Genomic DNA, 70,768 nt, shown 5'->3' on the forward strand with positions numbered 1-70,768 from the left:
ATAATAGATAATAGATAATAAAAGTTATCTATAGAAAAAAATCTATTATTATCAGAATTTTACTCGTTTCAACTCGAGCTTGGACTTGTCAAGTCATCGATAAGTCAAGATCAGTGTTATTGTATTACCCTAATAATGATCATAAATATCACTAATGATCATAAATATCATCGGAATTCAAAAATCCTGCTCATAGTGTCATGAGTTATATTTTCACACAGTATCACGGATTATTTATATCCGTGACTGTTGAGAAATTATTAGACATATCTTATCTTTTAAGAAAAATGTAGTAGTTTTTTTTTTTGTGGAGTTTACAATCCAACCTCAAAATTTTTGTGCGGCCGAAATTTGGCAAGACCAGGAGCCGACATGCGTCAGGTTCTTTTCAAGAGGCGCATCACCGGTTTCAATCCTCTGCCGCCGGTCCCACTGAAAAGCGCGTCGTCTCCCTCATCCATACCGACTCTCTCTTCTCTCCCTCTCCTCTTTCTTTATATAAGTCGCGCATTCGGCTCGTAGCCTCCCAAATCCATCTGCTTAAACGATCTGCAAATCCTCCATTCTCTTTCGATTTTATTGCGTAATCTCGTTGTTCTCCGGCAGAATCACAACCCCTCTTATCCAATTTTCCGATTGATTCTGTGGTTTTCGATAACTTTATCCCGAAATTCCCGCTTCCTCTACTTCGAAAAGGCGATTCTTTTATCTGAATCTGCTGCAAGAGCTAATAGCGTGTTGTTGCGAAAAAGAGAGAAGCCATGGAGATCTCTGTGATCGGGAGCACGCAGGCGAAATTCGTAAAGGCGGATTCAGCGTATAGGGTTCTTGGGTTCTGTAGTTCGAGGAGGTACGATGATGTTCTCTCGAGAAACTCAAGGGTTTGTCTCGGTCAACCCAGCATCAGGCTGAGAAGATTGGGGTTGAGACTCACCGTTAGAGCTGTTCATACTGAGCCGGCTCTGCCCGCGAGAGTATCGACCGATCGGTCTGCTGCCTCTGCTCCATCAAGATCTCGACCTGTAAGTCTTTACTCTCCCCTCTGTTTCTTTAGGTTTGGTATCGGTTTGATTCACTAATTTGGATTTGTTGGGCACATGACTGAATACTGCCTGCCGGAATCTGCTTTTCTTCTGGGAATGCCCTTTTCGTGCTTTAATTGAAATCTTGGATAAATCTTTGTGGAGAAGTATGTTTTTGGGAAGTAATTTGTTTTCTTGTCTGTCTGAGGCTAGGGAAAAGTTATTTTCATCTAGGTCGATGGAATTTGGCACATTAACCTTAAAGGGTCGCGCTAACCCGAATGAGGTTGTGACGGAATCTGGCTCATCAAACAAATTTTCCTGGAAACTGACTCGTGCCAAACCAGTTGCTGTTGAAGTATTTTGCTTTGCTTGTCGGTGATGATGAATCAGTTGAGAAGCATAAAGCTTAGCTTTCAAATTAGATGGCCAAGCAGGGGTGAACAAGAAGCTTTGTTGCATTGGGCTTGTGTTTTAATTCTTGTCTAGGCTCAACGTTAAGTGTCAGTAAAATGTGGATGAATTTCATGAAATGTATAGGAAAACCTTTGATGATATATAATCCAATGTATAGGAAAATTTATAGTATAAAAATGGTAGTTTATTTGAGTAATGAAAATGTTGTCTTAATTTGAGTTTCACCTGTTTTTGTAGTGGCGTAGTTTGGTTTGCTCGAAACAGGATCCTTCTGGGCTATTGTAACATGTTAGAAATTCCTATCGCATAGAAAAATTAGGAAACGTCTGTCGTTTGTTTGTTTGACTATGCCTTTGTTAGTTTGCAGAATTCTACATATGGTTGACAATAGTAAACTTTTCATTTCTTTTGCATCTCAATTAGATTATGATTAGCTACATGAGTATAATCTATATTTATCCCTCTGCGATATTCTGTAGTCAAATTCTGGTTTACGTTGGTTGCTTATGGACTTACTTATCTTTGTAGAACAATGGGGTGAGATTATATGTCGGGCTACCTTTGGATGCTGTCTCCGAGGCCAACACAGTAAACCATGCGAAGGCTATTTCTGTGGGACTGAAGGCTCTTAAGCTATTGGGAGTTGAAGGCGTGGAGCTTCCTGTGTGGTGGGGAATAGCCGAGAAGGAAGCTATGGGAAGCTACAACTTCTCAGGCTACCTCAATCTCGCGGAGATGGTTCAGAAAGCGGGCCTCAAGCTTCATGTCTCGCTCTGCTTCCATGGTTTGAAACAGCCCAAAATTCCTCTTCCTGAATGGGTGACTCGCATTGGAGAGAATGAGCCTAGTATATATTTTAGTGACCGATCGGGGCTGCTTTATAAGGATTGCCTGTCTCTTGCTGTCGATGAACTCCCAGTCTTAGACGGGAAGACCCCGATTGAGGTTTATCAGGACTTCTGCCAGAGCTTCAAGTCCTCATTCTCCCAGTTCATCGATTCCACGATCACAGTAAGAACTTTTTCCCTTCATTGTTCTGTCATTTAGAGCGGCCTAGTTAATTGAGGGTAAACCATGATATCATGGTTCTTCTAGCCATTATGACAAATGTTTCAAGATGGACCATTAACAACTTTCTGATTTATAACTGTTGAATTGAATAATGATAAAAGTTGCCACGATAATCAAAACTCGAACTGATTAGTTCTTGTCTGGTTCTCTCTGGTGGACTGAAAATCATATGACTGATGTGAACCGGGATAAATGAGCCAGTTCATCTGGCTAACCTTTCCTGAACGAGATTATTGTTTATTTTTTAATTTCCTTTCTGGTTGCTTTTGTTAATATCCTTGAAAATAACTTAAGTTAGTCGTAGAGCCATCAATACCCAGTTTGATATCTAGCAATCTTAGTACTGATGATGACTTTTTCCCTTAAAAGGGAGGTTCTAACACGTTGGCATTTTAAATGGCTGTTTTGCAGGGAATCTCAATGAGCCTTGGCCCAAATGGTGAGCTCCGTTACCCTTCTGATCACGGCCAGTCGAGAAACCTCAAAATACCTGGAGTCGGAGAGTTCCAGTGCTATGATAAGAACATGCTTGCGCTCCTGAAGCAACACGCAGAAGCTTCTGGAAACCCCTTTTGGGGGCTCAGTGGTCCCCATGATGCGCCGAGCTATGACCAGACCCCGAGCTCGAATGGCTTCTTCAAGGACCATGGAGGGTCGTGGGAGTCCCCCTATGGGGACTTCTTTCTCAATTGGTACTCGAGCCAACTGGCATCGCACGGGGCCCGCCTCCTATCTCTGGCATCCTCAGTCTTTAGTGATGCTGATGTAGCGGTCTACGGGAAGGTACCTCTCCTACACCCGTGGTATAGGACTCGGGCTCGCCCCTTGGAGCTAACAGCTGGATTCTATAACACGGAGAGGAGAGATGGTTACGAGGCAATAGCAGAAATGTTTGCACGGAATTCATGTAAAGTGATCCTGCCTGGAATGGACCTCTCAGATGAGGACCTGCCTGGGGAGGCCCTTTCAAGTCCTCAGTCGCTGCTCCGTCAGGTTCGAGCGGCCTGTAGAAAACTGGGGGTTGATGTCTCCGGGCAGAACTCATCTGACAGGCGAGTTGCAAGGGGAGGATTCGAGCAGCTCAAGGAGAACCTGTCGGGTCAGGAAGGTTCGGTGGACTTGTTTATCTACGAGAGAATGGGAGCTTACTTCTTCTCCCCGGAGCATTTCCCTTCATTTACTGCATTTGTACGGAGCATTTATCAGCCTCAGATGGACACGGATGATATTCCCGACGAGGAGGTAGTAGGGGCCGAAGAATCCGTGCCCATGGCCTCGGAATCGGGTGTCCACATGCAGGCGGCTTGATTAGTTGAATTAGACCAAGACTTGGGGTTAAGAACATACGTATTCATTATGTTTGGCATGAAGTTTAGATTCCCGGGCTTATTGACGGGACGTGCTGTAATTTTAGGAACGGATTAGCTGAGATTGCTGTATATAGAATATGGTAATTGGAGACTTGATGAGCATCTTTTTAGTTTTATCTTTAGAATTTTGGGTAAACCACCTTATCCTATTTTCTGCATTTTCCTTTTGGAAGTGGAAAGGGAGAAAATTGGAACACGAGATTTGCTTTACTTCTCTGTTTGGCTATGACATTTATTTATTTTATTTTTTGAAGGAAGTTGGTTGATTTCTTTACGGGTAGACTAATGGAGTATTACGACGCGGTTCCGTTAGTATGAGGCAAGAATAATATTAGGCACATCATACCAGCGGAGTATTATGACGACCCTTTTTTTGGTTGAAAGTCGTTCATTTCTTTCCGGATGTAATAAGATTATGCAGACATACTAAGAGTATTGTTGCAGCAGAACCTATATACAATATTAAAAGTTGGGATGAGTCGAGAAGCGTCATGTATGATGGAGAGTAGGGTGTAATCGAGCTGAGCCGAGCTTGAACTCAAGGGGCTCGAAGCTTGGCTGGAGCTCAAGGGGCTTGAAGCTTGGCTGGAGAGTGGAAGCCCAAGCTCGAGCTCGGCTTGAGTTCGATCGAGTCTGGAGAGGTGAGCTTGAGCTTGGCTCGTGAGCATTTCGAGTAGCTCGAGCTCAGCTCGTCAAGGCTAATCAATTTTTTCGAGCTCGAGCTGCTTGGGCTCGATAAGCTCGATAGGCTCGAGCTCAACTCAGTTGAGCTCAACAAAATTCTAATTTGATAAAAAAATAAATACAATAAACACATCTAAAGTCTCGATAAGGCTTAGGCTTAATGCTCGCGAATCGCTCGAGCTGAGCACACCCAGGCTCGAACGTGGCTCATGAGACTGTTCGGCTTGGCTCGAATTTGATAAGACCTAGCCGAACTCGAACTTTCACCGAGCTGAGTTCAAACAGTTTGTGAGCAAGGTTGTCAGAATCGCGATTCTACCTAGAATCGGTTAAGGGTCGTAGAATCGTGAATCGCGATTCGAATCGTGAATCGTAAGATTCTACCTGTAATTTTAAAAAATAACATATATATATATGTAATATACTTTTCTGAGCAAAAAAATTAATTCTTGTTCATTCAAATAAAAACACAAACCAACAAATCAACAATAAGTCATAAAAACTCAAAATATCGTTACAAATTATCGAAATTCAAGGTTCAAAGAGGAGAGAAATGATGGATAACACAAATGCATGCAAATATTTCGAGAAGGCATCATCCCCGCCTTCTTATTATGAAACGAACAGAAGGGTATATTACTAAATTAACTAATCACGCATCTTCTTATGCTATATCATAGTACTAATGCATTTTACTTGAATAATAATATCTCAACATTCCGAACTTTTGGTAGTATAGAGAATCATACACTCATTTGATGGCAATGCAATGCAGGCAAACCTACAAAGAAGAGACAGGGAACATAAAATAACAGAGAGAAAACCGATAACATAAGTTTTCAGACATCAGCGCAGGATGAAGATCAGCATTTCAATATTGTAATCTTGGAATTTCCAGTTGGAACCATTAATAACCTTGCACTCATATCCGAAAAATAAATGACAGAAGAGATTAGTTAAAACCGCTAGATTTCTTCCCATCAAATTATGGGCCAAATTGATACTGTAAATCATGTCTTGACAGTAAGTGGTTCGATCCAAACACACATATCGGACAACCACACATGACAAGAACGGGCAAACAGTAACGAACAAGACTGTTAGCCGGCATGGCAATAGTAGTTAGGCTGGCAGAACGATGCATCGATAGTGTACACATATGGGGACTCTAGAAGGGAAAACAGAGCCGTTCGAGTCGAGGATGCACTGACCCAGATTTCTTGCAGCGAGCTCAACAACAGCAAAGACAACGGCAAAGAGGAATAAGATGAGAATTCGGGTAAGATTGGCTGCAGTAACGCGACTCGCGAGTCTGAGAATTCCCAGAAATGCTGATAAACCTCGACAGCAAAAGCATCGGAAACACATTAACCCATCAAACTCAATCGAAAGGAAATAGCAGAGAACATGAAGGATACATCCATTCAACCGCGAAAGGGCTGTGCAATTGGGGTAAAAGGGAAAAGTACTCGACACTTTTCATACCTGGAAAATGCAGAGGAAGTAACCGCAAGGTCCGCAACCGCAATCGAAGCTTGGACAAGCTAGCTTCTCGGAAGAAGAAGGTGGTGGACCGTCAATCGAAGCAAGTAGGTGGATCGAACTATCGAAGATTTCGTCGAAGACGTTCGAAGGTCGAATTGGAAGGACTTCAGCAGGGGAGAAATTAGGGTTTCATGACAGGAAAAGAGGAAGAAGGGCGGGTGGGAGAGGGGTTTCGGGTTTGGGCTTTTGGGTCCAGGCTTCGGCCCGCTTATTGGGCCCGGGCTTGGGCTGAATCCAGCCTGAACGTAGAATCGCAGAATCGGGCCGATTCTGCAATTCTACGATTCAACACGCGATTCGGTTCCGATTCTACAATCCCGACTCACCTAGCTGAATCAGAATCGGTGATCCTCCTTGAATCGTAGAATCGTACGATTCTATGATTCGAATCGCGATTCTGACAACCATGTTTGTGAGCTATATTGTCTCTCTTACACCCCTATCGGAGCGGCTTTTTCCTTGCATCGCGTGACCCCAATAGAAACATGACAAGTGATGTAATATTACAATGACACATTGCTTCCCAAAAAGACTTGCAATAGAATATCACAAGACTAACTTATAAATAAATCTATTTAACTGCACGTTAAATCTTCATTAGCTAGTGGACTTCACAGAAGAGCACGTGAGATCTTTGATCTAGACTCTGATCAAGTAAAGACTTCATACATCTCAATTAGCTCTTTTAATATAAAGTAATTTTAACGAGTCTTTTCTTCTGGTTCGATACTCTTTTTAGTTTATTTTATTCAAGTATTCGTTATATCCTAGGTTATAGAAGCATACTTGATGAATGATTTGGATAAACACTTGGCGTCTAAGATGCAAATCTTTCCCAACATTTCATGTGAGACGTTTTTTAGAAGATAAAGTTACTTGTATCTCATATCATTTTGCTTGAGAAGCTTTACGAAACTAGAACCACTTACTTTTCATTTGTTTCACATTTTTTAATTTCGTCAAGTTGAGAGTGGAAGTCCTTTTTTAAATCGGGATCGCAATATATTTTTAATATGAGAATTATATTGCATCAATATCGAAGTATTGCGTAAAAAGATCTGCTTCTAAGTATACCACAAACTCTTCCAATACAATTGTAATAAATTAAGATGATAAAAAAAGATTCCCCTTCGCTCTTAACATTTCTTACATGTCTACATATATATAATTCTTTATTCACGATGTCAATCGATTATATTTCATATTTGCATATTTAAAGAAAAAAAATAATGGGGGCTCAATAGGCAATAATTCTAGTCCGTGCATTTGTGCAAGCTTACCGTCTTGTAAATATTAAAAGCCGAGTCGACGTATCTATCAATGGCTACTTAGGACAGATAAGAGTTCTCCTCGCCTAACCTTTTGTATGATTGCCAACAACAATTTGACAAGAGGCGAAGTGTTGGTGCCACCTCACTTCTCTAAACCGATGCATGGAAGATGTAAAGACTGTGCCATAATCATGGACATTTCTAAAAAAACAAAAAGGAAGACATAATCATAAACGAAAGTACTAACGAGGAAGCTCTTGCTAATCTAATAGAGAAGGAAGGATGTGATCATTGGATTTTCTTTATAAGGTTTCTATAAGATCGTGTGGTTAAAAATGAAGGCCTCTATAATTTTTACGAATAGCTAATCGAAGTGATTTGCGAACTGTACATGATCATGTTGTTACAATTGGTGCAATTTAAGATTGCATGTGCTCGAAGAAAGGAAATTTTAGATTTGAGGAGGAAAAAAGTTTCGACTCAAGTCGGAAGTATGACTTATTCACTATGAATTTCTTTAACTTCAACTGATAGAGCATATTGATTGATGGTGCAAAAAACAAAAATAGGTGATTAGACATACTAAAAGTTTTTCCTTCCCTCATAACATTTCTCATTTACGAGTGTCTCAGTTCACGGTATTAACTGATTTCATGTTTGTATATGTTAAAAATATTAAAACAAGAAAATTATTCGTCTCAATAATTCTAGTCGGCGCATATGCACGGCCCGTTGTCTAATTGTACATTATAAGGCTGTTCCATTAGTATCAGGCAACAATAACATAGGCAGACCATACCGTTAGAAACGTTGATTGCATTCGCAGGACACGAGTGCCTCCGATAAAAGCGAGCAGTCATCGGGATCATATGCTCCTCTCGGTGCACTGTTATTGGAGTGCACACAAACCACAGTTGCCACCGATGCTACTAGGGCAATCCTCCCTTCGGCTGTTGCCATTCCCCGGCAAGTTAGTAGAATCGCTGCGAGTCCGAGTCGCAAATAGGAACTCCTTCAGCCTGTTGGAGAAATGCACGACTTCTAATCCCAGAAAAACCTGAACCTAATAAGCATCTAGCCGGACATCCGAGAAGTGATGCTGGCTATAGCAGCAGTATGGAGACCGTTGTGAGATATACACCACGCTGGGATTACTCTGTAGAAGGGTGGATGAAAGGTGCTCGTTCACACCCAAGAGGAAGGGGACGAGGAAGATGCCAGTCTGAGGAAAGTAGACATGATTGGCGAGAAGGGACGCGACGGAGGATTGATGCCGTCACTGCAAGTTGAGGACGGATGTATTTTCTTTTATACACATAAATATATTGCATCCTTACATTTTATTTATAGCAAAAGAAGTCGGCACAAACAATATATGAACACGATTGACATCTTCTCTTTCAGGTTAAAAAAAAAAAAAAAAAAGAACATATATATACAGGAACAACTACAACAGGGGACATACACAGGTTGCTGGACGACTAAGTCTATAACTTCAGAAGACCTTCCAAGTCCAAAAGCTTGATTATTTCTTCAAATTGTTCATTCAGCTCCGAGGACTTGAATCCTGAATTACGACGTCTTTGTCTGGTACTCGACTAGAACAATAGTTTACAAAGAGACCTTCAAATCTTACCTGAAGAGAGAGAGAGACGTAGTTAGAAACCCGAAGAAGTAATTCATGTTTATATCAAATCGTCGGTGTTACGTTCCTTCTAATTACGGGGTGTAGATAATAATCGAGTCAAGATGTTCTTTTCTATAAACCTTTTCAATGACATAATACCTTTACTCACAAGCAATCTTGGTGTCGAAGCTACTGAGACAGATAGCAAATGCCTGGAAAGCTGAGATAGGGTAACGATAGTCCATTGTGAACAGATCCTTCCCCACCTTCCCGAACTGGAGGATGATTTTCTCGTGTTGTGGGCCTGCTGCTCCGTTCTCCCGGGAGGCGACCAGCTGGAAGTTCTTCACCGAGGCTACTGTCACTCTCCCATGAAAGTTCAGGCACCAGCATTGAAGCTGCTCGTGCCACCTTGGAGCCTTGTTTCTTAACACCAGAGCTCCATCCTTCTGAGTGATCACCGGACCCGACTGAAGACTGTCACTACTGTTTGATTTTGTCCTGAAAAAGGGCAGTGACGGGAAAAAGTCTATGTTGCTGAGGAAGATCTCGGTAGGGGTAGGGGTGACCCCACCAGGTTCGATTGCTGATGCGGGAACTGTGTCCATAACACACTGCATTCGCCTTGGACCCCTGTTTATTCAATTATATTTTTAAATATCAATTGGGTAATTAGAATATGCAGGTAAAAGGAAAAAAATCGCAGTTCAGAGTATATAATCTCAATGAGAACATAAGAACTAATTTTATTTCATGAAAAGATGCAAAAGAACAAGCAGAATGTTAAAAAGTGCATATTCCACAAGTAAGAAATTTTCCACGAACGACTTTCCCTTTTTATGGAGAAGCAGAGAAATTCATGAAAGATATTATGTTGTACTGTACCTTCATGAAGTGTCGCGTTATTTCGATTCTAGCAATATGCAACTTAGTTCATTTTTTTTAAATCGTACTTTTTCTATTCTCAAGAAGAAAAAGAAAGGAATTTCCCAGTTTTCCAGAATCAGGTAGATTTTGCAGCAAGCTTGTATCGAGGCGATATTACTAATATCTGCAAAAACCAACTGAAATTTACGCATATCCGCCTGTACCTGTTACCCAGAACATTTAATTCGTACGAGATGTGGACCACTGGGTAGTTGCCTGCAGGGACCTTGGGAGAGACTTGCTTCAAATTCACGAGCCTCGTGGAACGACTTTTTGTCATGCGGGCGCCAGCATGAGGCGGTTGAGCATCAAATACAGTGAACTTGGTCCCAAGAAAATTTGACCTTTGCAAGATGAAATATACAGAATTTTTCAAACTCAATCCAATAAACTCGAGAGAAATGTAAACTAATCATATGAAAGAACTATCACATTCTTGACCTTAGCTTCCCGACGTAAGAACAGCTGCCTTTTGTCATATCATCAGCATGCAGAGAGATTATGTAATCAGTGCAAGTTGGGCGCCGACACTTGCGTGCAGCTAGGAGGAACTTCCCATCATCCGTTAATGCTGCCACAAGCTCAGAAAAAAGGGAAAGATATTATAGAAATTGTTTTCAATCTTACAAACAAGAGAACGTGTCCTTATAGCAATTGTTCTCAGTTTTTTGAGTATTCCACTTTTTTCCCATCGTGCGAAAGAAGAAAACAAGGATAATTAAGTGATAATGTAGACCTCATCCGGCATGTTTTGTAAATTGCAACAAGGACGGATGTTAACGAAGCCTGAAAATTCTTAAGAATTCCAGTCTAATTGCATCAATTAATGCTTACCATTTGTTAAACCGAGGTAAAGAGAGTACGATTGGTTGGACCGGTTCCGTCTAATGAAGCACTGCATAAGGAAATCCCTTGGTCCAGGCTGCAAATGACACACACCAAAGTAGGAACGTGAGAGGAAAATTCTAAATACGACAAATTATCAGTAGGTTCCAACCCAAGTAAAAAGCATACATAGGTAGGACGCAATAGGGCACACTAAGATTCTCCATAATGGTTGAGGCATCTCGAGCGCGATATTGCTATCAGACACATTACTGGACCACGAGGAAAAAGGGAATTTATCATAAACTCGAGCACCCCAAAAAAGTAGAGCCAAATGGTCCCTCTCATGATGCTCCACTTAATAGCTTAGTGGCTGTCCATCTAAGAATTTCTCAGGTCAGTCCAAGCAACAGCTCATTACAACTGGCAGACAAATCAGTTTATTTCAAGGACAAAGCGGAGAATATGACCTGCATACCAAAGTATCGAGCAAATCCACTACGTGTTGCCCAAACACAACCATCTTGTTAATAACAAGAAAATCACAAACTTTTCACATTTTAACAATTCTAGCATGAACTTTTTTCCTTATCCTAAAAATACACAAACTTTCAATTTGATAATAATTCTAGCATGACGTCAAATTTTCCGTTAATTTGAACGGAATCGAGGCCACAAAGGGCGCCGATGACCGAGGGAGCCAGCAAACCCAATCGAGGGTGGTGGTCGGAGCCGAGGCCCCTACCTCCCGGAATTGGGAGAACCCTAAAATTGGGGATTCTCCCGATTCCAGCGAGTGGAGCCACGACCTCAACCATCACCCCGATTGAGTTCTCTGGCACCCTCCCCTTCAATTAGGGTCACCAGCGCCCTCTATGGTTTCAATTCCGTCCAAATTAACAAAAAAAATTGATGTCGTGCTAAAATTGTTATCAAATTGAAAATTTAATGCATTTTTAAGTTAAAAGAAAAAGTTAGTACTAAAATTGTTAAAATGTAAAAAGTTTGTGGGGTTTTTTTTTTTTTTTATTGATCCCAATTAAAACACTGTCAAATTGCTTCGACTTGAATATTGGGCCTTTCCTACAATTACGTTGTTGTAGTCGAATGTAAGATAAGGCCTATAAAATTCTCCCTCGCATGAAACCATCTCTTCAATAACTGCAAAAGACATTTTATTTATACGGCAGAAACTATATCCAACACCGAAGCCGGCACGAATTTGTGCAGCACCGTCAAAATTTACTTTCAAAAATGAATTTTGCATTCTGATAATTGTGTTTTCCGATCATGACAGCCACATTAAAAGCCGGTAAGCCGGTTTAATGTGACGGACAGAGAAGGTAAGTCTCTTATCCTCAATCGCCAAGGCTTACAACTTTGACCAAAAAGGGCCGACAGCATCCAAGGTTGCAATTAATGGCAGGAAACACAAAATCATATGTCCAAATTAAAAATTGCAGATTTAAGATTTTAACTTTAATTTTAACTCAAAACACTACACAACAAAACACACATTTCAAAAGTCAAATTGATGAGCCCCATATATTATTAAAATACAATCCCATTATAATTAATTATCTATACCTTCCATTCATTTCATATTTCAAAACTCAAACTGATGGGCCCCATATATTTTTGTCTTCTTCTACAATCACAATTACAATCACAAATTCGTGACTTTTAACTCCGAAAACAAACGCAGTGAGTATCGTGTGATTGACAATTCGAATGCAAATCAAACTTTTTTTTCCCCATTAAAGCCGTTCCCCAACAGAAACAAAAGAGATAATAAAAAATAACCAAAAAATAATTAGAATCGCTGGAAATTAATAAACATTTTTCCTCAACAAATCTGCCCTGAAAATATAAGCTTGAAAATTCCAGCCTCAACCGATCACGAATTGGATTCATCACACAATTCAGTAATTTTCTGGATTTTCCAGCGAAAATTCACGAAATTATTCACCAAAAAAAAAATTATGGCAGAACAGAGAGCCTTGCTACCTGTTTAACTGAGATGGGGAACGTTAGCTTCCCGGAAACTTCAGGGGTCTTGACGATCTCCTTAGTGAGCACCCTCCAGCTCCGGCAGACGCCGGCGCAGGCCACGACGCTCTTCCTTGGCGGCCACTCGCTCTCCGACGCCTCGATCCTGACCAGGACCTCCCTCAGGAGCTCCTGCGGCATGTGGGCCCAGCAGCTCTGGCTCAGCCCGTCGGAGGCCTCGTCCACCGCCGCAACCGCCGACCCGTCCTGCACCACCCGGCTCGAGCGCGACTTCATCTCGTGCAATATGCTTCTTATTGTCATTTCCAGATCTTGGGGTTGTCAGAGAATTCCCATGGAAAAATCGAAGCTTTTGAGGCTGTTTTGTTTTTGTTTTCAGCTGAAAATGGGTTCCGACAGAATCATTTGTCGTCGCTACACAGAGGCGGAGAGTATACTGCAATTTGCTGAAATGATACGGCGGAGTAGAAATTTCTGGTGGGAGAGAGAGAGAGAGAGAGGAATTATTATTTCTTCTCTTTTCCTTTTTGGGGTGAGGAAATGAAGAATTAATTAAATCTAATGAAAAGAAAAAACTATTATATAGATTGACGTTTGTCATCCATAAAAGACGCAATCATTATTTTTTATAATATTTTTTATATATTATTAAAATTAATTTTTTAATATTAAATCCTCTTCAATATTTTTTAAAATTCAACACATTTTCAACAACAATACAATCATTATTTTTTTAATATTTTCTTTAAATTCTTTAATATATATTTTTAATTATTTTTATCTTCATTTCCTCAAATTAAATTTTATTTTATTTTATTTTATTTCAAATGCACTGTGAGCATTTCTTATCCTATTTATTTATTTATTTATTTATTTATTATTAAACTAGTCACGTAATTGTATATTTAGTATTGTATTTAATTCATGAATTATTAATGCCAAAACATAACAAGTAATAACTTCTCAAAAATATTCAATAAATATTTATTATGAAAATTTTTAAAAAATTTAATTATAAAATTAAAAAATATCTTGGTATATATTATAGGAAGGCTGAAAATTAATTACGAAATGAGGGTTTTGCTCATAATATTTACGTGAGAGGCTCTCAACACACAAGAGGCGAAATTCCATCAGAGAAACAAAATTAATACATAATTATATTTTGTTTCTTCTTTACTTTTTCTCTTATTTTCATTTTTTGGACTTATCAAAAATTAATTTTCATTTTTCAGGTCAAGGTGATATTCCAATTAAGTACTCATCAGCAGATAACCTTAACATATTGAGAAGGAAAATTCTAATTTCCTAAAAAGTGAATTATTTACTTTTTTTCCAAAGAATATGGATTTTGTTATTATTTTCCCCAAAATTTATTATTGCCTTATTTATGTTTATCCATGATTGAATTAAATAATAAATAATGGAGATAAGCCGTCTTAAATTTTTTTTTCGGTATGGCCTTCTTAATTTTTTCGTTTTATCAAATAATCCAGATTTTTGGTGGGAGACATAAAATACTAACTGACTAATTTGGATATTAGCTGGCAGCATTTTAGGTAATGGGGCGATTATCTACCAAATCCTACCTTAAACAACGAGCATTCAACAACTTTCGAAATCCTCCCCCTCCTCACGAAAAAAAAAAAGAAAAAAATTTCTATGTCGACCTTACCAGAGTTTGATCCTTTTATCTCACATTCAACAAACCCATACACAATAAATTGTACTTATCAAAAATATCTTATAAATCGTAAAGACTGTATCAGTACTGTGAGGCATTTGACAATATTATTGATTCCCCATCTAGTTATCTTCGCTAGTGTTGAGTAATCTCTCTCTATATTTATAAAAGGTTGTATCACATTCTATTTAATAGGAGTAGAATCGTAAATATTTAATAAATTAGTATGTTATATAGAAATTGAATAATGTTAATTATTATTATAATTAAAAAAAATATATCCAAAAGAAATATTAAAGAAGAATTCTAATAACTTTGCTATTTTATTAGTAAATAAACTTACTTAATTTTAGAGACATTAATAATTATTAAACTTTACTTAATTAATATTAATAATCATTATTAGACCTTAAAGTTAAATTAAGTAAATCTCTCATCATACTGATTAGTCATTTTATAAAAAAAATTAAATTTAGAAAACTTAGTATATGAAATATAAGAGAAAAATACAATTGCGAATACTTAATGTCAAAATTTTATAGACTATGATTACATTATTTTTCATTAATAATAAACTAGCTATGATTTTTTTTATTTTATAATTATTTTCTTAAAAATTGAATTGATAATTGAGATAATGTCTATGAATCATTTATTTATGAGTTCATAATTAATATTATGTAGTGTGACTATGAAATTTTTTTAGTATAAGGATAATTTTTCTATTTTCTATATATTAAGTAACCTATAAATCAATATCAATAATTTTCTCAATATTTGTCATTTCTTAATAATTTCTTTTACAAAATCCATACAATGCGTGGGTTCAATAGCCTAGTTACCATAAAAGTTGAGATAAAATCTATTAAACTATAGAGTCCTCATCCATCACGTATATTGTCCGAAAGAAAAAAAAAAGACCTATCATTTATTTTAGTACTATTATGAAATACATAAAGGGTAAATAAACTTAATTTAATAACGAGAAATAGTGCTCTATATTTAATTTACTCTAGGAAGGAGTCCACGCTATGTTGTGGGTCTCTAAAAACTCTTTTTATTAACAATTAATACTTTCACACAATCAAGTATGAGAGCGAATATTAGTAATATTAGAAATTATATTAACAAATTAATGTAGCATGACTCATTTTAAAACAGATTAACACTCTAATTTCAAAATTGGTTCAATTTTGTGAGCATACATGAACGTAGAGGAATAATAAATTAAAATTTTAATTAAATAATATTGAAAATAAGTATGAAAATGCAATGTCTATATGAAATTTTAAAATAATGATTAAATAATTTTCACATGAGAGGGAAAGAAAAATGGAGAATACATATAAATAAGAAGTGCAAAATTAGAAGGGAAAAATATACCAAATTTAAAATTGTACTAAGTTATATATAGAAATTAAAAGAAAATTGTGAAAAGCAGACATTTAAATGGAAGGTCCATGAAGTCACAAGGTTCCCTGAGATTAAGATGGACCAATTTTAATGTAAAGTAAGAAAGATAAAATATACTTTTCAGTATTAGGTGGTTAAAAATCTATCTGAACAGTTTTTATTTATTAGTTATACTTTATATTATATAGCATGTTTACAGCGGTAAATTAGAGACTTGGAATAATTAAAACAAATAAATCAAGCTTGGGGGTTTGGGGGGTGGTGGTAAGAAGAGAATAAAGTATATAGTAGTGCTATTACAATCTTACAATTTTTCTAGTCACAAATATACTTGTTTACATCATATAATATTTATGTGCTTATATTAAGTAAAATATATATATATATATATTTTAAATTAAATGCTATATTATAATGTTCTTGCTAACGACCCGTATTGTCATACAAAGTACCAAATGTAATCTACGAACAAAATTTAGTTCGGCACAATTTCTAAAAAATATGGATAATTGAGTTTATAAATAAATTTAATGAAATTAACTCATTTTATTATATCATATACATTAATTTTCTAAGATGGGCGCCATGTCAGTATGGCCATTAGATGTCGACGGAAAAGATAACGCCGAGATATATTTGATGCAAAAAGTAAACCATGTAATAGATTTGACAAAAAAAAGCATAGGATAAATTTGACAAAATGGATAAATCATGGTCATTTTAGGTAAATACCGTAAAGATAAGATAAAGATATACATAGTGATCTATATATGATATGCATATACATATACATATACATATACATATATATGGGTAGGTGGGAATCAAATCAGACCAAATAACAAATGGTTTTTCTAGTTGCTTCCTTGTACAAAGTCTAGATGTCAAGGGCTTATTGATCAGGGGAAACAAAAAGAACAGGACACCGTTGCCTCCCTCAATCCTAATTTCTTGAGTTGGGTGGGATTCTTTCTAATGAGAATACGCGATATTTTTTAAAATTCATTTCCACTCAGACGGGGACTTATTCTAGTTACAAAATTCTTTCGTAAATGATTGCATTATAGTAAAAGTTTAATCATGTTCACTACTTGTGTCTCGCCCAGTGATTAAGTCAGGTGAGACTTCTTGCTCCATATTGATGTCTACATGCACGCACTCCTTAAATTGGAAATTTGGTGATTTTTCTTTTTTAGCAATTAATAATTCATGATACAAAAATTGGAAATTTCTTTTGGTATGTACAAAAATCGGGGAATTTCGTTTGGCTTCAAAAAAAAAAAAGAAACAAGAAAGGAGGGAGAAAGAGATTAGGTTTTGATTAAAGAATTTGTTGGCCCTACCTTAATAAATTGTTCTTATCATGATTCGTGGGAAAAAGAAATATATATATATATGTGTGTGTGTATTTATTATATTATACAACTTCTAATGGTTTATGAAGTGGGCCCAACTCAACTTAATCAAGCTAACTGCAATTTTGAATCTTCAGAGTTTCAGTCGATGGGCGGATGGCACGAAGAATTGAAAGTGGTATCTCTCGTTTTATCTCATGTGCAAAGCTTTATAACATTGATTCTTTTCTACGATTGGCGGTATTTAGTTGATGTCATATTTAATTAACATCATACACGACCAACAATCATAGAAAACCCCACTTCTTCCTACCGAAGGACATGAATTTATTACGAGACCACGGTTTCTTCTAAATTAATAAATAGTTCGATCTTATCTTTTGGAGGATATCATTGATATCCCAAATTAAAAAAGACAAAGAATTTATGGAATAAATTTTTCCCTTCATAAGTTGTTTTTTTAATATTATATTTCCTGCGTGCTTTTGGATAAGCTAACTAGATGATTGTACTGTATGGTTTTTCTCTTTTTGGGTATAAGATTATCCGGGGGAATGTGCCCGCGTTTCGTCGCGGGTACAAAAGTTCCCTCAAATAATTTAGGGCAAATTATAAAAAAAACTCAAGTTTGATAAAATATCTCAGTTTTGTTCTAAATTTTGTTTTGTAACAAAAAAAATCATAAGTTTTCTAAAATGTATAAAAAATGACCTCCGTTATAACTTCCGTCAATTTTTGCCTACGTGTGACCTACGTGGACCGTTAAAGGGACCCACTAGCCTACGTGTGACCTACGTGGACTGTTAAAGGGACCCACCATCAGCAACAAACATTGACGGAAGTTATAACGGATGTCATTTTTGAGACATTTTAGAAAACTTATGGTATTTTTGTTACAAAACAAAATTTAGGACAAAATTGAGACATTTTACAAAACTTGAGTTTTTTTTTTGTAATTTACCCAATAATTTATTAGATAAATATAATATTAAGAAATTATTATTTGTAGTACCTACTTATTTATATATGATTATAATATGCGAAAATAATGGATTTGGAATATTTATGGATTTTTCCGGATTAAGAGAAAAAATGTTACTTGTAATTAAAAAAGTATGAGTATAATATTTTTATGCCTTGTCTAAAATTTATTTATAATAATTATAAAACTATGTTCTATTTTATTAGGCTATTTTTGTAATTGATATTTATTAGGATATTGAAATATATGAAAATAATTTATCTGATATTTTTAATAAAAAAATCATTATGATATATTAGGACTTATTCTATAACCATGGTATATACCGAAAAGTATATGATACTCTAAATTACTTTCGAACATATGTTACTACTATAAAAATATTAAATGAATTACCAAAAAAACTTCATTATATTGAAAAACATTATTAACTCTCAGAAAACTACCTATATATAATTAATTTAATTAATTAATTTCCAAAGAAAATAAGAAAGTCATCCTCTCTTAACATGTACATTAGGGTAGAACTCATATTTCGATAAGAAAAGGAAAAAAATACTTGAAGTAAACCTCTAATTGAGTCACTTGTCTTTCTATAAACGTATTATTTAAATTTTACTTATTATATATATCATTACAATATTATCTATGGCATTAAATTAATTGTTATTATCTTTTCAAAAAATATTATTATGAAATATTATTCTTTAATAATATTTTATCTTACCACGCATGGTACATATAGCTTCGGATGTGAGTCTTGTGATTGGAGAATATTTATGATCGAGAAAGATTTATTTCTTAATGAATTGTCCTCACTTGAACCTAGATTAATCGAACCTTGTGGACTTTTGAAATTAAACACACTAAAAAATCATAAATAAAAAATGACTATTTAAATTGGTGACTAATTGTTGAACTAAAAAATTATTGACGAATTGAAATAGACATTTTCATCAATGTGGATTGGTCATTTTGGTTTTATGTGAGTCAGCAGTTGTTATTCTTAGATAAAGTATCATGTGCAAGTTTTCTGACTGAAAATTCACGATTGGGAGAAATTTATCCGTTAGTGAGTCGATCTTGCTCAAATCTAGACTAACTAGCAAATTTTGAAATAGCAAGTGGGACACACCAGAGAAAAAAAAGATATGTATAATTAAATTTAATAAAATTTAAGATTTTTTTTAAAGAGGAATGTCTTGCAGGTGGAAAAAACTCACCTACTTGCCCCCACTTGATATGACTGGAGAAAATTCATGATTGAGAAAGATTTATCTTTTAATGGGTTAATCTCGCTCAAATCTAAACTAATCAAACCTAGTAAACTTTGGAATAGCAAGTGGTACAAACCGAAAAAAAAAATTAGTATAATTAAATTTAATAAAAATAGAGAATACAAAAAAAAAAGAGGAATGGGGTGTGGTGGGAAAAACCCACCCAGTCGCCCCCTTCTATTATATGGACTCGCTTTCATATCTTTGTATAACTAGGTTGCAATCCCGCAAGATGCCACCGGTCAAAGAAATTTTCTGCGATTTTTAATTTGAATTTACAATAATGTAATTAAAAACCATGACCACTATATATTATATAGGTCTTAAGTAGCCTACTAAGTTGAAATGGTAATTTTTTTTTGAATAGGTAAGTTGACAAACTATATTCGGAATAGAATTCAGGTATTCAATAAAAGCATCTCTTTATTACAACGAAGTCAACTAAGCGAGAATTAGTTTAAATCAATAGATTGGCTTAGACTTATATTAACCGAAAAAAAAGGATACTTCTAAAATCATAAATAAAAAGATACTACTTATGGTGATACATTGGAATATGCATTTTACCTATGTGCATTGGTTTTAGGTGATTTGGTATTGTAATTGAAGAGAGATTTATCCTTTGTGGATTAAACCTACTCGAACCTATATTAATTGGATTAGTTCAACGTTCTAATATTAGGTGGTGTTGTTTTAAAAAAGAAGTTAATTACTTATATTAAATAATAAATAAATAATGAAATTAAAAAAATGGTGAGAATTCCGTGCGCGAAATATAATTTTTAATTTACGTGCATTGGTTTTAGGTAATTTGGTGTTTGTGATTGGACAAAGAGCTTTCATTAGTGAATTGACCCCGCTCGAACCTAAATTAATCGACTTCGTAGGATTTTTCAACACCAAGTGGTGTCACAGACAAAACGTCACACTCGCCACCTCCATCAGATGGACGGGTTTTTATGTTTTTTTTATAAATGTAATGTGATGTAATTGAGTGATTGTATCTAATAAAAATTGTACCTAGAAAATATAAATAATAAGTTAAATATTATTATGTCAACAAGTTTGTGAAAGAGCATTTGCTCATTACATGACATCAACTTCAAAAAGATTAGTTTGGACAAGATTCCCAATGTCTACTTTCTGGGTTGTATCCAACACAAATGGTTTTTGAAATTATATATTTTCCCTTCAATTAATATATTAATCCATGTTTTTGAAAATGACTAGTTCTTGTAAATGTAAATTACAAATTTGCTAGTTCAGCAAAAAAAAAATTGCAAATTTGCTGAAAAGGGATATTCTTCTGAAAGTTGTAAGTCACCAAATGTTATAATGTACAGGATTGTTCCCTCTCTGATGTCCAATTTTCTAGTTGTGTGTCCAGCCAAATTTTTGAATGCCACTCATCATGAAGGGAGGCTCCATTGAAGCCACGTCTTAAGAAATTGTAACACAGAAATAAAAAGGAGAGAATATAGACAGAGCAAACGAAATAAAGTCTCATAATAGCGATCAAATTTAGATTTATAACGATGGACTGCAAATCAACGTAGTACTTCTTTAAATCAATTGAGAATACTACATGTGGACGGATATTGCAGGCTACATAAATATGACGGCCCACATTATCAAACTTACATTTATTTCCTTATCCTATCATATACTATCGACTCAATGGTCGCACAAATAAATGTGTGCCTCCGTAGCGCAACTTATTAGAATATCCATTTTGTATTATATTTTCGCAATCAAAGAGCCATTATCTCCGTAAAAATTTCCTTGCTTTGGCTTGTCATAAATTAATAAAAGAAAATATTTTAATTAGTTATTTTCTTTCAAAGTCTACATGAATTTATCCCGACCTAAGGCTCACTAGGCGCAATAACAGATAAATTGAAATATTATATCTAATATCTTATTCACATATTAAAATTCAAGATGATAAATTATTTCCTATTAATTATTACGATAGTTAAACCCAAAATGATATAAATAATTTTAAAAATCCAGGAAAATGGAGAAGAATTATTCTTCCAATCATTTTTCATTCAGATTTGAAATCTATTCTTCGTGTCCGTTAAGAAAAGAAACACCTATACAAACTTAGTGGCAAACAAATTGAACAAATGGTAAGTGTCATCTGATTTAAACTAGTGTATATGATGGAGTGCTTTGTCATACAACTAGAGAAAATTAACAAATTTATAATTGGTGTAGATACTGGGACAAATTGAAAATGAGACGACAAAACTTGATTTGAAATGGATAATATAGAAATATGAGCGAAGAGATCCTGAACAATTTTGCAGTCTAATACACTTCATATAGCCTTACTATCTTCGTTTTATTTATGGGTGGAGTAAAGAGAAAAGAGCTTAGTCATGATCTAGTATTAACAATTAATTAAGTACTTACATATTACAGGACATCAACTTCACAAAGATAGGTAAGACTTGATGTCTATTTTCTTGAATCCGACACCGATCAATTACATTTCACCAAAAAAAAACACACACACACACACACATCTATTAATTGGAAGTTTGTATCAGATTATATTTCTGCAAGTGACTAATTTCTAATGTGTCAATGTAAATTACGCATTTTCTAAAAAAATCTTTGTCTATTACAAATGGATAACTCCTTGTTTTTCTTTTTTTCTTTGTTTGTTTTTTTTTTGGGGGGGGGATTGAAAAATATATTGACAACTCTTAACTTATCAAGTTGTAATTTTCTTTTTTAATTTTAGCGATTAATTCGTTTAAGTTAATAAATGTTTTATCAAAATTGTAAGTAATTAATTGGTTGATAACCAATGGACAATTTCTTGCGGATCACGAACATATATGCATAAGGGACACGGTTGTTCCCCAAGAAAAGAAACCAACCAATCATTATATATTTTCTCAAACATATGAGAAGATAGCAACATGAACATTGAAGATTGGATTGAAGATAGATAAGATAAGATTCTTCGTTCATCTGGCATTCAGAATGAATTTTAGGTTCTCTTTTTCTTTTTTTTCTTTTTTTGAATTCGCCCTTAACATTGCACATTTTGGTGGCTTCCATCCTACCGTCCAAGATTATGTCCAAAGGTCACTTTTCCGTCCAAACTATTTTTAAAAAATAATAAATAATTTTCGAATTGATAGGAAAAAAAAGAAGGTAAGGGGGCGACATTAGGCATGGACCAAGGAGGGTTGTGGGTGGCGATCGCCCCCTAAAATTTTGACGTTATACGGAAAATTATAAGTTTTTCTTTCATTTTCAGTGAAATTACATATATTCGTCATTGACTTGACAAATGTACTTTTCCTTTTGCCCTTAAGGACTCACCCTCTCGACCAAAATCCTGGGTTCATGGCGAGATCCTCTCGATTCCAAGGGAGGGGGCTTGCAGGTGGTAGCCCTCCCCTGACGAGGTCTTCAGCCTCTCCCTTCCTCCTTCTGGGTCTTCGGCGATTCTAGGGGCTGCCAGAGACCTCGCCATGTGAGGGGCTACTGATGGCGGGTCCTCCTCCCTCAAAATCGAGGGATCACGCCGCCTTCCCCTCCTACCATTCTTTTTCAATGATTTGTCAATTCCCTTCTTTTTCAAATTTCTAATTTTTTTTTTAATTTCTGAAAGCATTTTGGATGGAAAACTTATTTTTGGATGGAAAACCAGATGGCAGGATTGAAGTGAACAAATTGTGTTACGTTTAGGATAAAATTGAACGAAAAAAAAAAGAGATTTAAGACGGAAATGATAAAGGTATGTAAAGTTGAGCTGAAAGTGGTTTTTTTCCCTTTTTTTTTAATGTATGAGCTTACTTTTATTTTTATTTTATTTATTTATTTGTTTTGCTCTTAATCCAGCCGTATAGAGCTGTATTATTTATCGCTAGATTCCTGTATTGTCTGTATCTGAGCTGCATGAGACGCGTATGTATGCATCTCTATCTCTTCCTTCTCCCCCTTTTTTTGGTTGTTTTTCTTCTCCGTTTGGCTAATGTCGACTGTGTATCGAACAGATAAATAATTTGTTTTAGGTCGAGATGAACTTCACAGAAGTATGAACTCATGATTCAATTATCCGCCTAAATTAAATTAATTGGTTGATGATAAAAAAAAAATCCCGCAAAGAGTCAGGGATGGACATTAGTACAGAGATTTTGGTTTACAGGGAATTCAGATCAAAGAGTACTAGTTGGATCAATTTGTGTAACTACATTTAAATTATAGTTAATTACTCAGAAAAACACGACCTTTATATTTTTTTTTAAATCTAGCATGACCTTTAGAAAATAGCACAAAATACATGACATTTATATTTTTTCTTAAATATAGCACGACCTTTTGAGAGTAGAATAGAAATGCATGACCTTTGCCTTTTTTTTCATAAATATTGCATGATCTTTAAAAAATACTTAATATTTATTTTTATATTGTAATACGCCCTCACTTGAATATTTTCAGGTTTGTAAAATTTTCTAGACATCAGTTCTTTTCAATTCAGATCAATATTTGAGATTGGTTTCTGATCAGATTCATGACACTGCGAGTTTGGTTTATCGAGCTATAGGTTTGTTTTGGTTATTGCCAACCCTTGCCGTATGTGTAACCGAGTGGAAAATGGAAAAATGCAAAGAATATAATTCTCCCATAATAAAAATTTATAACAAAAACAGCAAAATCAAGAGATATGTCCAAAAAATATGTAGAGAGATCAGTGTGGATTGGTTCAAGGGATTAGATACTTGTCCCCTTAACTAATGTTTCGGATTCGAGTTCTATGGTTGAAGAAAATTTACGCTGAAAAAACTTTATCTCTTAGTGGACCAACCAGACTTAACTGGATTATACTGAAAAAAATATCTAGAGAGAGAATATATCATCAGCATTTTTTTAATCAAATATATCACCAGAAATGATGTGCGGCTTTGTTTGTTTTTTGAATCATAATCCAACTCCACCCAAGTCAACTCTATTCTTTCTCAAATTCGACAATATAATAATTACTGTTTTGTCTTTTTGTTCCATTTAATTATATTTTCTCACTCAAACTTTTTCTAACTATTTTTAAACTTTCATTTAATAATACTTTCTCACACATACATTTCCTAATAATTTTTAAAATTAATTTTTTAATACTAAATTTTCCATCTACTTTCACACACATATATATATATATTCATACTTCAATATATTTATCAACACTTATAATCATTTCACAAAATCAAATTGAGTTGAATCATTTATCCAACTCTAAAACGAAATGCAAGCTAACTTTTTCAATGGGGAACATAAAGAATATAATTGGTTCTTATGCTTCATAATTGCCAATCATGCTCACATAGAACTAATGTGGTGGCCATATCCGGTTAAGTAAGATGATGACAAGTGCATAAGATTTAAATATGTTCATATTCATATTTCTAAAAGAATATATATATATGTGTGTGTGTGTGATGGAGGCTATCCAAAATATCTGTGTATATATATATATATATATATGTATAATCTGCACAATTTGATGTTTAAGTGGAGTAGATGCCGATTAATTCAAGTTTAGGTTCATAAATATGTATTTTGATTAAATTAAGGAACGTGAGAAGAAAACGAGAGAACAAAACTGAGATTTGGAAATCTGCATATGTATATTGTTATTTATTGTCAGGAATCGTGAAGCTGGTCTTTATCTCAGTCTCAGATATTTTCTTTTTGGAAAATATCTGTTTTCCTTTTTGTCGAAAAGAGGGAAAAGGAATATGTTATATTCTCAGTTGCACTTATATATGCTTAACGTGCACCTTATGATGAGTGACCTAATTTTTTCATTTTCCTTTAAGATTGATCATGAGAATTTACTCTGAAAGTCGATAAAATTTAAGGGTGCGTTTGATTTTAGAGTTAAAGTAAGTTTGATTTTGATTTTGATTTTGATTGTGAAAAATGACAAATAAAATGAGATTATAAATTTAACTTGGGAAACGTGTATTTTTGTTGTGTAGTGTGTTGAGTTAACATCAAAATCATGGTTCTAAAATTAAACTTACAAATCAAACGGGGCAGTACGATTCCATCACAAACTAGGCAGATCCATCTAGGATCTATATTCCAATCTCACGCTATTTGGATTGTCTATGTGTATATATAATACATGTATGAATATACCTATCCGGAAGTGTGTATACATATATATGCATGAATATATATAATTTCGTGAATATGGTTTTATTTTGGTATAGATTTTATAAGTGTACCACAATCGACGATGTTCGTTGTTGCAACCCTCCTTTATTTGAGATTAAGAATTTTTCGTTTGCATTGATGGATGGGTAATGATTATGCATTTTATGTAATTATGTGTGTATATATCGGTTGATTTTCTTGTTTAAGGGGTAGCCTTGCATATATGAATTTTAAAATAACAAGTTGATGTTACGCATGTTTCATCACATTGAGATTATTTTTTAGTACCCTCCATCCAAATGCCTGCTCCAACACCTAATTTATTCCTGTCTTTTAGTGACATTAAGTTAATCTTATCAAAAGGTTCAAAGAACCATTTATTGCTCTGCATACTTCAATTGTTAATAATCCCACTAACCATCATATCATATCAAAAGAGAAAAGCCCCAAACACGTGTACCGGATTATTCTTCATCGTCTATCTTCTGTTCAGTCCATTGTTGTTGCTCAGATTAATTAACCCATAAAATTGGAAGGTACATATAATATAAAAATTATCAAATAATAATTAAATAACAGTTCAGGCCACTGCGGTCTGGCCATGTGATGTGATCTCTAACCAGAAGACATATATATATATATATATATATATATATATATATATATATCGAACATCTGGATCTAGCTTCATCGCACTGACTATTTATCATGATGTTGGAAGCTAGCTTTAACTTGTGTATAAGTGAAAAAGAATAACATATTCAAGATATACGTACCTCTTAGTGCAAACTGCACTTTGTGATCACCGGGATTGGTCGAGTTCATATAAGGATTAGTATCAACTGATAAAAAAACTATAACTTAAAGTCTAATTCGAAGATTAAAAAAAAAACAAAAAAGAAGGAAAAAGATACAACCAGTGAGGAATGCATGCATCTACCTCACCGAGGGAGTTGTGCCATTAATTGTGGAGGAGGAGAAAGAAAGGTGTAATATATCCAATCATTTGAAATTAAGGGCCATATGATTGAAAAGAAAGAGCGGTTTGGTGCACAGTTTTATCCTTAACTTAAGATGTAAAGGTTTTGAATTTCATTCTAATATGCTCTACCTCCTTCTAAGTCAATGAGCATCGTGGAGCTAATTTGGATGGTCAACCTACCGATCAGTCAATATCCTCCACAGATGGAAGTAATTGGTACCATGGTTGTCAGAATCGCGATTCGAATCATAGAATCGTACGATTCTACGATTCAAGGAGGATCACCGATTCTGATTCAGCTAGGTGAGTCGGGATTGTAGAATCGGAACCGAATCGCGTGTTGAATCGTAGAATCGCAGAATCGGCCCGATTCTGCGATTCTACGTTCAGGCTGGATTCAGCCCAAGCCCAGGCCCAATAAGCGGGCCGAAGCCTGGACCCAAAAGCCCAAACCCGAAACCCCTCTCCCACCCGCCCTTCTTCCTCTTTTCCTGTCATGAAACCCTAATTTCTCCCCTGCTGAAGTCCTTCCAATTCGACCTTCGAACGTCTTCGACGAAATCTTCGATAGTTCGATCCACCTACTTGTTTCGATTGACGGTCCACCCACCTTCTTCTTCCGAGAAGCTAGCTTGTCCAAGCTTCGATTGCGGTTGCGGACCTTGCGGTTACTTCCTCTGCATTTTCCAGGTATGAAAAGTGTCGAGTACTTTTCCCTTTTACCCCAATTGCACAGCCCTTTCGCGGTTGAATGGATGTATCCTTCATGTTTTCTGCTATTTCCTTTCGATTGAGTTTGATGGGTTAATGTGTTTCTGATGCTTTTGCTGTCGAGGTTTATCAGCATTTCTGGGAATTCTCAGACTCGCGAGTCGCGTTACTGCAGCCAATCTTACCCGAATTCTCATCTTATTCCTCTTTGCCGTTGTCTTTGCTGTTGTTGAGCTCGCTGCAAGAAATCTGGGTCAGTGCATCCTCGACTCGAACGGCTCTGTTTTCCCTTCTAGAGTCCCCATATGTGTACACTATCGATGCATCGTTCTGCCAGCCTAACTACTATTGCCATGCCGGCTAACAGTCTTGTTCGTTACTGTTGCCCGTTCTTGTCATGTGTGGTTGTCCGATATGTGTGTTTGGATCGAACCACTTACTGTCAAGACATGATTTACAGTATCAATTTGGCCCATAATTTGATGGGAAGAAATCTAGCGGTTTTAACTAATCTCTTTTGTCATTTATTTTTTGGATATGAGTGCAAGGTTATTAATGGTTCCAACTAGAAATTCCAAGATTACAATATTGAAATGCTGATCTTCATCCTGCGCTGATGTCTGAAAACTTATGTTATCGGTTTTCTCTCTATTATTTTATGTTCCCTGTCTCTTCTTTGTAGGTTTGCCTGCATTGCATTGCCATCAAATGAGTGTATGATTCTCTATACTACCAAAAGTTCGGAATGTTGAGATATTATTATTCAAGTAAAATGCATTAGTACTATGATATAGCATAAGAAGATGCGTGATTAGTTAATTTAGTAATATACCCTTCTGTTCGTTTCATAATAAGAAGGCGGGGATGATGCCTTCTCGAAATATTTGCATGCATTTGTGTTATCCATCATTTCTCTCCTCTTTGAACCTTGAATTTCGATAATTTGTAATGATATTTTGAGTTTTTATGACTTATTGTTGATTTGTTGGTTTGTGTTTTTATTTGAATGAACAAGAATTAATTTTTTTTGCTCAGAAAAGTATATTACATATATATATATGTTATTTTTTAAAATTACAGGTAGAATCTTACGATTCACGATTCGAATCGCGATTCACGATTCTAGGTAGAATCGCGATTCTGACAACCTTGATTGGTACTAATAATTTACGTCAATTTTTCACCGATGATCCGGCTCAATTTTTTAATTGGAGTAGATAATTTCTTTGCATATCTTTTTCTTTCGATAAGTTGAAGGCATTCATATTTAAGGAGGATATAAATAAAAGCATTCCTAGGAGCTGGAAGAAAGAGGGATTAATGCATCTACCTCTATATTGAATAGAGCATGTGAAGACCCTTATTCATCATTATAACTAATAAAATGTCAGTTAAATGGAATGCAATTTCAACTTTCCTAAAGAGGAACAAACAACCATGAATTTCAAGAAACGCATTTGTTGGGAGATAATATAACTTTTAATACTCAATTTTTTAAAATTATAGTAATAATATCACACGTAATTTTTTCACTACAAAAATTAGTATAGTTGGAGGCTTTTATTCTATCAATTATGAGGTGTGAACACAAAAATCCAATGAAAAGACCAAGAAGACAAAAAGAAATGGTTGGCCCGCCAAGTTAAGCTGCCTGCTACTAATTTCATATATACACCCTAGCTAGCTCCTTCATACTTCTGCAATTTTTTCTTTTTTCACAATAATTAATTATTGCAAAAGTGGGTACATACATAGCAGGCCAGCTACGAACCGACCGTCGATGCTACGTATGGTATGGATACTTAATTATAATGTACATATACATATATATTTGTATTTATACTGGGACGAAACCATAAATTTCGTTCAGGGGAGGCAACATAAAAATCATGCCAACATATGACCCTAAACCCTAAAACTCATTCACAAACTAAACTCTCTCTCTAGAAGACTCATTCTTAGTCAGAAACCCTAAAGACGGCTCTGTCGCCGGCTTGTTCAGCTTCGACTTGGTATGTCCGGTGGCATCCCCTTCCTCCTTACCTCCCTTTTACTCTCCCTTGCCCTTAGGGCCGGCAATATTTGATACGACACGATTACACGACACGGAGTTAAACGGGTTTGGATTTGGTATTTTTGATATTCGGGTTAAACGGGTCCAACCCGTTTAGACACGATTAATAAGTGTGTCTTACCGAATTGAACCTGTGTAACCCGATTATATACGATTAAACATGTTTATTTAAACGTGTTTAATCGTGTTACTATAATCGTGTAACCTGTTAACCCATTTATGTATATGAATTGACCAAAATATCCTTATGTAACTCTAACTTCCTAATTCCCTAACCTAATTTCCTTCAATCCTTTCCTTCCTTCTGCTGTAGCGCTGCTTCCAGACTCCACAGCAAATCCAGTCTCCACCGTCCACCTTTTGGCCTCTTCCCTTCCGCGCAACCTCGATCCCGACCCCGGGCATTTCTCCTCCTCTCTTCCACTCTTTCGGTCTCTCTCAGTTTCTATCTGTCTCTCTTTCTCCTCCTGAAGAGAAATGGCAGCAAATAGATTTGCAACAATGCTTCACAGGAACACGAACAAGATCACCGTAATACTTGTTTATGCAGTTCTTGAGTGGGTCTTGATATTCCTCCTCCTCCTCAACTCCTTGTTCTATTACTTCATTGCCAAGTTCGCAGATTACTTTGGCCTCAACCATCCTTGCCTCTAGTGCTCTAGGATCGGCCATGTCTTGGACCGTGGCGAGAACATAAAGAGCATCAAGGCTGATACCATGTGCAATCGCCATGCCTTGGGGATTTCTGGACTGGGCGACTATCACCGCCACCAAAAATTGGCCAAGTCCCAAGAAATGTGTGAGAATTGCTCTCTGACTTCTGTGGCAGAAGAAGAAACCGTTTCAAGGTGCAATTGCTGCAATGGGAAGTTAGTGGGGAAAGTTTTCCCTTCCGGTTTGCTGCTGAAGCCCTCTTGGTGTAGTATAGAGGGGACAGGCCGCGAGATCGAGAGCATTGGAGCCAAAAAGTGTGATAGACTATCGGTAACTGAAGATCGTACTGATGAAGGAGTTGTAGATGTGGATGATGAGCATTAGCTAATTTCTGATTTAGATAGTTTTAGCATCCAAGAGATTACTTCTGAAGAGGAATAATCAAAGTCTTTCTTGAACTTCCGGTGGCACGAAAAGGAAGTTACTAGAGATGGTAAGGATGCCTTTTGTGGCATGGAAGCCATGCGAGAATCTTGTGATAGCAATAACATTACAAGGATCTCTTTGGCGAAGGATTCTTGGATTGAAGTCATTGACATGCAATTCATTTTTGGAAAACTTTAAGCAGGTCGTGTTAATGTGTCTGGGTAATCGGGTTGAATGGATAAACATGTCGTGTTAACGTGTCCGGGTAAACGGGTTGATCGGATAAATAGGTCGATTAACGTGTCCGGGTAACCGGATTAATTAGATAAACAGGTTATCGTGTCCGGATAACCGTTATAATCGTATCGTCTATACGTGTATCTATTATGACACGTTTCGATAAACGAGTTTAAACGTGTCGTGTACGGGTTGACACGGATATAACTGTGTCGTGTACAAACCTGACCCGTTTAATAATCATGTTGTGTACGGGTTATGACTTCGATGACACAAACCTGTTTAGACACGATACGATACGAATTGCCACCCCTACTTGCCCTCAGACTGATGGATGTCCGACACTATTGTCCTCTGCCTGACCCACCGATGTTCTGGCGAAGGTGACAAACCACTGTACCGTGCCAAGCCTTGGCTCCGACGTTATGTTGCTGCTCTGCACTACCTCTTCCTCTCTATTGTACTGTTGTGTTGCTCTCCTCCTACCCAAACCGACCAAGACCTTGCTCGATCAAGTATAATACAACCGAATCGAACCAAGATGGTACCTTTCCCGGCAAGGCTAGCTCATAGAGACCTCAAATCCGGTAAGATTGATGCCTTATAGGATCGGATTTGGGCAAAATTCAACAAGGGTGGCCACAAGGTTTGGGAACACGGCGTCTTCTTAGGTTTGGGTCGGAAGACCCGCGGCCACTACTATGGAGTTGGTGTTGACGACAGCCCGGCGGTCGTAGTTAGGGGTGTGCATGGTATTTGGTAGACCTGGAACTGGTAGGAACCTACCCTAATGGGTAAGTTCACAATAACAATTTCAGGAACCGGTAATTACCGATTCCAGTTCTGGTTTTACTTACAAGTACCCATAATCATAATTAGAACCAGTGCCCAGAACCTTTTTATTTTTCTATTTTATGTGCTATTTTTTATGATAATAAATCAATGCAATATGAAGATAATAAAGTTACTAAATTGATTAAAATGAAAAAGTGAAACCCCTAGGCCATCTCTCTTCGCCTCTTTTAGCCCTCATGTGTTGCACCATCATCATCCTCTTCCCCATTGTTTTCCTCTGCCATCGATCTCAACCACTTCATCGTGGCCTTCTCTCGTTGATTGAGACTAGCCACGATTAACTGCTTTGCTCCCGCTGCTCTTCTTATTGCGTCAGATCCAGCTATAACCACCTTAAGTCATAGCTTCCACGAGCCACTGCCGTCTGCTGCTGCACTTCCACGAGCTATAACCAACTTGAATCACTGCTGCTTCTTACCTTTGATTCTGCCTAATTTTGTAATTTGTATATGGCTTATGCTTGATTATGTGACCATTTTAATGTAACAATTGATGTTAGATTTTTCTTTAATTATTATTTTTTAAGATGGCAAGAAAAAAATTACAGGGTCCAAACGAGTACCTAGAACCCATGAGATCTCAACATGGTAGGGTCTGGTCATTTACAAGTAGGGTTCAAGTATCACTAAAAATATAGGGTAAACGGACCAGTACATCACTAGTCATAGTAGTCTTTCCTCCTCCTCTTCTCAGTCTCCGATGGGCGTGTAGTGGTGGTTTCCCCTCTCTGTCGGGGATAGCGCTTGATCCCACTCTAGTAACTTAGTCTTAGGAATTAAGATGGTGCCTAGCTTCAATGGTGGTATTGTAGTGGCTCCGACGTCGGTGCTACACAGCCCGCATGACAGTGGTGATCATGTCACAAAGGAGATGGCCTCCTAAATCCTCTTTATGTCCGATCAGCTCTTTTCCTTCCCTCCGATTGCGGTTCTTTTCTGTGGTAATCCGCCTCCACCCTGTGATAGCCCTCCATTTCAAGGATTACAACTCTGTTATGATTTATCTGACTATTTGTCGGCAGATATTGACCTTTTTTGGCTCCACCTTTTTCTGTTGATATTGATAGGGTCTCCACTACCCAATATAGTTGCTGGTTCGAACCCATCAATGTAGGTTGATTTATTTGGTTTGATTTTCTAAATGATAGTCGCCGATTTGAACCGATCAATGATGTCTAGCTATTTTGATATGACTTTTTAAGACTAGTTGATTGATTAGATATAGATATTGTGATATGTGAATGGTTTCTATGCTAAGTATCGGTTCAAGACCCCTCTTGGCTTTGCTCCTTTATTTTCACACAGTAGCAGTTTTATGTGGGTTGCACTTGGCTGCACTTCCCAGCATTGACTGAGTCCATGTAAAGTTTAATTTCAAAACATTGGGATTAGACGTACAACGCTTGGAAGATTTTCTACAATTTTATTTGTTCTCATCGATTTGCTCTTGTCACATTTCTTTTTTTTTTTTTGCAGTGATATGTTGGATTTGCTGTATTTTTTTCTATCTTAATAATATTTTTTTTGAACATTTTACCTTGTACTCGTTTTTTGGTATATTAATGGACAATCATTAATTACTGAGCCAAAAAAACTATAATTGGTGTATCGCAAGTAAAAATTGATATATTATTCTCAATATCATGTAGATTTAATTTCCAAATCTTTACAAATAATAAGAAGACTATATTCAAATTGCCAAAATATTCTCAATCTTCTTTTTTTGGTGAATTCTTCTATCTTAATAAATTTAAGTTTTATGCCTTATAGATTTTTGGAGGAGGTTGATTTTATTATTAAAAAAAAAGATGATTTGTTACTAGCCTTTGTAATTTCAAAATATCATAAACATAAATTCCATTTTTGGTAGGGGCAAGTTCACAATTTTTGTAAGAACTTTGGAGACAAAATCAGATCATAATGTATTTGAGGGGTGCAATTCTCAATTTTTTATGGTGTAAAATTTTCGTAAGTTATAATCTTATATACACATGTATTGGAGCTTGGAATGGCAAGGGGGGCAGTTGCCCCTCCTCCCTCCTTACTGCCGCCATCCCTGTATGTATATTGCACATGACCTTTATGTATATCCTAGTGAATTGCAATCATTTCTCAACAACGCAGCGACCGACACAGTGAGGACGAATCCAGCAACAGTGAATAGTCGTTCCTAAAGAGCAGCTCATCTTCTTTCCTATCAGGGTGATAGTCAGTGTTAGCATCAAAGGGGGATTCTTCTGATAGTTACCATTATTGTAGGAGGGACTCCAGTGACCTGGTTGAATGGCTCCGTTGAATGGTGTGAGGGGAATCAATTGGATATAGCGTGAGAGTGAATAGATTGAATTTTGTCGAGGGTATTATCGAATAAATTTCGTTAGAGGCGCTCGGTTGTGTGGCGTGGGAGAGACTCCTATCGACTTCCCAGGGGCTCGATTAACAATGTCAGCGAACAGGGATCGTTTATGCCCTTATATGTGGTGTTATTTGTAACACACCACATCATATAGCGCCTATTACAGCAGTGGCAGTCACACATATAAGATGCATTCCTTGACGGCAGATTGGGGGACTTGCTTTGCCCCTCTGAATGATATAAATAGACCAGGGGTAGATGATAGGAAGAACCAAGCTGAACCACAGCATGATACTATCGATGCAATTTGAAAATCCTGTGTGGCGGTGCCTGGAACACATGGATAAGAGTAAGTACCAGTAGGGAGAGGCCGCCATTATTTAAGCTACCCTCGGTGGAGTCTTGTACCTGACCTGGTGGAAGAGTGTTGATTTTACACGTTGGTCATGTGTTTGAATCTTTCCTTTGATCTTCACTCTGTTTTTCTTTGGGGGTGAATCATCTTCATAGTTTTCATATGTTTTTAATTTTCGCTTTTCCATTTCAGTTTTTTCATTTGTTTTCGAATTTTCCTTTTCCATTTTCCAGGTTCTTTTTCCGTTTTAATGAAAGATATTTTATCCACCCCATATTTCTTCCTTTTTTTTTTATGAATGACTTATTCGAGCAGTTGAAATTCAAATAAAAACTTGCATCTCTGAAAGTAAGGTTACATGGACGCTCGAATGGAATTAGTATTGGCCAATAGGATAATGACATCTGTGTTTTTACCAAAAAATATATAAACAAAAAGTTTATGTGTAAATACAATTTAAAGAAAGATATTTCATTACTCAATCTTTCTTTTCTTTTCCTGATAAATGGCTTTTTACATACTTAAAAGTAAAATTCAAATTATTTATTCATCACTGATTGCAATCTAACGTTTCAAAAAATAATTCCACCAAAGAAATGATTACGAACAATCTTTGCTTTCTGCAATTAGATGCATTGTCTGCCACAACCATGACCCTGGAAATATTCTTTTTATTACGCTTTTCATTTTTTAAATTTTCTTCTTGAATTAAAGTATTTCAATCATCTTTTATATTTCTACAAAAGATGCCAATGTTTTTATTCCTCTTTTTTATGGACTTACTGTATTTAATCATCCATGTACTTGTTTAAAAAATGCCTTTATATTAAAAATACTGAATTAGTTTTTTTATTATAAATTTCATGCTTATATAAAGGACATAGGAATGAGTAAACACAAATGAACTAAAACATGAAAACGGCTTCGCGTGCATATTATAGAGCCACATGTCCTGATATTTTGTTATTGAAACTTCCTACAAACTTTTCACTATTTTTCATTCATATCTTTTTCAAAAGTTTTGACAATCCTTTCATTACTTTTCCAAAGGAGCAAAAGTAAGTCTCCAACCCGGCTTCGAGGAATGCATCTTAATTGTGTGAATGTTATTGACGTGATAAGTGCGATATGACATGTTATGTTAAAGATGACACCATAAGGGCAAAAAGGATCCTTTTTGCTGACTCGGAGGCCACCATTGTCCCTCCCTCTTGGACGTTTTATTTTTTCATGTGAACTTCTGTTTCAGTTTTACAGTTTTTTAATTTTCAGCTATATATTGTTTTGATTTTTCAAAAAATTAATATTTATTTTAGTTCCATATCAAAATTTTCCACATGACCCTATTTAAGCGACTATTTTAGCTAAATTAGGAGGGTGATTATCCTATTCTCAAAGCAGAGGACGTACGTGGTATTTTATTAATGCATTATCAACGTACAAATGCCTACTATATAGCATAATAACAATGCTATAAACGTTAATTACCCAAAAAAAGCAATGCTATAAACGTTTGAATTAAGAAATATATACAATATATATGATCAGTTTAATTAAAAAAACTCACGAAAAAAGAAGAAGAAACAAACTCATGGTTCTCTTGTCGGCCTCCCGAATCTCTCTAACTCGTTAATGGATGGCACGACGAGAGTACCTAAACAAAATGACTGACCCAGAAATGGATTTGATAATGAATTAGAAAATGTGTACTCTCTCTCTCTCTCTATATATATATATATACATGAATTCTTGATGTCTGGTTTGACTAGGTATGTTTATTTTTTGGAGAGTTCTACCACGATTGAAATACGACTTATTGTGTGCTTTATGAAGTCTCCTGTGGTTGAACCATATAGAAAGAGTCAGCCCCCGATTAATTGCGAGATCTTCGTATCTCAACCTGAGCATTCTAAAATGACTCTTGGCTTTGATAAGTATAAAAGCGGTCATCCATATGTAGTTACGGCTTTCACTGACAAACAAATCATCAGCATGGCCATAATATAGAAGAAAAGTGCGTAGTACCAGAAATTCGGCCGACAAGTGCCCCGTGAAGGGATCACCTCAACCCCTAATCATCATTTTTGGACACGCAGATGATCCCTTCCCGGGTTAGTAAATTTGGTCATATATACGCCGTTCGAGTTCATATATTCTGATCATGTACCAAGGACCGAAATTGTATGAATTCGTGTGATCGAGTAAACAAGTGGAAAATAAGATTGATCATGGCAAGAGCAACTTGATTTGGGATCTGTACATGGACTGAAGCCCAGCCCATTTCTTGAATACGAAAATCATTAAATCGGACCATGGAAATTAACCCCCTGAACGTGAAATATCGAATTTCTGAGACTTATGATGCATTTGGTTAACCGGAATAATGCAAGATAGAATTTTGCAGATTCTTATTCTGTGTTTTTTATTAAAAAAAATAAACAAATCTTATTCTGTGTTTACTTATGATTAGAATAGGATATCTGGGAGAACTTGACAGAATAAATGACAGGAGGTGGGTTAATTATAACCGGATTAGGATATTAATTTGGACGAAATGGCAACAATGTCCTGCCACTATAATATAATTTACCATTTCTACCACTTACAAGGAGAAACTTACTGGGAGAGTTGGAGAGAGCGGTGGTGCCCTAAGTCGGCGGCCTCATATAGCGCGGGCGGCCTCCATCGGAAGGTGGTGTTCGCTGTCGGGCCACCACTGCCTATGATCTTCCTATTCTCTCTCTCTCCCTTTGCGGATAGATAGGGCATCACAACACCTCTCAATTTGTTCCCTAAACTTTTTTCTATAAATAAATTTTCCAGCTATTTTATTTTTGAGAAATTAGAAATAATTCTAAAATATTAAAAAAGTGGGATAGAATCGTCATTTCAACCTCATAGCCCAATTCTAGATTTTTTTTATTACTCCAAACGCAAAATTGGACTTTAAAATTTGATAGAAAATCAATCTCATCCAATCCCGATTGGATATTCTATTTTGTCTCGGTGATCAGAGGCAGCCTTATTGTGAAACTAATTGGAAAATTTTCCTAATCGTGATCAAAGCCATTGGGATAATTAGAATTTTTTGCCAGATTGAATCATTATTAATTAATGTACCATAAAATCTAGATCTAGATTATGTTTGTATTTTTGCTTTCTGTGTTGGTTCCACAGAATTTTTTCCCTAACATTACAAATCCCTTTTTTTCCCCACCCTTTTAATTTTGGTCTTTCCATTAGTTTTATCAAAAACCATTGACATTTTACATAAAAATCTCGGAAGATACTTAAGCTACAAGAGATGTATCCATTATTTAAGCTACCCTCTATGGAGTCTTGTACCTGACCTGGTGTTGTGTTTGAATCTTTCCTTTGATCGTCACTCTTTTTTTTTTTGGGTGAATGATCTTCACTGTTTTCATATTTTTAAATTTTCGCTTTTCCTTTTCAGTTTTTTCATTTGTTTTCAAATTTTCCTTTTCCATTTTCCATTTTCCAGGTTCTTTTTCCGTTTTAATTAAAGAAATTTTATTCACCCATTTTTCTTCCCTTTTTTTTTATGGATGACTTATTTGAACACTTCAAATTCAAATAAAAACTTGTATCTCTGAAATCAAGGTTAGATATCAAGGTTAAATGGATATCCGAATGGAATTAATCTTGGCCAATAATATAAAGACATCTATGTTTTTACCAAAAAAATATAAAACCAAAAGTTTATGTGTAAATACAATTTAAAAAAAGATATTTCATTAATCAATTTTCTTTCCTTTTCATGATAAATGAATTTTTACGTATTTAAAAATAAAATTTAATTATTTATTCATCGCTTATTGCAATTTAACGTCTCAAAAAATTATTATGAACGATCTTTACTTTTTGCAATTAGATGCACTGTCCGTCACAGTCAAGACCCTGGATCAAAACTCCAAGATTCATTTTATTACGCTTTCCATTTTATTTTATTTTTTACTTTTCTCCTTGAATTAAAGTATTTCAATCATCTTTTATATTTCGACAAAACATGCCAATGCTTTTATGCCTCTTTTTTATGGACTTCCTTTTTGCAAGTGCGTCGTTTAGTTTTCAGAAGATAACTTTACACGTTGAAAGTCGTGTCCATGGGGACAATCTAACTTCTTTTGATAAGAGGGAACTCTTAAGGACAGGAATAGGCAGAATGAGCGGAGTGTGCTCTCAAACACCATACCCATAGCCTTCCAAGCATCCTCTCCTCTCCCTTCCATCTTGTATCCATTCCATCTTTTGTAATCATTCCAGATCAACAAAGAAGTTTTTCATTTTGTCTTAATCCCCTCTCATTTGGCTCTCCGGGAAGTTCCCCAAGGAGGGAACGGCCACCCTTTTATCTTAAAGGTATGAATTAATTTAATATAATATTCTTGTTATATTTATTCTTTTTTCCTTCTGCACGTTTTCCCTGCATTCCATATCTTAATAAGGTTTTAATTTCACCCAATTGACTCTGGTCGCCGTCATAGGGCAGTCGAAGCCTAGGAGACAGGCGTGTGTAAGTCCCTAATAGGCCACGGAAGAGTGGTAAATGTTGAACATATAAAAGGGAAAGAAAATAGTTTTGCTGATATTCTTTCTCGCTTCATATCTTCTTATAAAAATATTGCATGGTCTGCTGCGCATGTATACAGCAAGGCAGTAGAAGTCTCATACAAAGACTTATACAGATAACCAACTTTGTTTTGCAGATGAGGCCCTCAGGCCAGCAACAATCATCAGATCTTCTCACCAGTGAAGCCAGACGCCCACAACAAAGGCTAGATAAGGCAAAATTTGGGAATTTAAGCCTAGTCATATATCAGACCTCAAACCTGTCTTATAGACCAAAGGCTCATCTGGGCCGAAATAAATTCTCTAAAGAACAATTATGCCTGTTAGACCATTTCTGGGTTGGACTACACACTAACCCAATGGATGTAAAAAAACTTTCCCATGTGGTGAATTGTTTAGCAGAATACTTTGCTGCTACACCACAAGGAGGATACCCATTTTTTGTGGTATTAAACGGACGGATGGCTGGTGTCTTCAACACCTGGACGGACGTCTTTGACCAAATCCAAGACTTCCCAGAGGCCCAATGGAAGGGATATCACACTCTCCATGAAGCTTTTGCAGTGGCAAGATCTAGGATTGGGCTAAACTATTATGTTTGCCCAGCCCTACGCCATTATCAAGACTCATCTCAGGAGGAATCCACTTCCCAAGGATTTCCCGGGGAACAGGCAATGGCAGAACTCTCTTGCTCCTCCTGCCAAGATAATGAGGAGACTATAAAAAGGCTCACTTACATCTTAGACAAACAGACCAGTGAGGAAAAGAAGATGATAGAAGAGAGTGACCGCCTACAGAGAGAGTTGAGTGCGGCAAAGAGAGAGATAGAAAGGCTAAGAGTGATTGAGAGAGCTTACATATCCACCACTCTCGTACCCCCACAAACACAACCCTCTCAAGCACAAACACAAACCCTGGCACAAATGGCGCGGCCATCTCAGGTCAGTGCGACGACCCAATTAAATGCCCCAATGCCGCACCTACTCCCTTGCAAAAGGCCAAGGGCAAAGAGATCTCAAGACCTTTGATGGCTGAGAGTTTGCCAAAAACTCTATCCGTAGTACAGACTACGGCACAGACCACACAGTCTGGTATCGTGATCTGTGAATCATCACCTTCCCAGGCAATCCATGTTGGAAGTGTGGATGAGTTACTGATCCATGTTATGTCTGTCTGTTCTTTACTGTCACTTGTGTTGTATGTAAGGAACCTATCCGAAGTCAGTTGTTTTCCTTTAGACAGTTAAGTGTATGTTGTATTTGAATTTGAATGTAACTAGCCGTAGGGCAGTTACCAGCAGTTAGCATGTCTTTATTTGTATGGGATGTATCAAACATTGTATGTTGTTGTTCTGTTCGATGAATGAAAGTTAAGTGTTCGTCATCTCTTCCTTTCTCTCCTTCTCCTTCTGTACTTTGGTTCAAAGTTACTGCACAAACACGAAAGTGCGGAATTCTGGTATGCACAAGAGACCGTAGATTTCTGTTTGCATTTGAGCGTTTAAGAAAACTTATACAGTGAGATTGAGAGTTAACAATCCAGACACCTCAGAGGACTGAACAAGTCCTCCCAGAAGACATCATGGCCACGATCAATGCCATGAGAACTCAAGATCAGGCCCGAAAAGAAGCAAAGAGGGCCAAGAAGAAACAAGAAATGGCTGAAATGATAGCCATGATGTTGGAGCTGCATCAGATGAAGTGCATCGGAGCTGCTGCACTAGTCCGGTTTTTTGTTTGTTTTGTTGGTCATAAGTCAGTAGTTGTTTGTTTTCCTAAGTTGCTGGTTTTAAGGAATCAGTTAGCATTTGTTTTGGAGTTCTGTTTTTGCAGGTTAGGTGCAGTTATTGCCTTCTTCTTTGTTTAAGTTTCAACTGGTGTTTTCGGTGTATGTAACTAAATTTTTCGTATGAATGAAAGCTTAAGTCAGTTTCCCTTTTCTCTTATCTGCACTCCCTTTCTCTTCTTAACCGAGTTCTACTGATCTACTGTGAGGATTAGATGAGAGAGTTGATTTTGTTCTTAGCACTAAAGCACTGTCTATGCTAAGCATAAGGGAACTAACAGTGGTATCAGAGCTGCAATTGATCTTATGGGGCTGTGAGTTGCTTGATCAAGAGTCTTTGCATCCAGTGAAGGTCAGAAGAAGATGGAAGCAGGTTCAAGCAGCTTCCCTAGTATGGCGCCACCTGTGTTTGATGGTGTGAACTATCAAGCATGGGCACTGGAGATGGCTGCTTACATGGAAGGGTGTGATTTATGGGAAGCAATGGAGAATGACTATGAGGTGGCTCCATTTCCTGAGAATCCGACCATGAATCAGATCAAATACCACAAAGAGAGGACATGCTGCAACCTCCAGTGAAGTCCCTTGGACTCTATTACTGCCGTAGATATCATCATTGCTCGTCATTAACCCTTTGGCGGCAAGAAGCAGGCCGCGACCTACACGGTGAGATGAACTGAGCAACGGTGAACAACTCTCGCTCCTGAAGAGATGCTCCTCTTCCTTCCTATCGGTGTCGGCATCAGCGTTAGAAGGGATTCTTCCGAGCGATAGCATTAGCGTGGGTTGGACTCGAGGGACCTGCTTGAATGATTTCAGAATGACACGGTTGAATGGCGTTAAGACTGAATTAGTTGAATAGCATAAGAGTGAATCCATCCATTGAATTCTGCCGTCAAGAGTGAATGGATTGAATTTCGTTGAACGATTGAGTGGCATGGGAAGGACTTTATTGAGTGACATGCGAGGGACAACTATGAGCCTCATAGGGACTCTATCCAGTCTAAGGTTGCCAACGGCTCTCTCGTATTTTTCGTGAACTTTTAAGTTTCGTTTAAAAAACAAAACAGAAGAAAGAAATCAGCAAATAAACACGTCAAAAGATTTGTCGTCAAGACGTCACTTGCATCCATTTTAACAAATGTTGAGGGGAAAGGGTCCTTATAGTTATAGAGCAAAGGATGTATGCGTCATCATGCTAAACGACAAGAGATGTATCATTATTTAAGCGACCCTTTATGGAGTCTTGTACCTGACCAGGTGGAATAGTGAGTTGATTTTTACACGTTGGTCATGTGTTTGAATCTTTCCTTTGATCTGCATTCTTTTTTTTTTTTTTTTGGGTGAACGATCTTCACTGTTTTCATATATTTTTAATTTTCGCTTTTCCATTTCAGTTTTTTCATTTGTTTTCAAATTTTCCTTTTCCATTTTCCAGGTTTTTTTTACGTTTTAATGAAAGATATTTGATCCACCCATTTTTCTTCCCCCTTTTTTTATGAACAACTTATTCAAACACTTAAAATTCAAATAAAAACTTGTACCTCTCAAATCAAGGTTGGAAATCAAGGTTAAATGAACGCTGAATGGAAGTAGTCTTGACCAATAGGATAAAGACATCTATATTTTTACCAAAAAAATATAAACAAAAAGCTTGTGTAAATACAATTTAAAGAAAGATATTTCATTACTGAATCTTTCTTTCATTTTCCTGATAAATGACTTTTTACATACTTAAAAGTAAAATTCGAATTATTTATTCATAAGTGATTGTAATCTATCGTCTTAAAAAATAATTTCACCAAAAAAATGATTACAAACGACCTTTGCTTTCTGCAATTACATGCATTGTCTGTTACAGCCATGATTCCGGATCAAAACTCCAATATTCATTTTAGTACGCTTTCCTTTTTCTTTTTTTTTTTTACTTTTCTTCTTGAGTTAAAGTATTTCAATCATCTTTTATATTTCTACAAAACATGTCCATGCTTTTATGCCTCTTTTTTATGGACTTACTGTATTTAATCATTCCTGTACTTTTTAAAAAAATGCCTTTATATTAAAAATATTGAATTAGTTTTTTTATTATAAATTTCATGCTTATATAATAGGGCATTGGAATGAGTAAACATAAATTAACTAAAACATGAAAACGGCTTCGCGTGCATATTATAGAGCCACGTGTCCTGATACTTTGTTATCGAAAATTCCTACAAACTTTTCATTATTTTTCATTTACATCTTTTTCAAAAATTTTGACAAACCTTTCATTACTTTTCAATGAAACGTAAAATCATCCAGAGGGGCAAAAGTAAGTCTCCAACTCGGCCTTGAGGAATGCACCTTAATCGGGTGAATGTTATTGCCGTGATAGGTTTAATTTAAAATATATACAATATATATGATCAGTTTAATTTTAAAAAAAAAACTCTCACAAAAAAAAACTCATGGTTCTGTTGTCGGCTTCCCGAATCCCTCTAACTGGTCAATGGATGGCACGACGAGAGTACCAAAACAAAATGGCTGACCCAGAAATGGATTTGAAAATGTGTATATATATATGTATATATAGGTACGAATTCTTGATGTTTGGTTTGATTGGGTATGTTTATTGTTTGGAGAGGTCTACCACGATTGAAATACGACTTATTGTATGCGTCATCAGCCCACAATTAATTGCGAGATCGTCGTATTTCAACCCAAGCATTCTAAAATGACTCTTGGCTTTGATAAGTATAGCAGCAGTCATATATATGTTGTTACGGCTTTCACTAATGAACAAATCATCGGCATGGCCATACTATAGAAGAAGAGTGCGTAGTACCAGAAATTCGGTCGACAAGTGCCCCGTGGAGGGATCACCTCAACCGCTAATCATCATTTTTGGACATGCATATGATCCCTTCCCAGGTTAGTAAATTTGGTCATATTTACGCCGTTCGAGTTCATATATTCTGATCATGTACCAAGGACTGAAATTGTGTGAATTGGTGTGAATAAGTAAACAAGTGGAAAATAAAATTGATCATGGCAAGAGCAATTTGATTTGGGATTTGTACATGGACTGAAGCCCAGCCCATTTCTTGAAAACGAAAATCATTAAATCGGACCGTAGAAATTAACCCCTGAACGTGAAATATCGAATTCCTGAGACTTATGATGCGTTTGGTTAATTGGAATAATGCCAGATAGGATTTTGCAAACTCTTATTCTGTGTCTTTTTTTTTTATAAACAATTCTTATTCTTTGTTTACTTATGATTAGAATAGGATATTTGGGAGAACTGGACAGAATAAATGATTGACTAAATTATACCCATTATATATATATATACATAAACTAAATTATCCTGCTGAGAAGGTGGACTAATTATAACCGGACTAGGATATTAATTTGGACGAAATGGCAACAATGTCCTTCCACTATAATATTATTTTACCATTTCTACCACTTAAAAGAAGAAACTTACTGGGAGAATTGGAGAGAGCGGTGGTGCCCTATGTCGGCGGCATCATATAGCGCTGGCGATCTCAGTCGGGAGGTGGTGCTTGCCGTTGGGCCACCACCGCCTATGATCTTCTAATTCTCTCTCTATCTCTCCCTTTGCGAATAGATAGGATATCACAACACCTCCCAATTTGTTCAATAAAATTTTGTCTAAAAATAAATTTCAAAGCTATTCTATTTTTGAGAAATTAGAAATAATTCTAAAATATTAAAAAAATGGGATAGAATCGTCATTTCAACCTCATAGCCCAATTTTAGATTTTTTTTATTACTCCAAATGGAAAATTGGAATTTAAGATTCGATTGGAAATCAATGTCATCCAATACCGATTGGAAATCCTATCTAGTCCCGGCAATCAGAGGCAGCCTTATTGTTAAACTAATTGGAAAATTTTGCTAATCGTGATCAAAACTGTGAATTGAGTAAGCCATTGGGATGATAAGCATTTTTTGTCAGATTGAATCATTATTAATTACTGCACTACAAAATCTAGATCTAGATTATGTTTGTATTTTTGCTTTCTGTGTTGGTTCCACAGATTTTTTTTCCCTAACATTACAAATCTCTTTTTTTTCCCCCTCGCTTTTAATTTTGGTCTTTCCATTAGTTTTTATAAAAAACCATTGATATTTTACATAAAAATCTCGGAAGATACTTAAGCTACAAGAGATGTATCCATTATTTAAGCTACCCTCTATGGGGTCTTCTACCTGACCTGGTGGAAAAGTCCGTTGACTTTACACGTTGGTCGTGTTTGAATATTTCCTTTGATCTTCACTCTTTTTTTTTGGGTGAATGATCTTCACTGTTTTCATATGTTTTTAATTTTCGCTTTTCCCTTGCAGTTTTTTTGTTTGTTTTCAAATTTTCCTTTTCCATTTTCTAGGTTCTTTTTCTGTTTAAATGAAAGATATTTTATCCACCCATTTTTCTTCCTCTTTTTTTTATGAATGACTTATTCGAACACTTAAAATTCAAATAAAAACTTGCATCTCTTAAATCAAGGTTAGAAATCAAGGTTCAATGGATGCCCGAATGAAATTAGTCTTGGCCAATAGGATAAAGACATCTATGTTTTTACCAAAAAATATAAACAAAAAATTTATATGTAAATACAATTTAAAGAAAGATATTTCATTACTCAATTTTTCTTTCCTTTTCATGATAAATGACTTTTTACGTATTTAAAAGTAAAATTAAAATTATTTATTCATCATTGATTGCAATCTAACGTTTCAAAAAATAATTTCACCAAAAAAATGATTATGAACGATCTTTGCTTTCTACAATTAGATGCATTGTTTGTCACAGCGAAGACCCTGGATCAAAACTCCAATATTCATCTTATTACGCTTTCCATTTTTTTTTTACTTTTCTTCTTGAATTAAAGTATTTCAATCATCTTTTATATTTCAAAAAAACATGACAATGCCTTTATGCCTCTTTTTTATGGACTTACTGTATTTAATCATTCATGTACTTTTTTTAAAATTGCCTTTATATTAAAAATACCGCGTTAGTTTTTTTGTTATAAATTTCATAGGACATAGGAATGAATAAACACAATTTAACTAAAACATGAAAATGGCTTCGCGTGCATATTATAGAGCCACGTGTCCTGATATTTTGTTATCGAAAATTCCTACAAATTTTTCATTATTTTTCATTTATATCTTTTTCAAAAATGTTGACAAACCTTTCATTATTTTTCAATGAAACTTAAGATCATCCAGAGGTGCATAAGTAAGTCTCCAACCCGGCGTCGAGGAATGCATCTTAATTGTGTGAATGTTATTGCCGTGATAGGTGCTATATGTGTTATGTTAAAGATCCAGTTCGTACACTCCTTAAACACTACGAAAGCAAATCTAACTTCTACCGGAGTTTGTAAGGGTCTATAAAGAGAACTCTTTAGGACAGGAATAGGCAGAAATGAGTGGAGTGCGCTTTCAAGCACCATACCCATTGCCTTCTAAGCATCCTCTCCTCTCCCTTCCATCTTGTATCCATTCCATCTTTTGTAATCATTCCAGATCAATAAAGAACTTTTTCATATCGTCTTAATCCCCTCTCATTTGGTTCTCCGGGAAGTTCCTCCGGTAGGGAACGGCCACCCTTTTATCTTAAAGGTATGAATTAATTTAATATAATATTCTTGTTATATTTATTCTTCTTTCTTTTTTTTTCCTTCTGCATGTTTTCCCTGCATTCCAGATCTTAATAAGGTTTTAATCTCACCCAAAAAACTCTGGTTGCCGTCATTGGGCAGTTGAAGCCTAGGAGAGAGGCGTGTGTATGTCCCTAATAGGCCACGGAAGAGTGGTAAATTTTGAACATATAAAAGGGAAAGAAAATGATTTTGCTGATATTCTTTCTCGCTTCATATCTTCTGATAAAAATATTGCGTAATCTGCTGTGTATGTATATAGCAAGGCAGGAGAAGACTCATACAAAAGACTTATACAGATAACCAACTTTGTTTTGCAGATGGGGCAAACAGGCCAGCAGCAGTCATCAGATCTTCTCACCAGAGAAGCCAGACGCCGACAACAGAGGCTGGACTTATTGGGCTTGACCCAACTGACAAATCGGACAATGGCTCAAGCAGTTCCTGCTCAAAGCCGATCAACAGCCCAAATGCAAATATTGCAATTTGGAAGAGAGAAGGCAAAATTTGGGAATCTAAGCCTAGACATATATCAGACTTCAAACCAGTCTTATAGACCTAAGAAGGCTCATCTAGATCGAAATAATTTCTCAAAGGAGCAATTATGCCTGTTAGACCATTTCTGGGTCGGACTACACGCTAACCCAATAAATGTAAAAAAACTTTCCCATGTGGTGAATTGTTTAGCAGAATACTTTGCTACTACACCACAAGGAGGATACCCATTTTTTGTGGTATTAAACGGACAGATGCCTGGTGTCTTCAACAGCTGGACGGACGTCTTAGACCAAATCCAAGACTTCTCAGAGGCCCAATGGGAGGGATATCACACTCTCCATGAAGCTTTTGCAGTGGCAAGATCTAGGATTGGGATAAACTATTATGTTTGCCCAGCCCTACGCCATTATCAAGATTCATCTCAGGAGGCATCCACTTCCCAAGGACCTTCCAGGGAACAGACAATGGCAGGACTCTTTTGTTCCTCCTGCCAAGGTAATGAGCAGACTATCAAAAGGCTCACTTACACTTTGGACAAACATACCAGTGAGGAAATGAAGATGATAGAAGAGAATGACCGCCTACAGAGAGAGTTGAGTGCGGCAAAGAGAGAGATAGAAAGACTCAGAGCGATTGAGAGAGCTTGCATATCCACCACTCCCATACCCCCACAAATACAGCCCTCTCAAACACAAACCCAAACCCAAAGCCAGACACAGATGGCGCAGCCATCTCAGGTCAGTGCGGAGACGCAATTGAATGCCGCAATGCCGCACCTACTCCCTTGCAAAAGGCCAAGGGCAGGGATCTCAAGACCTTTGATGGCTGAGAGTTTGCCAGAAAGTACTCTATCCGTAGTACAGACTACGGCACAGACCACACAGCCTGGTATAGTGATCTGTGAATCATCAACTGCCCAGGCTATCCAGACACCTCAGAGGACTAAACAAGTCCTACCAGAAGACATCATGGCCACGATTAATGCCATGAGAACTGAAGATCAGGCCCGAAAAGAAGCAAAGAGGGCCAAGAAGAAACAAGAAATGGCTGAAATGATAGCCATGATGCTCAGGAAGAGTGGCCTCCAGCCCCCGCCAATGCAGACAGACTCACCACGGTCCAATTCAAGCACCAAAGATGTCGACCTTGACCAAGACACAGACAATTATCTCGCCGCTTTAACACAGATGAGTAATGAAGCCCGTGAAGAAGCAGCCAGCAGCCCACAAGGCCATCTGGACACCAACCCAGGTAGTCCTATGTCCTAGGACTCCACCATGTCCCATAATCTAGAGTCGAAGGCTTTCTCCCCTCATCTCCTCCTCCATCCTACTTCTATTAATCGTGCCTATGTTCTGAAGAATTAATTGATAAAGACTTCTTCGTTTTTCTGGTAAACAAGCAAGGGCCAGAAGGGGAAAACCCCTCACCCAGTTCTAAGGTATGAATCTCTAATAGATCTCCGGTTAAGCATGCTCCGCCATTGCGGTGTTCATCACCGATCCTTGGCATCAGAAATTGTTTTTGATCATTTTATGAGTACATAGAAGCTGGCTGCCATGTTATAGGAAGCGATGGTGGGGCCACTTCACCAATGAGTTTCGACTCAGTGGGACTGCAGAACATCAATAATGCAATGGACGTGTGGGTTTCTACCCAGGTTGCAAAAAGTACCTGGAGTTTGTCCCTTAAAAACAACATAAAACTTGAAATTCTCTTTATGTGATTCTTTGAAAAATATTGCAAGGCTGTTTAAACATGCAAGAAAATAAGCCCTATCTTTGGCTCTTTGTTAAAGGACATCCATAAATTATCTAACAAACATTTTTTTTCTTTGCTAAATAGATGAGTTCTGAGGTATTCTGGTGGTCTATAGCTAAGATTACTGCTAGGAAAAACAGTTAATTCGTTCTTTACAAATTTAATTCTTTCTTCGCCATATAAAAATAGGTTCTGTCTCGTTCTCGTCTAGAGTGCTCTGGGGAAAACTAGCCATATTTGGCCATATATATATACACATAAATACCCATTTCTTGAAAACGAAAATCATTAAATCGGGCCATGGAAATTAACCCCCTGAAAGTGAAATACCAAATTTCCGAGACTTATGGTGCGTTTGGCTAACCGGAATAATGCCAGATAGGATTTTGCAAATTCTAATTATGTGTGTTTTTTTTAATAAACAATACTTATTCTGTGTTTACTTATGATTAAAATAAGAAATTTGGGAGAACTGGACAAAATAAATGATTAACTAAATTATATCCATTATAATATATATATATATATATATATATATATACCTGCTGCGAATGTGGGTTAATTGTAACCGGATTAGGATATTATTTTGGCGGAAATGGTAACAATGTTCTTCCACTATAATATAATTTACCATTTCTACCACTCCCAAGGAGAAGCCTACTGGGAGAATTGAAGAGAGCGGTGGTGCCCTATGTCGGCGGTCTCATATAGCGCCGGCGACCTCCATCGGGAGATGGTGCTTGCCGTTGGGCCACCACCGCCTATGATCTTCCTATTCTCTCTGTCTCTCTTTGTAGGTAGATATGGCATCACAACACCTCCCAATTTTTCTGTAAACTTTTTTTTAAAGTAAATTTCAAAACTATTCTACTTTTGATAAATTAAAATTAATTCTAAAATCTTAAAAAAAAGTGGGATAGAATCGTCATTTCAACCTCATAGCCCAATTCTAGAATTTTTTTTATTACTCCAAACGCAAAATTGGACTTTAAAATTCGATAGGAATTCAATCTCATTCGATCCCAATTGGAAATCCAATCTTGTCCTGGCGATTAGAGGTAGCCTTATTTTGAAACTAATTGGAAAATTTTGCTAATCGTGATCAAAACTATGAATGGAGTAAGCCATTGGGATGATAAGAATTTTTGGTCAGATTGAATCATTATTAATTCATGTACTATAAAATCTAGATCTAGATTATGTTTGTATTTTTGCTTTCTGTGTTGGTTCCACAGATTTTTTCCCTAACATTAGAAATCCCTTTATTTTTTCCCCCTCCCTTTTAATTTTGGTCTTTCCATTAGTTTTATCAAAAACCATTGATATTTTACATAAAAATGTTGGAAGATACTTTGGGCACTAGATCAGTGGATAGGATTCGATAATATGAGTATTTGGTAGGTGCCTTACCACTATCAAGATGCACACTAACATTAAACTAATTAATCACTTATTTAGGGGGTGGTCGATGATGATACTTGCAGCATTGGGGTCTAGCGAATACAGCCTCGATGGCCACGGACAATTCGTTGGGGTTGCCAGCGGTGGATGGTGTTAGCAGAAGGTGCTGATCGGTGGTCTGCACATAACAGTAGTTGAGGATGGTGATGATCAATGAAGCTCTAGCTCCAGTGGGCTGTGACCGGGGCGAGGTCAGTGAAGGTTGCATCATCAGGCAATGATTGTTGGTATATCGGTCGAAGCATATACATCGTTAAAGATATTTAGTATCATGTCTTTTATGATATGTACTCGTATCTATTAGATCTTGTAACACGGGGAGAGGGGGTCATTCTCGTAAGTCTTGTGACCTACGGCTAATGTAGCCTCGCCAAAGGTTGTACAGTGTATTGAGGGTGGAAAGGTTGATGAAGAACTCCGGCTCCTGATAGCGGATGACCAGAGGACCATGGCAATTTACTATTTGAGAAGAAGAAGGGCGATTTGGGAAGCGAAAATGGATCTTAACTGACCGGGCTATACCCGACTTGATGGCAATGTTCAGGCATTCAGTCGATTGAGTAGTTTTCCCAATTTTAGTACGATTGTCAATAATTTGTCCCCGTCTTGTTTGATTGCACGCACCGGGCATAACTTAGCCTCATGTACTTTATCGTTCATTTCCCCACAAACAAATAATAAATATAAAAATAATAAATAAGCAAAATGGTCCAACCGAGTGATCATTCTTAACGTGGACATGTGACAACCTTGTCTCAGCAGCAACGTGTCCCAGTGTGAACTTTCCACATGTGGCCACTAGTGAATTGAGGAACTAATTGCTGGATATTATCGGTCTTTTCTTTTTTTTTTGAGTTCACTGGCCGGCGTCTGGAGTTTAATGGACGACTAATCTCTGATCAAGTCAGGGTCCTAGCACGAATGGTATAAATCTCTTTTAATTATATATATTTTTCATTCATAATATTTGAATTTGAGATTTTACTTAAATAAGTTAAATCACTCTGATCAATCCATATAGTGATTTTAAATTTTAATTTACAGACCAAATATATATATATTTTTTTAGAAAATGGAATTTTTAGATGGAAACCCCTCCACCCAATGAAGGTCCATGTGAGGCTGGTTGAGGGTTTATTTGTCATGGTAATTATCATGCTTGTGTTCGGATTATGCCATAGACCATAGTTACTAGCTTGGACCTAGTAAGAGATCGAAAAAGGGGAAATAAAAAAGACACGGCAAGGTAAACTGATAATTATTCAACCTAGAACTCCTAAAGTACTTCGATAATAAAAAATATTATTATCCTAAATCTCTACTTTTTAAGACTTATGAATTTATTATATCCCATACTTTTTTTTTCATTATGAACTCTTATATTTGAAAGTTCAATTGAATTTCGACTAATTTTAGTCGAGTCGGGTTAGTTCATTAAGGGGTAAAATTCTCATAGTGTAAATTTTTTATATTCACAAGAACTTAAACTCGAGACATTGCTTAAGCAGAATAAATATCGAATCGCTTGAATTAACCCACGTTGATTATAATCTATACCTTTGAATTATAAGAAACATATGTCCAGTATAAATGAAAAATCGGAAAAAAAAACAATGAAAAAGTATTCGCAAAAGATTAGGATAAGAGCAAAATTTTGTATAGTAAAAAATTTGATAAAATGATGAAAATAGAAAAAATAATTAAAAGTATTAGATGAAACGAATTGAGAAAATGAAAATAATTTAGGTAGAAAGTATTTAATTGATTAAATAATAAAAAAATTAGAAAATAATTAAAAAAAGAAAGGAAATCAATGAACCTTAAACTATCTCCAGACGTGTCTCTCCCCATGTCTCCAAAGTGGGCTCCATTTTGGTCAAGTGTCGCATAGATGAGAGGCATCTTCAAGAAAAATAGAAACTTCATACTTCAGTGCTTGTCTTTATGGGTCTTTCATATAACCCATATACTATTATATTAATTAAATTAACGTTCAACCAAAAAAATAAATTAAAAATCCTTATCTGCCAAGAAGGGTCATCGTTCCGACGCCCTCTCCCCCCTCGTCTGCCGAGAAACCTTTTCAGACTCCCGCTATCCACCTCCTCCTTCTCCTCAACCCATTTATTCTTTAAGCTTGACTTCCTTCCCTCCACCGGATCCTCTCCGACCGCTACATCCCCACCTCCACCTGCTTAAACCTCTTCAACTTCCTCCTCTAGACCCCGCCGCCCTCACTCTCCTTCCGGTCCCACAGTTCCTCATCTGCCGACTCTTCTGAGCTACCAACTTCTCCGAAGCCGAGAAGCTGGTGAAATCCGTCTCGGTGTATCAGATCCTCACACACCCTTTTCACCATGTTAGTAATAACAATAAAAAATTTAAAGAAAACAAAAGATAAGAATGCTTTGATTGGAGAAAAGGTAAAGGCCCTGACTTGCCATCATAACCCGATTGGGGTCGTCGATGACCTTGAAGGACGTTGACTACCCCAATCAAGGGATGGTGATCGGGATTGAAGCCCTATTCGCTGATATCGGGAGAATCCTCAAGGGTGGTGGTTAGGATCGAGATCTCACCCATCGAAATAAGGAGAATCCCCCAATTTGAGGATTCTTCCGATTCTGCCTGTCCACTACTCCACTAATTAGGTTCGTCGATGTCGATGCCCTTTAGGATCACCGACGACTCTAATCGAGAGACGATGTTTCACCCTTTCTCCGACCAATACTTTTCTCACTTTTTTTCCTTTATTTTTTTTAATTTTTTGCTGAAGTGATATAACGCCATTTACCACGTAGACACCTTTTTTCGCCAAGCCAGCAAAATGGACGAAAAATGACATAAATGCCTAACGTGATAAGAATATCAAAGTTCATGTATTTTTTGACAAAAAAAATAAAATTTGTGCCAAAATTGAAAAGTGATCAAAGTTCATATTTTTTTAAGCTATTAACTCAAATAAAAAAAATGAAAAAGCGGAACAGCTGCCGCAGCATCGACCTAGGAGCTACCACGCAACAACAACTGGTTGGTCTCTCGTTTGTGAGACCAGTTTCCCAAACGAGAGAATCGTAGATGCCCTAACGGACGTTTCTTACATGTGGCGTCAGACGACGTCACGTCAGCATCAAAGACACGAGAGAAAAACCTCGCTAGGATTATCTAAGACTATCTCAAATGGGTATCTATTTTTGGTGTCTATGAAGTGGATCTCACATTGCCACATAAGTGCTTTGTCCCATAAAGATAAACTCCGAGAAAGAGAGAGTCACCTGCTCCGATGTAAGTCTTAAACTCAAACCTCTGGTCTCAACCAACATACATATTATATTAATTAAATTAATACTCAACCAAAAAAAATTAAAATAATATCTCCTCCTCCTCCATTGTTCCTTCTCTATCTTCCTCACCATGGCCATCCGTTTCTTCTCTGACTTCCTCTACTCCTCCATCGTTCCATGAGCTCTCCATGGCCGTTAACGGACTCTCTGACTTCCTCACCGTCGCCCACTGCGACTACCCCACCTCTCTCTTCTCTCCCTTCGATGCCGTCTTTGATCCTGCTTCTCATGCTTCGCCCCTCAAATCCTCGTCAAACACATCCTCACCACCATGAAACCCTAATTAGATCAGACCCCAAATCAAACCTAGAAACCCATGGTTACCGTGACATCTATCCCGCTGAACTCGAATCGAACCCTAAAACCCAAAACTCATATAGAAGAGAAGAGGAGGGAAGAGAAAGAGAGAGCAAGGGAAGAGAAGTAGCGGAGAAACCCAGAACATAGATCGACTCAATGGCGGCGGCTTGCTCCATGGCTGCCGTTCCCAGAGACGCGTGTCTCCACATCGCCAGCTGGCAATGGGAGGCCGGGCGAAAGCGCCAACTGGAGATAGCCTAAGAGGACAAAACCCACAATTATTCCAATTTTTTTATTAATCAAGGCGTTTTCTGTCTAATCAAATGTCGGCAAATTTTATTAATCTGTGTATTTTTTTTTTCTAGATTTTGTTTAAATTTAGTTGGTGTGTATTTGATAAATTTTGTTTCTGCCGTGGAGCCCACATGCATGCGTCAATCAATTTGGCGCGGAGCCCATTATTTCGTCCGCACTTACGTGAATAATAATGCAAAGCCTTCGTATGGTAGACTCTTAATTACTTTTCTTCGCTAATACCAGTCATGCCTACTGAAGCCTAAAATAGTATCATAATACTAATAATTATTAATTAATTTGAACTGATTAATAAAGTAAGGAGAAGCACGTCAAATATTTATTTTTGACCAGTTGTTAACATTCAATACGTGGCCAAATATTCTTGGCTGCACATGCCATTTATAAGTAAATAACATCTTGGCGAAATAAGAAATTCTTCTATAGGCTCTGAAGAGTTTTTTTTTTTTTTTTTTGGTCTTAAAAATGAAATGGGGACATGATCGAACCGGATGTTCTGAGAGCGCTCGGATCATGTGGTGAAGTGTACTGAAGCAGTCTTATTCATCCAATTGTTCTTTCTGATTCGAGAAGCACAAAAATAATATCACTACGGAATGATCATTAAACATTGAATCGTATTCTCCGAATAATGAGCTCAGTTTAAAGATGAGAGTTTCTCCCGATATGCCAACGAGAGGTTACTTCACGACCAGACCATCCGTGAACAAGACCAATCCTATTATCAGTGGACATTTTATGTGTTGTTGATTGAAAATGAAAATGGGCCCCCTAACTCCTTATCTAAACTAGATTCCCATTTGTTTCTTCTTTTATATGAATCTTCAATCTCGCCCACTCGTTCTAAAGGGAAAAAGAAAAGGAACAAGTCATCCTAGGCTTCGGTATACCGTCAATTATACATCTGAAATTTCCTACCGTACGGACTCAGTGGTCTTTTGTTTAGCCCTTACGTAGCGTAGCCCTTAAGATCAACGAGGATTTCATTAAAAAAATAAAATTAAAAGTGTACTGCATCTTGATAAGATAAAACATTTTATCATTAGTTGAATATTCTTTTTTTCTTTTTTCGGGACTAAAATTAAACTTTAAACGTAGGAGTTGAAACCGGAACGTGTCATAACAGCAAATTAAACACGTGATGATGTGAAGAGGAACATGACACATGTCGAGTTTCAGTTCAAATTGGATTGTGGTTTGCCGTAGGAAAAAAAATGTCGCGAAAGAGAAAATGGAAAGGAGATTCCTTTTCTGGGGATGGCAGTACAACGAAACAAAAGGGAAAATGGATTTTGTCGTGTCTCGTAAAAACGACAGAATGATTGACTGAAATGAATTGAATTTGATGAAGGGGAGGGGAGAGAGAGAGAGAGGTAGATGGGATGCCGCCTCTGTCATTTTGGAGCTCATTTCTTCTATGCCCACGATCCCAATCTCTCTCCTCTCTCCTTCTGCTCAGGGTAATAAAGCTTCCAAAAACCAGCAGCTGAGCTGAACTCATCAGACAGAAGACAGTATCCCGAATATCAAACAAATTTCTTCCCAGATCTTCAATCAACGGTCAACCATTATTCAATCCCCCGTCTCTCTCTCCCTCTCTCTCTCTCTCTCTCCAGCGCTTCTCTGGGTGAGTGTGTAGAGGGGCAACTCTATCTCTCTAGTCTAGTCTCTCGCTCTGTGGGTCTCTTTGGTTCCATGGTAGATTGGATCGGGCTAAGAATATTTTAGTTGGGTAATTCTCTCTAGCTAGCTGTGCAGATACAGTGGCTCGAGCTTGTCATGATTTCTTGGATTTACTGCCGTGCTGATTCAGTTGACAGAGGTCATGATCAAGAAGAATTGATGCTTGAGTTTAATGGGTGCTAGTCACTTCTCTTGGTTTAGCACGTTCACTTTGTAAAAGAGTGCCCTTTTTATGTTTTCTCCTTCTTGTTGATCCGATGAGTCAGTATATGTATGACTGTGCTGATGTCAAAATCTCATTTTGCAGGTTTGCCTAACTGCGAGCTTATCAGGACGTGAAGGGTGTAAGCTGGATTCCTGAGATCCGATTTGGGGATGATTTTGCAGTGGATTGCTAGAATTACCGGTTATTGATCGAGGGATCTGTTTTGCCAACTGGGTTTTCCTTAGTTTACTTCCTCTGCATTGCAACAATGGCAATCAGTGCAATTTCTCACATTTTAACCAAACTGGGGATGGTCTCAACGTCTGACCATGCTTCGGTCGTGTCCATGAACCTCTTTGTGGCCCTTCTCTGCGCGTGTATTGTGATTGGCCATTTGTTGGAGGAGAACCGGTGGATGAATGAGTCCATTACCGCCCTCGTGATAGTGAGTTTATATTGGGTTGGATGCTCCGTTTACACTTGTACCACTTGCATTTGATTATTTGGTAATTCGAGTTTTGGTGCAGGGTCTATGCACGGGAGTGGTTATCTTGCTTACAACTAGATGGAAAAGCTCGCACCTTCTAGTGTTCAGCGAAGATGTCTTCTTCATCTATCTTCTTCCACCTATAATATTCAACGCGGGGTAAGACAGGATTTTTGAACTCGAATTTCTTTCATGTACGTATATCTTAATTTGTTAATGTAGTTATAACCTGTTTGATGGATATGGGATATGATCTGATTTTGCACTTATGCATTGAATGGTGGTCACACGTTTCTGTAGTTACATCGATTTGTTCCATATAAAATCTGGTTTATGTTTTCTAAGTGCAAAACTGCTGATGTTATGAACTTGGGTTGAGCATAAATAACATGTCAGTTCATTTACTTGCAATGCAGATTACCCTTTACTGGACCTCCCTAGAACCAGGTATTTAGTTGAAATACTTAAGATCGTTCACTTGTCGTGGAGAACTATAACCTTAGATTTCATGCGAGGAATACTTATGCATGGCTATAGCAGTTGAGATTTCCACGTACAACATTGCTATAGTTGGTGTGACTTTAGAAGACGAACTAAGTTATACAACATCAGGTGTTGAAAGGTCTGAAAGTTTATTCAGGTCTTTGAGACTGTTCATTCTAGTGCACCATCAATTGAGGAGCATTGAGAAAAAAATGCAATCATACCCTATGAGATTTGGTGCAATGTATGTAAACTTAGCTGTAAGACTAGCTGTTTTTGTAATTTCAATAGATGATTACGATATGATATATCTATTTTGTTTGTTCATCAGGTTTCAAGTGAAGAAAAAGCAGTTCTTCCGCAATTTCATGACAATCATGCTCTTCGGTGCAGTGGGCACTCTTATATCATTCTTCATCATATCATTAGGTAATGCTCAAGAATTGCTCCTTAAATATATCTGAGTTATTATCATGTTTGGGACTATAGGAGGTCTTGCAATACAAACCTGATCAGTCAATTCTGCTTCTATTTCTAAATGATCAGTCGAAAAAAAAACCAATTTTCTGTCTCTGTATGTTTGCTAATAATTGTGAGTCTGGTATTTGATTTAGGTGCTATGTATATCTTGAATAAACTGCTGAATATCAGTGCCCTCGAGATGAGCCTGGGAGATTATCTTGGTACATATAGCATAACCTCTCTGTCTACATTGATCTGTTTTTTTTCACTAAGCAGTTTCTCTTATGTCTCTGCTGATCTCATTCTCTTTGTTGCAGCAATCGGGGCAATATTTTCTGCGACAGATTCTGTCTGTACCTTGCAGGTATAAACTAAAATTTTCTGAACTGTCCTTCCTGTTTGGTACTCTCTGACGGCTATATACTTTGTTATTAATTTGAAATTTGAACCTTTCTGCAGGTGCTTAATCAGGACGAGACACCATTGCTTTACAGTGTTGTCTTCGGGGAAGGAGTTGTTAATGATGCAACTTCAGTGGTGCTCTTCAACGCTATTCAGAGCTTCGATCTGTCCAATATCAACTCGAAAACGGCTTTCCAGTTCATCGGCAATTTCTTGTACTTGTTCATCTCGAGCACCTTGCTCGGAGTTTTGGTGACTCTCTCTCTCTCTCTCTCGCGCGCGCGCATTGAATCTCTGCTTATTGATTAAAGTTATTATCTTATGATTCATGTAATGCTCTATAAAACTGCAGGCAGGACTGCTTAGTGCCTACATAATCAAGAAGCTCTACTTTGGCAGGTTCGTGGAGTCGGGATTAGTGTCATTATGTTAAACCAGTTGGTCCTGTTTGTAAAATCTGCAGTTGTGATCTTATGCATTGTTTTCTTCACAAATTAGGCACTCTACAGATCGTGAAGTTGCTCTCATGATGCTCATGGCCTACTTCTCATATATGCTCGCCGAAGTAAGGATTTCTTCTGTAACTTTCGGTTCTTTGTTTCTGAGGACAATGATTCAATCTCTTTCTTCTAACTTTTTGATCATTTCTGGGTCAATGAAATTCTTAAAATTTGTTTGTTCAGCTCTGCAATTTAAGTGCCATCCTCACCGTGTTTTTCTGTGGGATCGTGATGTCTCACTACACCTGGCATAATGTCACTGAGAGTTCAAGAGTAACGACCAAGTCCGTACAATGTCCTTAGAAAAATCGTAATTTTCCCCCCCTTTTCACCATAAGAGTAAGCGAATGATTAAAATTATTCTGTTTTGGCCATATAATGCAGGCATACCTTTGCAACTTTATCGTTTGTAGCGGAGATTTTCATATTCCTTTATGTTGGGATGGATGCATTGGATATTGAGAGATGGAAGCTCGTCAGTGATAGGTCAGCATGAGACTCACTTTTCTTCATTTCCTTTGAGATAAAGCAGTTCAATTATGTGAAAATATTGCTTTCTTTACTGCTCTTCATTCATCTCCAGTCCAGCAAAATCAGTCAAGCTGAGCTCGATACTCTTGGGACTGGTTTTACTTGGGAGGGCAGCCTTTGTTTTCCCATTATCATTCCTGTCGAACTTGACTAAGAAGTCCAAGTACGACAAAATCGACTGGAAGCAACAGGTGGGATCGATCTCCCTCTCCCTCTCCCTCTCCTCCCCCTCTCCCTCTCATGCTCTATTTGCAGTGGTTACCAGGGCAGCCATTTCTAAATTGTGTAAACTATGATTTGATTTTCAGATCACAATTTGGTGGGCTGGCCTCATGCGCGGAGCTGTTTCTATGGCTCTTGCTTATAATAAGGTAAGCATAAGAAACAGAAAAATGGATGTACATATGGATATGTTCGGGATGTTAGAGTTCTCCTGCGGGATAGACTCCTTATTCTGCAAGGCATCTGATCCGTGAATACTATGCCTGCAGTTCACTCAGTCCGATGCAAAACTCCGCAAGAACGCATTCATGATCACGAGTACCATTACAGTTGTTCTATTCAGCACTATGGTAAGACCCTTATTCTTAAAAACTGGATCGGGATTCCATTCTTATGTTTCTCAGGAAAATCTCTGCTCAGTTGACATTATCGGAGTTGCAGGTGTTTGGGCTGATCACTAAACCTCTGGTCCGGTACTTGCTCCCTTCGCCAAAGCATTTCACAAGCATGACTTCCTCTGAGCCATCCTCCCCAAAATCCTTCATCATCGAACCACTCCTCAGCAACGGGCAGTGCTCGGAATCCAACGGCCAGAACGTTCCCCGCCCGTCGAGCCTTCGCATGCTCCTGACCACACCGAGCCGGAGCGTGCATCACTACTGGCGGAAGTTCGACGACTCTTTCATGCGCCCTGTCTTCGGAGGACGGGGCTTCGTCCCTTTTGTCCCTGGGTCGCCGACCGAGCGCGACAACCCTCAGTGGCGGTAGAGGTCCTTCAACAAGGTCCTTCGAGAGAGAATGTACAGAGCAGCCATTCATAGTGACGTGTTGTTGTAGGTAAGATATTGCGGATGACGGTTCAAATGCCAATCTAAGGCTCGAACTTTTCTGGAGAAGGTTTCTCGGCATAACTGGTATTTGCCTGTTGCTCTGGTTTTGCTAGATAATAAAAAATGCTTGTGTCTATATAATGTGTGCTGGGTTCTATCAATGCGATTTTGTGTAGTTTGTAAGCCACCCGAATTGAATTTTGTCAGGATAATGTTTTATATTAATATTCTAGTCTACTAAGGTGCAACATGAGGCTTTTTTAGTCCATCGATACTATACCGAATGAATTTCGAGTACTCATCGGGCCACTATCATTGCGATCATCAACAGCGAGAAAATTGCCCAAAACTTCCTATTGTTTCCATTGAAATGGAAGCACCGCCATTGAAGCTGGGCAATGGAAAGTTCGTTACTGGACATCCGTCAAGACATACAAGCAGGCCAATGTCTTGCATCACCGGATTCTCGGAGGATGTACGGCGACAGTAAAAGTTGCCAGTGCTAAGTATGGGCCAAATATCCCACGACCATGCTAATAAGAGCAACCGTGCATACATAGAGCAAAGGAAAACCCACTTGAGCTTTCTTCGGCCGGCTCTTCCTCAACATCTCCTGCAATCGGGAGAGAAACAGCGATTTATTGTAGATGGATCGCAGTTTCAAGCACAACCGAACAAGTATTAATTGATCACTGATTGTTGGACAGAATTGATATTAGTAATGAGTTTACCAAATCGCGCTTGAGTTTTTCCCTCTCCCGGTTTGTCACTCTTCTCTCTTCTGTTAGCTTCACAATAGTACGTTCAGCCTGCAATATCCCGTGACATGCTCTGCGCGTTATCTTCTTCGGAACTGGATGTAGGAGAATCAATTAGAAGCTGAATGAACGCACCTCTCTCAGTTTTGAGTCCATCACTCTGAGCTTCGATTTCAATCCCTCCAAGTCCTCTGCTGAGTTTGGGTACTGAATGTTCTGATAAATTTTAAGTTCGTCCTCGTGCCAAAATGTCGTTGGCTCTGTCTCGTTGGTTTCTTCCTGATGGCCGACTGAGGCCTTCCCTGCATCCAATCCCTCCATATCCTCAGACACCTACACAAAAGATAACATGCATGCTTAGGAATATTGAAATGTTCGATAAGTTAAAACAATGTCGAGTTGGTACCACAGTTTTCGATTTCCAGGAAATATAAGAAGGTAAGGTTGGATTTCCGGTTAGATGTTTCTTTGGATGAAAGAATGAAGTGTTGCCCGTGTCACTGGAAAATTCGTAAAAGAAAACAGAAAACTGAATCCCATTTCCACAGCCACACGACGATTGAATTATTTTTCGGTTTCTCTTACTGTGTGAGGCGGAGGGATGTTTTCAATCCCACTGGGGACTCTATCACTCAGTAGCGAAGCTTCCGGGCAAGGGTCCTGCTTCTGACCTCCATTGATTGGCAGTAGTACTGCAGATTCGACCGGACTAACGAGTGACACTCTTATCTTCCTCTCTTCAACATACTTCCCACTTCCTTTGGCAAACTGAAGACAGAAAATGGATTAAGTCGAACCGTTCTGCTGTAAACAAATGTATTAAAAACAGATACTAGAGACTCTTCTCACCAAATCAGAAGTTATTTCCTCTTCACTAGTTCCGAATGGAACGATGGTGCTCTGCACCAAGAATTTGTCTTTGCATTTCATCTCCGGAGGTGCTACCCTCTGAGCTTGCATTGTTACTGCAGCAAAATAATCAATGGTGAAAGAAGAACCTCTCAAATAAAATGTATCAAATTCATCATCTGAAGTATAAGACGGACTGTACAGTGAATCAGATTGAAGTAAAGCCGTAAAATTAGAGTGTTGGTTAAATCACTCACCTGTAAAGTCACATGAAGATTTTGGTTTGATGACACCGCTGTTGGGTCGTACGCAGTATTTCTTTGGTGATGTGGTCTTAACCTGGAATCATCGGTTATCCAACCAATCGTCAAGAAATGAAACATGCAACTGAAAACATGAACTTCATCGAAATTTCTTCTCAACAGTACTGAATAGAACATATAGATCGCAGCAATGGCGTTGCACTCAGGACAAGCATACGATTGTAGACACGTGAAAATAAGACGACTTGCCTTGAAAGCAACATGCTGTTCAGTCTTGTTGCTGAGTATAATTGAGCACGAACTCTGTTTCTTCAATTCAACTACAGTATGCAGTCACAGAGAAAAGAAAAGAATCCTTAGCATCAGATATGTATTAAGTATCCATACAATTAAAAAAAAAAGAAAAAAGAAAATTTCGGTTTAATTATATCTCGAGATAATAACAACCAACTTCAAAAGCATAAAATCTACTTGACTTAGAATTCGAGTTAATACTGGAAAAGCAGATGGATTAGTCAAGGTAAACTTACATGTGAACTTGAGCTCGCGGGGTTGAATATCCAGGAGCTCGGTGGTCATGGCTTAAGTGATGAAGTGACAAGAAAGAAAGCCTGGCTAGCAACAAAAGAGTTCACGTCTAGATCGAATCAGCTATGGGTTTTAGATGTATTTGATTAACAGGATGAGCAATGACTAGCTTCAGAGTTGATGACACCACTAAAGACCAATCACCCGATAATCTGATAACTTTAGCACATTTTATGCAAACTTTCTCAGTTTCGAATTCAAACTAGCTCGAGTCCTGAATGTATCGCATTGCATCCAAATTTTCTCTTATATGGTCATGATTTCGTCAGGGAATCGGAACCCTGGCCACTAAATTGGGATTAACAGGAAAAAGGCCAAACTCCACGAAGGCATTTCCATGCCGAAACCTCATTGATTTCTTCACCAATGCAGAATATGTTCCACGACCCGATTCAAGAGCATACCAGGACAATGAAAACAGAGGAGAAACAAGGCATCAATTGGATAAAAACCAAGCAGATGGGCATGCCAAGAAGTTGCAAACTTTCCATCCACCATACATGACATTGCATTGCATCTGCGGTTAAAGTCGGAAACTTTCTCAGATGCCCGGAAAGCAAATGAGGGGACATTTGGTTTCGGCGACAAGAACTTACTGTGTCGATCGACAGGGATGATCAAGAAGTTCAAGAAGGAGAACCCAACAACAAGAAATTCAATCAATCGACAACGCGGCAATCGTATCGTTCGGAGATCAGAAGCGGGCAGAGGAGACTGACGGGCAGATAAATATGATTGTGGAGCGTGCGAAACACAAATTGCAAGCAACAGAGGTTTGGAGATCGGATCAAGCCTTTTACAAAGAGAGAGAGAGAGAGAGAGAGTGAAAGCGAAGAACGAAAGAAAGGAAGAAAAAGGTAAGAAAAAGCGTTTTTGGTGCAGCCAACGGTTGCACTTTGCACCCGCTGGTGGGTCCCGTTTCCTTTCCGCTCCCTCTCACGCGTAACGGTTTCTTTTCTTCTGTCCTGTCCCGGCTCGGCTCGGACCCCTCCGGTCCGGTTCTGTTCTGTGCCCCACTCCCTCCGGCCTGAAACCCGAAGACGATTTGCCGCCAAGAGTCGTGACATGCATGTATTTTTCCTTTTTAAATTACATCATATAACCCAATATTTGACAGTTTTTTCAAATTTAACCCGTTCTTTAAAAATTATGTGAGAACACTTGACTTTTTATTTACATTTTGATTCAACTCAGTGTCTATTTTTCTTTCAAAATCGAGGGAAAGTTTGGCATGCCAATTTTATTTTACGTGGCACACTTCACTGAATTTCATATACTTAATATTAAACAAATATAAAGAAATCTAAAAAACAAAACCCTCAACTCAGGGATGACGTCGCCGATGAGTTCTGGGTTTGTCGATAACCTCAACTCGGGTGGCTGTCGCCAATGACAATACCCTTGGCCAAGCATCCATCCTTCAGAAGGGCTGGTATGAGTATTTTTTTAAAAATATTTTTTATTATAAATATATATTATAAATGCGACTCCCACAAAAGGTGCCACGTCAAATTTTTCGTCAATTTCAGATGAAAATTTGGTGGTAGGTTAGAATTGAAACGAAAATGTAGTGTTGGACATTCTCAAATAAATTTAAAGGATGGGCTAGATTTGGGAAAATTGTCAAATATTGGGTCAGATGGTATAATTTATCTTTTTTTTTTTGCTCCTTGGTTTTGCATCACCTTTTATCTAAAAGGTTCAACGAGTCTCGATTAATTCATATTGGAGTTTGGTTGGACCACAGGTGAAGCTCTGCCAAATTATGACTTATGAAATTTATAAAATTCGAATTTGAGACTTTTATAGATGATCAAAGTGCCAAATTACTCAAATCAACTCATCATGGTGGTTGTGCATGTATTTTCTTGCTTTCCTACTTTGACTAGGTATGATATATTCAGAGATACTATATGTAGCACTTATATCCTTTCCATGGCCATATCTATGTATATAGCAACCACCAATTTTACCGCGAACTGAAAAAATATGTTTTGCAAATTTAGAATGAAATTGTCACTACAAAAAATGGGGTCTAGGCCGACGCTTTTTTCGACCTTTGCCAACACAAAAAGCGTTGGCCTAGGCCCTCCTGACGTTTTTCTTAACGGTTTTAGAAGCGTTGAGATTATCCCGTTGGCATATGCTTCTCCACATTTTTCCAAAAGCGTAGGCAAAAATCCATCCTAGGCCAACGCTTTTCAAGGGTTGGGGCAAAAACCAAGTCTAGGCCGACACTTATTGCTTCGGTCAAAACCATCTTTAAGTTGACACTTTCTACGTCTGGCCAAAACCATCACTAGCCCTATGCTTTTGTGTCGGCCAAACCCATCCCTAGCCCGATGTTTTTTACGTAGGGCCAAAACCATCCCTAGGCCAACGCAAAATATGTTGGCTAAAAGTCATGTCTTGATCGACATAAAAAGCGTCGGCACATACCATTTTCAATTTAAAAAAAGGGACAATCAATTGTCAGAAAATTGACAGCACATTGTAATGGGTAGACTTACCCAGTTCACCGCTTACAATGGATTGTTAAATTTTTGACAATCGATTGTCATAACCTAGAAATTAAGAAAACATCATAAATCGTTCAAAGAATCACACCACAATTCTCAATACTCAACCACAACTTCGAATCGTTAAAATATAGCATAAACTTCTTAAATCGATAAAAATCATCATACATTAATAGAAGTTCACATTGAAATAAAAGTGGGTAGAAGTAATGAAAGAAATTGAAAGAGAGTCCACTGGCATGAGAGGTCGAGGAGGGGCATCCCCTAGTAGCAACAACTTCGAGAGGGCGAGGGGGAGCCATCAGCGGCAGTAGAAGCTTCAGGAAGGGACGAAAAGCTGCAGCAAGGGGATAGGATGGAGGAACTGTAGCAGCACATCAAGAGCGAGTTTGAAAGAGGACCTTGGGAATATCATGTTGGTTTTCCCATGGTCGAAGTGTCCAATTGGGTTGATATTGACATGTAACTTCTTCCTCTCGAACTTCACGAATGGTTAGGGCATGGTCTTGGAGGAGTTGTAGTGAAAGTGATGATGGAGAAGGACGAGGATAGAGGATGTGAGGAGATGGATGACGATAATGGAATTGATTATGGAGGTAGATGAGGTGTGGAAGAGGGAGGAAGGTTGTAGTAGTGATGGTAGTAGAGTGAATATGGTAACAATGGAAGGGTGACGGTGGAAGATGGCAAAGGAAGGGAAGGGATTGTTTGTCTTTTGAGGGCGATTAAGAAGAAGAAGAAGGGAGGAAGGGAGGGTGGTCGAATAAGCAGTCCAAGCTTTGAATTTTTGGGTTTTGAAATTTTCAAGGTTGGGCGGGAATTTTTCCTCCCAGCCTTTTAATTTTTTTTGGCTTAAATAGCTTTAGCCAGCATTTCGTAAAGTGTCGGCCTAAACAACCTTGGGCCGACATTTGAAATGTCGGCTCACGTCGATCTCAGGTAGAAACACATTGACAATAGATATGATAACGTGTTCTCAACCAAGATCGACATGGGCCAAATTTTGAACGTCAACTATGACAACATGCTGTCCTATTTGTTGTCATATATGGAAGTCAAGTATTTGATGGCTCTAGTTCCAAAATTCTTGTAGAAACATATAGAACTCGTCAAGTCATTTAGGGCTCTTGTATTAGAAGAGATGTTATTATCATAATCTTTAATTAAATAAAATTATACCTTTGTTTGGAAGAGTAATTAGTGCAAACATTCACCAACGATTCGAAACCAAGAGATTCCGGGATCGACTCTTACGAGTGTTAACTTTGTGGATCGCGTTTTCTCTTCCTCCACCTGGTAACATTACTTGTACACACACACACACACATATATATATATACATTGCATGGTATTAATGTCATGAATTAAGGGTTGGAAACCCGTAAGAATACAACATAAGCATTGATGCGTAATTGTTGGCCATGGGAATTGCTAGTCATAAACAAGTAAGATGGCTAATTAGAAGGTAAGCTAGTTGGTCAATCTAACTGTTGAATCTTATATAGTCGATTTTATGCTAATTTAAAGTAATTAATTTGGTATGTTTAAGTCCCTTTCATGAAACCTAATTATGTGTTTCAAGCAATGTATGAATATGATACTCACGTTCTGTTGTTCAACCGATCTCTTGTAATATGTGGCCCTGCTTATCGAAAATATTTGTTATGGTTTTGAGAAAATCTAGGCCATTGGGAATTTAATAGTTATTTTGTATGATTAAAATGCTAGCGGTTGACTTGGTTTATATTAACTTTGGGAATATTTTGTGTGTATTTTTCTTGTAGATTTTAGCATATATATGCTAGCATATAAATTAAGTCCGTAATATATAGATTTTTCTAGAACAATATCTTCTTGATCGAATCTCTCGGAGTTCGTACTCTAACAGTTGAAAATGTGATCCCACTAAAGGCTCGAAGCCATATACTTTTCTCAATATAGCACATCTAAAGTTTCTTTGCAACATTGTTTCAAACAAGTCGGTCCATTTTTAAAGAGCCATTATGAATTTGGGTCGATCAATAAGCCATAGCAATAAGCCATTGTCTTCTCAATTTGAGAAAATTATTGAAAACTGTTGTAAATTTAATCTTAAAAGATTCATTCAATTAACATCATCATTGATAATATCCTGTGTTTCATAACAACATATTTTTGTAAAGAGACAGCGAGTTGCCCTTCCTATTATGAACAACAAATATCAGGGACAACACTTCTTACAATAACCAGTGGCAAAATGACAATCTACTACGCACGTTAAAACACACTTGACAACATATTTGATAACATTCAGTAGCAAAATGACAATCTGTTGACCAAAATTTTAGAATTTTTAGGCTAAGCAGGAACTTTTCTGCTCAGTCTTTGAATTGTTTTTTTTTTTAAAAGATAGGGCCGATGTTTGAAGCGTCGTCATAGTTTTAGCCTGATGCTTTTGCAAAGGTTGAAAAAAGCACAAAAAACGTCGGGATAAGGTAAACGAAAGACAACTCTATTCAAAATGTCGCCTAAAAACCGATATATGCCGACTCTTTCTAAAGAGTAGGGAAAAGCTCCTATGGGCCAATTTATCCCGATGCTTTGCAAAGCGTCAAGAGATAAGCATCGGGATGGTCTAATTTTGTTGTATTGTGTTAGCTTTGCTGCAAATAACTCATAATCAATTCATAGGTGCCAACGTAAAAATTCTGGGTATTAAACATACTTTGCAATAAGTAGTATTTCAAAAATCCAATTTATGCAAAACTCATCTCGGCCAGATTTTTCTCTGTGAATCATGATTCAAGTTCTCTACTGTTCATGATCCGCATTAGGTTCAACGGTATGTTAATCGACTTGAATACCTGTTAAGTTATGGAACCTGAAGTACTGTGAATCCGGATCGAGATCGGCCCATTGGTGATATAATTAAGGTTTGTTCCCTTCATAAACAGCAATTTATATCTTTTGTGACCCTAACTCAAAATAGTGGAATACCTGGCTTGGCGGCGCCCCCAAACGTAGTCAGAATTTCTGACGAATTGGGTAATCAATTCCGTGTGTCCCTTTTGCTTTTTTGTTCATATTGTCTTCTACTATCTTATATCAGGCGCAACAATCCCAAGATCCAGCGAGCAGATTATGATAGATTAGCCAGCCTATAGATAGTTCTTTTTGAAGATCTATCTTTATGTATTGGCATGTATCAGTATTTATATAAACGAAAGCAATATGAGAAAGTCTTATATATAACGGACATTTCACATGTCATGTGTCACTAAGTCAATAGAATTTTTCTTTTAAACTCTTGAGTAAATATTATATTATCTTGCAGAAGATAATAGACTTTCTAGATTCCCTTTTAAGGAACCACATTTTAGTATACATCACTTTAGTATAGTGGGCCACCTTTGAATCCAGCCGACCAAAAATTAAAAAGGCCAATTCATAATCTAACTTTCCGACGCGAAATTCATTTAGCAGAGGAGAAAGTTCATTAATCGTCAAATTTATATCATCCGAAACGGGTCACAAGACAAATAATGAGCAAATAAGGATGTACATACAAGTAAATCGTGGAGTAATTTGTTTCTTCTTGCACATACCATAGTAGACAGTGACTTGTGCTATAATAGGTATTAATCGTAAATCTGTATTAACCCTAAATATATTGTTGTCTAAATTCATTTTCTTCTTTTGGATTGTTTTTCAACATACTAGAAGGTTGCCCATGCTATGTGCAGGTGTTAAACATAAGTTTGATTTGAAATATTTGCCAACTTTCGCGATTTAATCTTTTTCTATATGTAGATATAGTTTAAATGATCCTAATTTATTAAAAAAGAATCGTATTCGCACTACTCGCAGTATTTTATAATTTTTCTTTTTCAATTACGTCTTCCAAGTATAATACAAATATAATAGGGAACATATCCTTTTAATTCTCAATAATACGAAATTTATTGTACTTTCTAAAATATGGATATCATATTGTGAAGGAATAAACTATTACTGTAGTGCAGATGTTGCTGTAGTAGACATGCAATGTTTGACTGTACACATGCATTATTGATCTTATTTTTTGGATAATTGAGGTGAATTACGGAGAGCTAAATTTGGTTCCCGGCGATCTTCGGTGGCAATACATGGCAGCAACAGTTTTCTGAATCGATACATGCACCAGTAACGCTCATGCCGTATCTTTTGGTGCAGACATGAGCGCACACGAACTCATAGCAGTTCGAGATCTTAACAACCGGGTGGCATTTTGTCCTCTCTCCAAGAAAAGTTCCTACAGATCAACGATAAAGGATTTGAAAGCCAATAAGTAGCTAATTAACTTGATTATTATTGATGTTGTAAAATAATTAAAATTGATAAATAAATTAATCATATATATATATATATATACTGCATGAGAGAAGAAGCAAAACAACTGCGAATGAAAGAGGAAAGGATGAGTTGATGTTCATCTTCGATCAAGATCAAAATTGTATGCGCACAGGCCGATCAACCTCACAAAGCCACTAAGCTAATTCTAATATTTTCAAAGATATATCTGATGGGTTTGTATATGCAGTGGGCGTATATACATCTAAATGAACGACGAGGCACCAATATGCTAAAATTAATGCGGATTATATGATGTAATCTCCTGTCAATTAATAGATTTCCTACTAGGTTTCCTCTCTCTCTCTCTCTCTCTCTCTCTCTCTCTCTCTCTATATATATATATATATATATATATATTTTGACTACAAAATAATAAGTAGGCCAAATCAGTAAATTCGTATAAATAATAATCTCAATAAATTAAGAAAAAAGACAATATAAATGTGAAAATTAATGGATATCACATCTCCATTCGTTCCTGTCCCCACTTAATGAAAATTAGTTGATACCCGCGCGTTGCATGATAATTTTATCATTTTTTTGGATTATAAGGGAGACCGGTGAACTTAGTACAATGAAATAAAAATTCTAAATATCTAATAAATTGACACGGGTAATCCCACCGTATCAAATATGGAATCTCTTGGTCACCAGGTGAGGGAGGCGCCATTGTACTACACCCTCTTAAATTTTATTTTATTTTTTCATTTTTTACATGGTTAAAATTTTATCATTTTTTACATTGTTAAAAATAGATAAACGTAAATGACATTCAAATCAATCATATAGATTTGTATCAAGGCCCGATAACCAACTATATATATAATGGATAACCATTTTGACAGGTGTGCTTTTTGCATGAGACTTTTGATAAAAAAAAGGGTTCAAAAAGGGATATAACGTCTCACCAAGAGGCAACCGCTTCCCATGATTAAGCTCAATTAATTCCCTTATTTATCAGTTTTATGAAAATGATGTAGCATGTTCTTGGGATTTGATCAGTGTGGGGTATTTATAGAACTAACTACATGAGAAATTCTTTGATTCTTTAGCGATGATTGTGGTGTGAGAAAGCACCAACTAGATCGCAATAAATAGATAATTGGATGATAATCCTGCGATTGGTTGCAACTATTAGTATTAGTTATATCGCAACTCTATTGGTGCTTATAATTCACTACATACCCCCATGGTTATGAATTAGGATTATTCTAGTTTTTTTTTTTCGGTGTGAACCTTGGAATCCGAAAGCCCAATTAGATCATGACTAATACAATCGAGTCGATTCGGCCTATTAAAGGATAAAACTCTCACTGCATGGATTTTCTGCATTCACAGTAACTCGAACCCAATACCTTGCTTAAGTGGAACAAGCACCGAACCACTTGAACCAACCACATTCGTTAAATTACTTTAGCCATAGCCATTTTGTAGTTTCAACTGCCAATTTGGAAGCAATGCGTAGGATTCTACACAAAATAGAAAAGAAAAAGTAGGGAAATATATAGGAGGTGACATCTAACTGATCTTGTGAATTTGATTTTCTTTTAATTTTTAATTTTTTTTACGATGGAGGC

At 37.1% G+C, this 70,768-nt stretch overlaps 6 protein-coding genes across 14 annotated transcripts; 4 read left to right on the forward strand and 2 right to left on the reverse strand.

Annotated features, from left to right (window-relative positions):
• Positions 1-517: 517 nt before the first annotated feature.
• LOC116190337 (inactive beta-amylase 9-like) lies at positions 518-4,126 on the forward strand. The gene is made up of 3 exons (XM_031520016.1): positions 518-1,022; positions 1,968-2,450; positions 2,922-4,126. Exons 1-3 carry the CDS (start codon positions 762-764, stop codon positions 3,816-3,818), a joined length of 1,641 nt encoding a protein of 546 aa, XP_031375876.1. The 5' UTR covers positions 518-761; the 3' UTR covers positions 3,819-4,126.
• Positions 4,127-8,666: 4,540 nt separating this feature from the next.
• On the reverse strand, positions 8,667-13,297 carry LOC116190342 (tubby-like F-box protein 3). 2 transcript variants are annotated; one of them, XM_031520030.1, is made up of 6 exons: positions 12,767-13,297; positions 10,769-10,856; positions 10,376-10,505; positions 10,099-10,278; positions 9,177-9,640; positions 8,667-9,016 (listed from the first exon to the last, which is right to left on the reverse strand). In XM_031520030.1, exons 1-6 carry the CDS (start codon positions 13,070-13,072, stop codon positions 9,006-9,008), a joined length of 1,179 nt encoding a protein of 392 aa, XP_031375890.1. In that variant the 5' UTR covers positions 13,073-13,297; the 3' UTR covers positions 8,667-9,005. The 2 variants fall into 2 exon arrangements, with proteins under 2 accessions (XP_031375890.1, XP_031375891.1); XM_031520031.1 differs by having other exon boundaries at positions 9,167-9,640; positions 12,767-13,293.
• Positions 13,298-38,471: 25,174 nt separating this feature from the next.
• Positions 38,472-40,284, forward strand: LOC116190341. The gene is made up of 2 exons (XM_031520028.1): positions 38,472-38,689; positions 39,037-40,284. Exon 2 carries the CDS (start codon positions 39,037-39,039, stop codon positions 39,925-39,927), a length of 891 nt encoding a protein of 296 aa, XP_031375888.1. The 5' UTR covers positions 38,472-38,689; the 3' UTR covers positions 39,928-40,284.
• A 5,820-nt stretch (positions 40,285-46,104) lies between these two features.
• LOC116190340 lies at positions 46,105-50,229 on the forward strand. 2 transcript variants are annotated; one of them, XM_031520027.1, is made up of 3 exons: positions 46,105-46,321; positions 46,680-48,108; positions 50,077-50,229. In XM_031520027.1, exons 2-3 carry the CDS (start codon positions 46,680-46,682, stop codon positions 50,088-50,090), a joined length of 1,443 nt encoding a protein of 480 aa, XP_031375887.1. In that variant the 5' UTR covers positions 46,105-46,321; the 3' UTR covers positions 50,091-50,229. The 2 variants fall into 2 exon arrangements, with proteins under 2 accessions (XP_031375887.1, XP_031375886.1); XM_031520026.1 differs by lacking the exon at positions 50,077-50,229 and having other exon boundaries at positions 46,107-46,321; positions 46,680-48,357.
• A 5,168-nt stretch (positions 50,230-55,397) lies between these two features.
• Positions 55,398-60,080, forward strand: LOC116190338 (sodium/hydrogen exchanger 2-like). 6 transcript variants are annotated; one of them, XM_031520023.1, is made up of 16 exons: positions 55,791-55,897; positions 56,029-56,371; positions 56,454-56,572; positions 56,830-56,860; positions 57,228-57,325; positions 57,511-57,579; positions 57,676-57,722; positions 57,818-58,012; positions 58,113-58,159; positions 58,259-58,325; positions 58,444-58,544; positions 58,645-58,746; positions 58,844-58,982; positions 59,100-59,162; positions 59,283-59,363; positions 59,455-60,080. In XM_031520023.1, exons 5-16 carry the CDS (start codon positions 57,265-57,267, stop codon positions 59,779-59,781), a joined length of 1,299 nt encoding a protein of 432 aa, XP_031375883.1. In that variant the 5' UTR covers positions 55,791-55,897; positions 56,029-56,371; positions 56,454-56,572; positions 56,830-56,860; positions 57,228-57,264; the 3' UTR covers positions 59,782-60,080. The 6 variants fall into 6 exon arrangements, with proteins under 6 accessions (XP_031375881.1, XP_031375878.1, XP_031375883.1 ...); XM_031520021.1 differs by lacking the exons at positions 55,791-55,897; positions 56,830-56,860 and adding an exon at positions 55,398-55,770 and having other exon boundaries at positions 59,455-59,781; XM_031520018.1 differs by lacking the exons at positions 55,791-55,897; positions 56,830-56,860 and adding an exon at positions 55,398-55,665 and having other exon boundaries at positions 59,455-59,781.
• LOC116190339 (vesicle-associated protein 1-3-like) lies at positions 60,067-63,350 on the reverse strand. Of its 2 annotated transcripts, none has more exons than XM_031520025.1 (9): positions 62,898-63,350; positions 62,244-62,324; positions 61,963-62,033; positions 61,708-61,789; positions 61,451-61,566; positions 61,187-61,369; positions 60,737-60,934; positions 60,575-60,652; positions 60,067-60,456 (listed from the first exon to the last, which is right to left on the reverse strand). In XM_031520025.1, the coding sequence occupies exons 2-9, from the start codon at positions 62,290-62,292 to the stop codon at positions 60,346-60,348; spliced, it is 888 nt and encodes a 295-aa protein (XP_031375885.1). In that variant the 5' UTR covers positions 62,293-62,324; positions 62,898-63,350; the 3' UTR covers positions 60,067-60,345. The 2 variants fall into 2 exon arrangements, with proteins under 2 accessions (XP_031375885.1, XP_031375884.1); XM_031520024.1 differs by having other exon boundaries at positions 62,244-62,328.
• Between the last annotated feature and the right edge of the window lie 7,418 nt (positions 63,351-70,768).

The sequence above is a fragment of the Punica granatum genome, unplaced genomic scaffold (assembly GCF_007655135.1).
Source record: "Punica granatum isolate Tunisia-2019 unplaced genomic scaffold, ASM765513v2 Contig00422, whole genome shotgun sequence".
NCBI classification, from domain to species: Eukaryota; Viridiplantae; Streptophyta; class Magnoliopsida; order Myrtales; family Lythraceae; genus Punica; species Punica granatum.

What these genes read in the sequence shown, in the direction of transcription:
- LOC116190337 (XM_031520016.1), top strand. Translation starts at nt 762, where the DNA reads ATGGAGATCTCTGTGATCGGGAGCACGCAGGCGAAATTCGTAAAGGCG. An exon ending in CTCCATCAAGATCTCGACCT is followed by an intron (nt 1,023 to 1,967) that starts GTAAGTCTTTAC and finishes TTATCTTTGTAG; the next exon opens with AACAATGGGGTGAGATTATA. An exon ending in TCATCGATTCCACGATCACA is followed by an intron (nt 2,451 to 2,921) that starts GTAAGAACTTTT and finishes GCTGTTTTGCAG; the next exon opens with GGAATCTCAATGAGCCTTGG.
- LOC116190338 (XM_031520021.1), top strand. Translation starts at nt 56,195, where the DNA reads ATGGCAATCAGTGCAATTTCTCACATTTTAACCAAACTGGGGATGGTC. An exon ending in ATTCTGTCTGTACCTTGCAG is followed by an intron (nt 57,723 to 57,817) that starts GTATAAACTAAA and finishes ACCTTTCTGCAG; the next exon opens with GTGCTTAATCAGGACGAGAC. An exon ending in TGGCTCTTGCTTATAATAAG is followed by an intron (nt 59,163 to 59,282) that starts GTAAGCATAAGA and finishes CTATGCCTGCAG; the next exon opens with TTCACTCAGTCCGATGCAAA.
- LOC116190340 (XM_031520026.1), top strand. Translation starts at nt 46,680, where the DNA reads ATGGGGCAAACAGGCCAGCAGCAGTCATCAGATCTTCTCACCAGAGAA.
- LOC116190339 (XM_031520025.1), bottom strand. Translation starts at nt 62,292, where the DNA reads ATGACCACCGAGCTCCTGGATATTCAACCCCGCGAGCTCAAGTTCACA. An exon ending in ATCTTCATGTGACTTTACAG is followed by an intron (nt 61,567 to 61,707) that starts GTGAGTGATTTA and finishes ATTTTGCTGCAG; the next exon opens with TAACAATGCAAGCTCAGAGG. An exon ending in TGGACTCAAAACTGAGAGAG is followed by an intron (nt 60,653 to 60,736) that starts GTGCGTTCATTC and finishes GGGATATTGCAG; the next exon opens with GCTGAACGTACTATTGTGAA.
- LOC116190342 (XM_031520030.1), bottom strand. Translation starts at nt 13,072, where the DNA reads ATGACAATAAGAAGCATATTGCACGAGATGAAGTCGCGCTCGAGCCGG. An exon ending in TCCCCATCTCAGTTAAACAG is followed by an intron (nt 10,857 to 12,766) that starts GTAGCAAGGCTC and finishes TGTCATTTGCAG; the next exon opens with CCTGGACCAAGGGATTTCCT. An exon ending in TTACCTCGGTTTAACAAATG is followed by an intron (nt 10,506 to 10,768) that starts GTAAGCATTAAT and finishes AGCTTGTGGCAG; the next exon opens with CATTAACGGATGATGGGAAG.
- LOC116190341 (XM_031520028.1), top strand. Translation starts at nt 39,037, where the DNA reads ATGAGGCCCTCAGGCCAGCAACAATCATCAGATCTTCTCACCAGTGAA.